Source organism: Tinamus guttatus, unplaced genomic scaffold (genome assembly GCF_059628265.1).
Source record: "Tinamus guttatus ecotype Peru unplaced genomic scaffold, ASM5962826v1 Tinamus_guttatus_pri_ptg000381l, whole genome shotgun sequence".
Taxonomy (NCBI): domain Eukaryota; kingdom Metazoa; phylum Chordata; class Aves; order Tinamiformes; family Tinamidae; genus Tinamus; species Tinamus guttatus.
The window spans coordinates 293,252-365,340 of NW_028288915.1; the positions used below are offsets into that span (position 1 = coordinate 293,252).

Here is a 72,089-nt window from a genome sequence, read left to right on the forward strand (position 1 = left end):
CACTTTCTGGTGGCTTTATTCTTCTCATTGTGTGTGGATGATGTCAGGAAGTTCGTGAAATGCTCAGCATTAATACAGCTCTAGTATATTCCTCTTTTTCTCCAGTGTTTATGTGAACCTACTAACAGCAATATTTGTAATTTCAAGCTATTCTGTCCATTACTTCAAATAATTAGTAGGCTATTTAATGGCTATTTTTTACTTTAGTGAATTTGAAGGCTACAGTTTCCCTTCTTAGTCTATCGTAAAGGTACTGGCAGGAGTTAAACTCAATTAAATAAAGCTCTGTTTTGAAACTTTATTATTTATTTAGTTTATTGAAAGAGATTGCAGATAGGTTACACTATATTTTACAGACTAAGGAAATTGCCCTTTTTCAGTTGAGGTACCCATATAGTCAATATCATTGACATGTCTGTGCTTAGCCAAATACAAAATCAGCTAGATAAGTACAGCTATGTGCAGACACAGGTATTTGTTTTTCTTCATGAATAATTGTGGTACTGAAACTGGTATACACCACTCAAGATAAAAAGCCTATTATTTTGAAGAGGCAGATCTTTATATAGATCTCTATAGTCAGAAATGCCAGAAGGGGAAATGAGGCAGAAGCATGTCACCTGATAATGAGTTATTCAGTTTCGTGTTTTAAAAGCACAAGGATGTGTGGGAGACAATCCTGTGTAAGTTACAGCAAGCTGTTAACTAAATACTTGACTGACACAAAAATTCCAGTATCTTAGTCATAATATCCTACTGTGGCCTCACTGAGAGACACTTTCTCTCTAACAAAACCCAAATTTCCATTGTTCTTGTAATATGTTCACTGATGAACCTTCCTTATTTACTTGAGGAAAATAAATAAACAAAGGTACCTGCTGAGACTTTGGAAAGTATCTCTGTTTTGATGTGTCTATAAACTTATTCATAAGTCTTTTCTAAATTTCACCCAGTATTTTAAAATAAATGGCATATGGTAATTATTCAGTTTCATCTGTCCATGTTCTCTCTTAACTTGTTTGTTAAACACTACTAGCATTTCCTCATATATTCGTGTAATCTGATGTAATTTCAAAGTAACTGTGAAAATACTGTACCCCCCACAATCTTGTATCTTATAATCGTGAATCAAAGGTAATCATTCTTCTTCATTGACATATATGCATTCTACAAAACACTCTTACAAGAACTTTAGTAATATTTAACTTTTAAATATGCCTTGCACTAATAAATTACTATGAATAATTTCCTTGAACAAGAAAAGGATAGAGTGAAGGAATGAAATTAGAATAGATAAAAGGGTGGGGAGGAGTTAATATATTGCTGTAGGAGTTAACCACAACGTGGTTTCCCTGCCCAAATCATCAGAAAGAATTTGTGAAAGACCCTGCTTAGAAAAGATTTATTTACTAAATCAATTACAGAGATCATTTCTAACAACAAAAAAAAAGGTCTTAGAACCATTCTCTGCATCATCAAAAATGCTTGCATTTTCTGCCAGTTTTACTGGATTTCTCTCTGCTGGTAGCTAATCAGATAGACCAAAACATTATTCACCTTTAGGTGTCCAAAAGATTGTGTTCCATCATTTCAGTTGATGATTCATGCTTTAATGACCTCCAGCCTAGATGAATGGAATTCACTTTTACCCAGGAATGAGCATTCCCATCTCAGCAAAACAAAGTGAAATAGCTTTTTTTTTTCATCGTCATAGCTGTCTGCTGTGAACAATTACAGGACTTTCCCACTCAGTTCTTGACATTTGCACAGAAGACTGAGTGAAATTCAAAGTGTCAATATTGTCCTGTAAGAAAGCTCAGTGAATAGGCCCCCATAATTTATAAAGTTGCTTCCATAAGAATAATCCTCTTAAATGTCTTTAAATTGTGCTTATTGAATTTAATTTTCTATATTGGCAACAGATATGATATAAGAACAAATAATGTTGAGGAGAAAAGAAGAAGATAGAAGAACAAGATCAAATAAACAGATGCCTACATTAAAGAAAAAAAAAAACTGATTATTTTTTACAAAAAGGGGGAGGGTCCTTAGAGGGGAGTGAGGACCCAGCTCCAAGCAAATCATGAGTCAGAAGAAGTCTGAAGATCTTGTCAGAGCAAGAAAAGCTGATTACTAAACACATTATCATAGAATCATAGAATCATAAAATGCTTAAGGTTGGAAGGAACCTCTAGAGGTCATCTAGTCCAACCCCTCTGCACACTCAGGGTCACCTAGAATATCATTCTCTAGAAAATCAGTGCAATGGTAGTGGCAATAAGCAATATAACATCCCTACTGCATGAAACTTGTTGAGCCTCAAAATGTTTCATTTGCAGCGGACTTGTGAATTGTGTGGACATTATTCTCTTTAGTTCATTAAACTTGGTCTGAAAGTGGTTTAAATTTAAAAGACTTTTTTTCATAAATTAAGGATATAGCTTAATAATTTCACTTGCTTGACAGGGCTCAGGGGCTTGAATGTGTAGGAGTCTTGAAATTCTGTGAATTCAAAAGTACCAACCAAAAGTACCAACCAAAAGTAGGAATTCAAGGGGGAAAAAGATAACCAAGCTAACAACCAAAGCAAGCCATTTCATATAATAGTGGAAATATTGGAAACTAGAAATAAGCAGATAACAGTGAAAGAAAAATAACTAATCTACAAATAAAACTAAGGTCAGGAAGTGCAGATGCAAGTAAAATACAAGTAATACTGGGCTGGGATAGACAAATAAAAAAATAAGGATGCTTATTTAAATGTATAAGTTAAAGCCTACCAACTGCATACATGACAGTTAAACATAGAGAAAAGTAAAATTGCTAATGGAATGAGATGCATGGTTGGAAATTTGCAAACACAATGAAAATATAGCTCTTAAAAATTAAATGCTTAATCAGAAAAGAATACCTAAGCCTGCTGCCCCATAACCCCTGGGACCCTCATGATACACCTGTGCAAACTGATTTCTTACTGAATGCTACACATTCTACTTAACTATTGCCAGACACTGAAAAGTATTTGTTTTTCTTGGATGGATAATTCTACCTAAACCAGAAAGCTGCACTTAAGTGCAGGTTTAAGTTTTAAAGGACAATGTTTGGTTTGGCTCGTGGGAAGTGAGAGCAACTAAAGGACAAACAGTTCTTTTCAAGAACAATGAAATGCACCTGGGTAACTAATTTAGGAAACTACAAGAGGCGGTGAAAGAGGTTGCTCTTTGCACAAAGTTTCTTTATGGATTCCATGCCTTCATGGTCACTTTATATATATTTACATATATATATATATATATATATATATATATATATATATATATATCAGTATTGGTGCTCAGAATTTTGAAATCTTTCTAAAGTTCTACAGGCTACTTCCTGATTTTGGCATTTGCAGCTAATTTCCAATCTTTGTGAAACAAATTATTACTAAGCTTCTGTCAACTCTAATCTTGCTTTAGAACAATAATAGCCACATATTTTGCCTTCTTCCTGTCACTAAACAACCAAACTGTTGTTTTGGGTTATTTTTGTTTGTTTGTTTTTGTTTTTTTTTTTTTCAGCTGATGTAGTAATGGAGAAAGAATGTTATTAGCCCAGTGTCATCTGCCCATTTTAAGATGAATTTTAAAGGAAACACTTGTGGCCCTCAGTGAAACCTCTTCCATAATGCTGTGTGTACTCAGGTTCAAAAAAAAAACTGGGGCATGCCCAAATAAAGACAGCTATGATCATGAAACTGGAATGAAATCAGAGAGAAAACAGGAACACTCTGGTTCTTGTTTAGCCTATCAAAAATGGATGCCAAGAGGAAATATGTCTGCTTGCTACAAACACCTCTTGAGAGATGCATAAGGGAGAAGAAAGAGCCATAAAATAAAAGCTAATCATGTTGCCAGATGAGTTACTTATGGGAGAGTTTATAGGATGAAGTTGCCAGTAGCAACTGGGGATTGGAATCGGTACAGTCTCCGCTCTTCTACGGTCTCCTCCTGTCCTGTGTTTTTAAGGATCTCTTTGCCAGTACACAAAGTCTATAAATATGTCAGGGTGCATTCGCTATCTGTGGCCTTGCCTGGGTTCCTTGAGGTCATCCTTGTTCTTTCCACCATTCTGTTGACAAAGAAAGGGATAAACTAGGAATCTACCAGCTATTTGGAGCAGAATTTTAATGAGTTCTATATTTTTTCCTCCTTGTTCTTTTTATTTTTAGGAACAATGATTCACATATGAGAAAATCACGGGAGCATCTTTATAAACAATATCACACTCAGATTGCACTGTGATATATATTCCCTCCTCTTATGAAAAAAAAATGGAGCTAATACAACAAATATTGTGCTCGAAAGGGAATTTGTTTTAATGTGAAATAAATCCAGAAACAAACATTCCTTTCTTCCCTACCAACTTTTTATCATAAGTAAACTCCAAAGTTGTTTTGCTGGATCAGTGAGAAACAGATGGGATGTTTATTGCCACCACTAAAAAATGGCTCTGACACTGGCTTTTATTTTGCTTGGTGTAAGCAAGATCATGGAGTCTGGTAGGCATTTGATTTAGGATTGTTTTAATCAAGTCTGTGGAACCAAAGAAAAAGATTTCCTTTAAGATCTCTTGTAAACTCGTTCACTATTTTTTCCTTCTGTACTCTCTGGGATTCAGCTGTTATTTTTTTTTCTTTATATTTTCTTCATATGTAGCTAAAATTATCTCTTTATTAACTGAATCATCATTGAATTTAGATTTTTTTTAAGACCTTGGAAAAATTGCATGATTTCTGCTGCCTGGATGAGATTTCAGATTATAAAGACTAATTAGCTCATTTTTTGCCACAGATATAGAAGATGCAGCAGTTTAAATTACTTTCTGCCTCCTGAAATATGTAGAGAAGTCACATATAGAACTTGCCACTAACACCTCCTGCAACTGCTGTGAATCACTTCAGCTCTGTCACATACAGTATATTAAAGCTTTGGATTAAAATCCACATATGTAACACAAGCCTTGCAGAATGCAAGAGTGCAGTTACAGAATTTGTAGAAATGTGCTAATATGACACAACTCTTCTTGTCTTGGTCACAGCCTTCATTTGATGATACTACATTCCACTTACTTTAGAATATGCAATAGCAGTTACATTTCTCAGAAAGCCGAGAGATGCTGTCTGTTATGCAGTAATAAAATAAGTAGATTACTCCTTAGGGTATAACCTGACTGCTTTCACTTAAGTAAGCAACAAGCTTGTTTATTTCAGGAGACTTAAAATTACAGTATTTTCCTAACCAGCATCAAATATTTTCATAGCAATTTACCTTCTATTAGCACTAGATTTGTTAATGAAGAGAAGCACTACACATAAAAGCCAGGAATAATGTCACCAAATGCCTGCTTACATGAATATAAACATACGTAAGCACATATATGTGCCTGCATATGTATATTTAGATGACTACATTTAGTCATTATAAGCCACATGAGTACTGTAAACCGGACTCAGTTCCCTACAGAAGACAGGGGAAATGTTGTCTGGTATTGTTTTTATCAGCTTTACAGGCTACAGAAATGGATTTTTATTTCATCAGCCATCACATAATATATTTCAGCCAAGTGTGTGTATGTGCATGTGTGAAAAACAGAAATATTCCTTTATGCCTGTTCCTGCTGTGTTATTTACCATACAAAACAATTTAAATAGAAGGGTAATATTTTTCCTTATTTAGAAACAAAGAACAATTCTCTTCCTTTCCACTGGTGCATGCAGTGATGATGTTGAAAGTCACACAGAGTTAACCATCTTTTCATAAAGCAATGATGTTGAAAGTCATGCAGAATTAACCATCTTCTCCAAACAACTTGCAAGACAAATCCCATATGCTCTCTGCTTTTTTCCCTGACATGTTTTCCTCTTCCAAACATATCTGCAACTGTATTAGGGTTTGAATGTTTCAAAACATCTGAAGCAAATATAAAATATGACTCCCTTCTTGTGTCTGATATTAAATTAAAAGTTGTTTCATGAAAGCTGACAGGGAAAGAAAGATTCCTACTAACTGACTCACAAGAAACCTCAGCTCTGTCTTGAAAACACAGATGGCTCCAGTTAACTCTTTTCATGTGTTTAAATATGCAAGTGTTCCTGACCTAACTTTTTTCTAAATCTGGACACGTAATATGGTTTCCCACATAACTCAGAGGCCTGAAGCAGGTCTGCCTTCAGATATTTTTAGAAATAAAAAAATGGTGGTAGTGTAGAATCTTCACTTCTTTTTTACTGGAAAATTGCTCAAGGATACATTTTAATGTAGGCTACATGCTCACATAATGCAGCAATAAAGAATAAGACAGAGACATTGTAAAACTGCCCAATCACCAACCTATAGACTAGTATGTCCAAAGTGACCTTGGCCAAAACTACCTAAAATAACAGCCTGAGAGATATCCATGCTCTCTACCTACTGTCATTTCAGATGAAGTTAATAGCTCATATAATTGTAAGCATTTGGGCTTAGATATTCAATTTTCAAAAGTAACTTAAGTAATTAGAAACCCAGGTTGAATTCCTTCGTAATTAAACTTAGGTTCCAAAGGGCCACATTTTCAAAGCTAAAGAAATATCGCAAATCACAGGTGACTGGTTAGTGAGGTTTCTAAAACAATAAGAGGTTCTAGCCCACTCTATGATCCAAATACTCACTTGCTTTAATTTTATTTTTGAAAATGAATCTATGCTCCTAAATTAATGAGGTATTTTGAAAAATTTTTTTAGTAATCTAGTCCTTAATTGTGGTATTTCAAAAGAAATACCTATTCTTTGCACTTCAAAATATTCAATCCAGATAGTGTTTTTTTTTTCTCAAAGCATCAAAATGTTTAAAACATTCTGAAATTACAAGAGTGATGTTTACAATCTTTAATGAAATGTTCATAGGATTAGTAATATGTATTCTACTGTCCAGGGAGCTGGTTAAGTATAAATGCATTTGCTTGTGAAATTCTCTGAGATCTCAGATAAAATAAACTATAGAATTGAAGATTATTATTATAATTGTCTCTGGGAGTTATTTGTGTTTTCATATAAATCATGCTGCTTTCAAGGTCTATTAAGTGTGTCTCAAATAAATTTTCTCCCTTGCGCTCAGACAAATTTGGGGATGGAAGCAAGATGTGACGTTCTGCTCCAAACTCTGCTTCAGGCACTCAATTACTGTCTGCAGTGAGGGGTCTGCATTTCTCAGTGAAGTCAAAGACAAAACTAAATGTGTCGGTCTATCAGAAACCAGGTGTTCTGATGCCTGAAGAAATAATGCCTTTTTCATGACAGGACAACATCTGCTTTTTAACTCCTACAAACAGCTGAATCATTTAAATGTTCATTACTCAGAAAACCGCTGAAGTTTGTATTGCAATGACTCCATCAAGGATATGTCAAAGAGAGAGCAGGGGAAGGAAAACTTTCTTTGTGACACTACTTTCAAAAGTCAGCTTGAATACAGACTAACAGTCCCATGATCATACATAGAAGACAGAGCCAACTAGGTCAGCATATAGCTAGCATGAGCTACAAGGGGAGAGAAGGCTGTGTCCTTGGAAGTAAAATTATAATGGTGCTGTGGATGCTCAGCTCAATTATATAATTTTCCTTTTTTTTACCAAACCTGTGATAAACATATCACAAACCCATGCCTTGGTGCAGTGATGGAGTGATGCGTGTGTTACTTGCATGTGTGTCCAGGAGTAACATCTTTTTTTTTCTGCAGATTTGGGAGCTGTTAATACCCTGATTCAAGGAAACTGTTCAGGAGAAGACAGGAGGGGTAGTGACAGATGTTAGCTAAACCTGGGTGTCTTGTGGGGGGCAGATTCACAGCAGCAGTGCTGGGAAGAGGATACACGTCTCCCAGATCCCAGTGCAGTGCTTGCATTATTCATATATTATTGAATAGAGGTAAGAGTCTTCCAGCACCAGGCAACGACAGACAGCTCCAGATTATTCTTTGCAAGGAACTTTTAAAATACAGTTCCCTGCTTCGTATCCACTCCACCGTAGCTTTGGGAGGGTGTTCCACATTATTTCCATACCAGAAAGACATGAATGCTACTGCACAGTGTTTTATTCTAATACAGTCAAGGAAGTTTATTTAGTCTTTTGCAGTCAATTTTGTTGATGGTACACAAGGAGCTCAAGTCTGCACTGCATTTTCTCTGCAAACTCAATGAATTCAGTACAGTGAATATTTTCTTTGAAACTCAAGGGGAACAAATGAGAAACTCTGTGGGAATTGGAAAGGGAAGGATGTGGAGGAAAAAGACGTGGGGTAAAAAAGATATCTGTTGAAGATTCGGGAGTGTGGAGCACTCAATGAAGGAAGTGCCTGACAGGGAATGGAGCAAGAAGGAATCAGTCACACCAAGAGCGATGTAAATCGATCTTGGATCAAAGCCCAGCAGATTAGCTTTTGCATATTTTACCCTCTTTCGCGCATGAATTATCTCCACTTTTAGTATAAGAGTTGGAAATTTTATATAGCAATAGCAAAAGTGTATGTGCATTAAAGAATTGCAACTTTGGGACAGCAGTTCTTTTTTTTTTTTTTTTTTTTTTTTTCTAATTAAATATACACTTTCAAGTATCATACAGCTTTCTTAAAATCCAAAGGGCAAACTTTAAAATTAAGAAAACATTGAAACACTTGCCTTTGAACCACCGTTAGGTGAAAATGTGCCCCGTTTACTTTGTGGTCCGCACTCTCAAGGAAAAAGCAAAGTGAAGTGTGGCTGCAGAAAGCAATGGGAGCTTCTGATAGAGAACTTAGAGAAAGGACTAAGACTGCAGAGATTCAGCTGCCGCTTTAGCTGTCTGTGTCCAGAAGGTGGCTGCTCAGTCTTCCCTTTATGCTGTCCTCCCCTGGGATTTTTATTTATCTCTGGAAGCAGCTCAAATCACGAATGTGACAATGTGATCTGCAAGCACCAGGGAGGCTATTCCAAAGTAGTCAATGAGCACCCCAGAGTGATAGGGGCAAATGGCTCAAAGGAACTCACATGTAAATCCTACTCACAAACTAGAAGTATCTCACTCTACATCACAGGTGCACCTGGGTTGATACTCTGCAAGATCAGTGCCCACAAGTGAAATACAGATAAAACCTTTAAGGATCAGCTAAGCCCTTACCTAGAATGAAGGATGTACATATTAAATTCATTCCCCAGTTCATGCTGGAGCTTCAACTTCATGCTGACAGTGATTTGGGCACTATTATAGTCCAAGGGAGTGAGGTATTCAGAGTAAGTATGAGCTCACTCCTTCTTAAGATGTTCTGCTTTATGATCTAATCAAATGGTCATGAAATCAGAGAGAAAATGATCTATAATCTACTGGTCAGAGCATTCAGCTGAGCAAACGGGGCATTTATTTCATTTCCTTTTTCATCTCACACTTCACAATTACAGAACAAATGGGGTTGCTTTTGGTTTTGTTGTTGTTGTTGTTGTTTTTGTTTGTTTGTTTTTCTGTTTCTCCTGCTATCCTTCATTATTCTATCTAGCGCATAGTCAGTTTACAGAGAAATGGAAAATTTCTTAAAACTGAATATTATTTTAAGACATTGTCTCCCCTTAAACAGGTGGGAGCCCAAAGAAAAGGTGTAATGGGACTCATCTTTTCCAAACCTTTCTTCTGTCTCATTTCAGGATTCCTAAATTACTCAGGAGAGAAGAAACTGACCTTGAAATAAAATTACTCCCTTCTCTCATTCTCAAAGAAAAAGGCTGAGAGGATGCCAAGGAAACATTTCAAATTTTGTTGTAAGTGAAAGTAGGTATCTTTTCAGGAGTCACATAAATGTGAGATTTAATTAAGAGCAAATTTAAATATTTTCCAACACATCTGAATGCATAATGTAAGTGATATCCCTAATAGTATCTTGTCCCATTGTACTGCATAGTCATTTGGTTCTAAACTACAGATGCAGAATCAGATCAGAGTCTAAATGCACGTGACTCATCTTTTTAAAGGATATCACTCAGGATTGTGCCTAAGCCCCATGCAGTCAGAGCTGTTTCTTTTCGTGTCAGACCAAACAGGAAACTTGGACAAGGAAATCACAGAAAAAAAAGGAATACATTATCTATTTAAAGCAAATGGAAAATCATGTTGATTGATTGAGATTCAGCATTTAACTGAGACAGAAATGTTCTTCAGCTTGAACATTATGGGATTTCCATAGTTAAAAAAAAAAAAAAAAAAAAGAGAGAGAGAGAGAGAAGCTGAATTTGATTGCCTGTGTCAAAGAGCTATTTAAATGCAAACTGTAAGAGAGATCCTACAATGCAATATTTTGAAATGGAAAAGACACATAAAGACAAGCCCTTTGTCACTGAAAGACAAAAGCCCAAAGGAAATTGTTATTAAATCATTATGATTGCAAGATAAAGGTTGAGGTCTGGAAGCAACAGAGAAGAGAAAAAGCTAAGTGTAGGCCAGTACAAAACTGTGAGCTTGTGCACTGAACCAAGCAAGAGAAAACATCTCCCAGAAGAAAGAAAAGTACGAATACAATAAAAGTGTATTTGGGTTAACACATATACCTGCTGTATTTTTTAGAATTGTTTCTGTCTTTGTCATGCTAACTCATTATAGCTCAGAATGTCACCAAAGCACTTCACATATTAAGTAAAAATCAAGAAGCCACAGAATGGAGATTCTCTATCAGAAAGTTTATGTACTGGCATTTGCTCTACAGTGATCCTGTTAAAAGTACCTTGAGTTCTGTGTGGCCCATTAAGTTATACATTACACTATTTAGTACTGTACATGGGCATGCTAGTAGCATCTGTTATGGAAGACATCTTTTTCAAAATAACCTGTCTGTAGACCTCTCTACTCTGGCATGTTAACAGAAATAGAGCCAAAAAAAATCCTCAAGGGAAAAAAGAGCATAATGAAGAGGATAAAAATATTTCTGAGGTCAAAAATACCTTTGTAGAATAATAAAATCAAAGGAGACAAAAGTGTTTCTGATATACTTATCCCTAAAACATGCATAAATTTTAACCTAATTTATCACTGCAATTCTGACATGAAAAGTATTAACTGTTAGGAAGCATTCCTTAATACAATTACTCAGGGCAGGGAAAAAGAAAAAAAACAGAGAACAGAATAACTGGATATGACTATTTCTGAAAACTGGAAAATTGAAATACAAGAAAGATGACAAATTTGCTGTAAATATTCTTAAAAAAAAAAAAAAAGACAAAGTTCAGTGAGACTACTTTAAGAGAAGTAAAAATAGATAAACATATGTATCCAGTTAAGCAGCAAAGTATATTAAGGAAAAAAAAAATATCTTAGAAGGTAGAAGAGTAAGAAATATCCAGAAAAGGGAAAAAAAGGTGGGGGAAGAAAAAGAAGGAAAAGGAGAGAGAGAGAGAGAAAAGAAATAAGAAGTTAAAAGAAACAGAATGAGAAGAAATGTCCTTCCTCACACTAAAAAAATATATATATATATATATATCCCTGATGGCTAAAAAAAATGTTAACAGAAATAATTGAGACTCAACTTCATCTTTATATGATCATTAGATCCCACCTGTGCTCCCAGTTCTGAAAAATAAACATTGGTTTCGCTCCCTGAAGGGGAGTATTTCCACCCTACCTGTACGTCTTTATGGAGAGTGTTCTCAAGAAAGAGCTTGTCCTTGCAGTTCAGTAGAGGTTAATACAGACATCCCACTGACACTATGACAGAAACACAGATCAATGAGAGTGTTTATCACCATATTCATCAATAAAGCCACCAATGTAGGAAGAAAAATCTCTCTAAAATTCCAAACTGCTTTACCATAGATAGGATCAGCTAGCAATATGTGTTCTGATGCACTGTACAGAAGGCTAATAAGGAAAACATTATACAACGTCTTTGTATACCTTTTAAAACATTATAAAATAAAAAGTAAAGTGTGTGTTATTGAAATAAGAATAAAGTGATTTTAGAAAATAAGAAGAAATAGAAGAATCCATTCCAAATGAAAACCATATTAATATAATCCATAATTGTAAGTGCAGTAGATGGGCTGTGGGCATTATATTTATCCTTGCTTTTTACTTGTCTGAGGGGATTGGTGGAAGGAATGATGGATGTACTGGAATTTTGATAGCATGAAAACTGCAAAATCCCACTTCTGCATATTTAAATATGTAGTCATGAATATCTTATTTCACGTTTGACAGGTTTATCTCTTAGCCTAGTTTTAGTTAAAAATATACTCTAAAGTAATTCTTTATGTTTTCTAAAAGTTTAGCTACACACAGAAAACCCGATTTTAGTAATTTAGACCATGTCAAAATGAGCTACGCCTGTGCATAGCTATTGGAGACAAAATTGTTTTCAACAAGGTAATTATGGTGTTTTCATAGTCCTCTTAGCATAAATGTATTCCCCAAAGTATATGTAGATCAGTCCTAATGAAAATAACAAGCAAATAATTTTAATGAACAGAGAAGAGGCATAATGGGAAGAAATATTTCACTCTTTAAACTCAATTTTAATGCTGGAAATAAACCCATGAGTTTGTGTATGTGTATATTCTGATTTACTAGTCAGTGAATTGCTAGCTAAGCTATTAAATCTTCAATATTCAAATGGATGATACAGGCCTTAATTCTTTTATCACTTACTCCCAAAATGGAATCAGAAGTTTGAGCTGATTCAGACAGTCATGGAAGAGTAAAGGGGGGTCCTAAGCTTAAAACTTCCAAGATTTTTCTTATAAAAATTCCTAAAGAGTTTGAAAATGATTGAAAGACAAACCACTGTAAATTCTGTCTGAGATTAAAATTGAAAAACAGGGTCTCAAAGGAAAGCAGTGTCTACAGGAATTCACTCTAATGTCAGCCCCAACCTAAAGTGAAAGAAGTGAGAAAAGCAGAACTTTGGTTGTATGGAATCTATCAAACTTCTCAGAAGTTTTAAGCTTTAGAGAATGTAACATGAAAGTATTGGGGAGGTTGTTACTTAATTTTTTGATTGTTGTTACAGTCTGATGAATAAATAATAATCCTTTCTTTTGAACAATCTCTTCTCTTCCACTGAACTTCAGAGCTGACTGAACTTGTCCAGATTTTCAACAGGTGCAAACCATCACACCTTAAAAGTACAAAAGACATCATAAGTATGGTAACTTCATAAGCCCATCAATAAAGTGGGAATTGCAGAATTGCCCTGGGGAGAAAAATATGGCCGTGGATCTGCCAGCTGGAAGAATTACCTATGGGGTTGGTGGGAACAGTGCAGCTTACACAAAGAAAGGCTGAAGAAAAATGTACTGTCTGAAAACCCAGTCCTGCTTTATAAATAAGTCATATTTCATAGATTTTTCCTACTGAAATCTCAGGTTCAGGAGTCATGCAATCAATTTCTCTAAACTCGCAGTGCTAGATAATGCAAACCCTAAAGATTCAAAATAAATAAATAGATTTCTTTTTTTCCCCCTCCTAATCTCTTAAATTTGCATGAAAGGAGTCTTAAGCCACCACTTTAGCAATCATGGGTCTTTGCAAGAACATTTATGTGAAAGAATTGATGTTTGAATTACTATGTATATCAGTCCAGGCAATCTTAATGAGTGAGATGATAAATATTCATTTTATTCATGGCCAAAATGGGGTACTATAAAAATTTTGGTAACTTTAGCTAAGAGATGGAAGATTCATCTCTCACTGCTCCAAGCTGACAGCACAAAGTGGGATCAGCCAAACCATATTTGCATGATAACTTCCAAAACAGTTTTAATCATATGGAGAAACATAGTCATATTGTGAGTAATCAGAATCTTCTTTCAAAAGTTGGCATATTTTCCTACATATAACTGAGTTATCAAAAAATTGTGGTTTATTAGTGTGTGCAGGTAGTACAAGAGTGCTTTAGAAGAAGAGAACAAGAGAAATAGGTTTCTTTCCTCCTCCTGCTGTGTGGCATTAGTGGATTAAATGAGTGTGTTGCTTATCTCTGTACTCATTTTCAGGAAACATAAATAATGGTTTGGGTTATCTAGAAAATGGATTATGCATGTGACAATATGGCACATCTCTCAATCAGCCTATTTCTAATGTCTGTTCTGCCGCTTCTGCCATCACATGCTGTGATCAAAAATAATCTTGCTTTTGTGAAGTTGCTTTGTCTTGCCGTTCTTTTTGTATTATGTCTAGAAAATAATCTACTTTCATTTTCTTCCTAACAAATGCTATTTGCAAACATGTTATATTTAAATCACCAAAAATTGACCAAAGCTATAGGAGACTAAGGAAAGGTGCTAGCTTTTCAGAAAGCAAGATAACAGCTTGGGAAAGCTGAGCGTATGAGATATTTTTTTATTTTTTTTCCTTTTTGTTTTTGAGGAATAGGCATGCCAAGGGTTAGAAATTTGTAATATAAAGAAGTTAAAGAAATGTCAAAGGCATGCTGTCAAAACAAGCTATTTTGTTGAAATACTCTGATTTAGATTTCTGCGATAAATTATTTTCACTCTGCCTTCTTTACCACATCAGGGTTTCACCCCAATGTTGACTAAGAACTGTAAGCCTACTTTGATAATAATGCCAGAAAAGAAGCATATTTATTTAGTGCCTTTCTCTCTCAGCTTGATCTTGTGCCAGTTATGAAGTAAGTTTCTGATACTGCTGATTTTATGAATGATACACTATTGAAGTCAGGGATCCATAGTAGTTCATTTTTCTTTAGCATTTTAAGGCTGTTAGATAAGGTCAGATGTAAGTGAAAGCCTAACCAATCCTCAGCAAGGTATATTAAGATCTTTTTTTTTTTTCCAGGTCAGGAACTCTAAAATTGTAGCAATTTTTCCCTGGCTTACCTGACTGTAAAAATTATTCATTCTCAGGAATGTTTCTGAAGATGTTCTCAAGACAGACCTATCAGCTTTGTAAAATAGCATAGCAAAAAAACAAAGATGGTAGTCTTTTTAGTTACATGTAGCATGTGAAGTTTTTTGCTCTCTTGTTCTTGCTCTGGCATGCAATTTCTCTGCCTCTTTCCTGAAATGTGAAATTTCCATTTACATAATTGGAAATCTATGGGATAGCACCTATGTAGTCTTGAGTCAACTTAGAACCCTTCTACCTTCCATAATCCCCCAATCTTCCCAAACCTTCTAAAGAGAAAATGAACCAAATGCCCACATTTATACTAGTAAATGCAAAATGACCAAGGATCAGTCCATGATCTGCCCCTATCACATGGCATCAATGAGCATGCTTTTATACTCTTTATTAACTAGCCCCATCAACATCATATTTATCTGTCTAGCTTCAATAGTCTACAGAGTCAAGAAGTGAGCAAACAATTAAGCTGTCTGCATGATTTGAGGATCCAATGCTTAATGTCACTCCCCTGCACTCAGGGAACCGTATTTGAGTGAGACAAAATACACGGTCGTATGAGGTGCTTATCTTGATCAAGCTAAGGTTTCAGCTTAGACCACTTGAGGAATATGCAGGCTGTCTTTAAAAAGTTTGACAAGTATGGAACCCAAACTTGTCAAAGGAAAGTCCAAGGGAAAAACAACCTAAATTCTGCATACAACATGGAACCTGCAAAAGCTAACTAACAAATAATGTTAAAAAAACAGTTAATTTCTAAGCACTCCTCTTGAGACATACTGGTTACCCTCCTAAAATGCAACACTTCCTCTCAGTTTGAATAAATGTCTTAGAAATATCTCCTGAAAGTACTTCCTTGACAATGCTGCTATCATACCATTTAACAAAAGTGGAGGAGCAGCCCATCTGCCATTACTTGCGTCTCCCCAAAAAAGATGTTTCCTCTTCTTTGATCCCTGGCAGAAAGTCAAGACCCTTTTGTTCAGTTAAAGCTCTACTGAGCCTTCAATGCTCTCCAGTGGATGACCATGCCACTCCATAACTTTAGGCAAACAAGGCTAGATTTAAGATATATGGGATGTGTAATTTTTTTTTTTTTTTTTTCTCTTGAGTGGACTTTTCTCATCTTCACAGAGACTATGATAAATTTTGATGGCACCCTGTACGGGAGCCAGTGGGATGGCTTTCGCTGAGTGGCATATAACTCGTCTAAAGGATTGTAAAGGGAGAGCAATTAACTATTCTAGGTCATTGACAGTTTTTCCCTCCCTTGAATAATGCTATACACTCCCTCCTATCTGAAAAAAAAAAAAAAAGCACTTCAGTTTTGTTTTCAAAATGACCTCAACCTTGAAAATAGCTATGCGTACAAATCACTAACGAGAAAAGCCCAAGAACTTAAACTACTTCTATAAACTCTAAAAATAGCCTGAGAGGCATACAAAGGCACTATGTTACAGAGTTCAGTGACCTGTAATAACTATTACTGTTTCCATTGACCCATAGTTACAATTGACCTGGATTGGAACTAGCAGGACTCAATAGCGCACTCCCAATTTTCTAAATGTTTCTTTTTCCAAGATAGAGGCACACACACAAATATCAGTTTACATGTGGGAGTCTGGCTTCCACTCTGCTTGTGCTCTTAGTGACGATAAAACCATAACCATAAAACTAGAAAGTAATGCAATGTCAACTAATTAAATGCAAATCAATAGAGAAATGGTTGTGTAGAATATCAAAGATATAATTTTATTTCTTTGGAAAAAAAATCAATAAAAATATCAATATTCATCATGTTATGGTATGCATAAACAACTGTGTTTATGCTTATAAAAAGTAATATTGGTTGAAAGAAGCTGAAAAGTGAATGAGTGGTGCAGTTATTTATGATGTCAGACATGTCATTCCAAGTCTAAGGAGAAAGTCCTGCACTAACAATTAGTAACATAAGTTGCACATATATGTGACATGTTAGTCTATATGTATAGTCTGTATATATATATATAAATATATAATATAAAAACTATATATGTTAGTATTCTAGGATCTTTATATGAACACAGACTCCAATGTGTTTTTGGTACCAAAAAGATTTCTGGTCAACAATACCAACAATTTCTTTCAGCTGTTCATCCTCCCATATTTACTCAGTAAGAGAATAGAGCTAATCATATAAGTTCCTCAGAGAATCTAAGGGGCATTTTTTCTAAACCTTCACTGAAGTCAGCAGCAAAATAAATAAATAAATAAATAAAATCCAATTGAAAGTGAAGGACCCCTATGAATAACATGATAGCGCAGCTGTGGGATAAGTCCAAAGCTCAAGATTATTTCCATTGCACTTGCACACTGTGTGACTTTATGTTATGAAATCATTCAGAGAGTTGCTGCTGCTACACTAACTTCTGTGCAGCCTGAGCTCTTCTGTGTGGGAGGCTTACTTTCTCAGTTAATTTTATACTTGTGTCCAATTATGGCAATCAGTTCATGACTTTTCACATGCAGTGCCTGCTTCTTGCTACTATCACCACTACTTGTCTGGTGAACATCTACAGATGTTTTCTGATATAAAGATTTCCCTAGTAAAATTATATCCATCATTTTGTAGCATTTCTGGAATCATCTCTCTGCGTATCTTGGGTTATCAACTTGCCCAAGCATATCCTCAGTTTTCCATTTTTTTTCCTATCAATTACAGGGAGCAATTTCATTTCCTCCTGCAAAGGAATTTTAGGGAAAGGCTTTGGAAGACCTGATTCCTCCATCACCATCTCACCCATTTCTTCTGTAGCCTATGTTGGTAGATAAACAGACTAGCTTAATTCTGTGCATGCATTGCAACCATGCCCAGCTATTTTTAGTTATTCTTTTTTGTTTGTTTTCAATTTTTTGCCTATAGGTGACCTGAGATGCTGTGAAACAATCTGCAAGAATTCAGAAGAAAATAAGCAATTTGCATATTCTAATAGGAAAATCTCAATGAAGACAATTCTGTTTTCTGACTGTTTGGACAGCAAGTTTAACACCTATTACCTTAGGAGACACAGTAAATGTATTTAGTCAAGCATTTAATTTTGGTGGGTTTTTGGAAAGCTTTTTTGCCTTTCAACATAAGCTCAGTTATGCATCAAACACAGGCTTACTAATGCTTTGTTTTGATAGCTGTGCATTAATATTTTCTTTTAATAGTCAACTAGTACTAGCATATTGTTACAATATATTTCCCTGTTGGTTTGTTTTTTGAAAAATATGTGAACATCTGTTGTTTAAAATGTTATCATAAAATCTAAATGTAATTAATGAATAATTTGAAGACAAAAACAAAACAGAAAACAAATTAATGGCATGTAATTGATTAAATTAATTGATCCTCTAATTATCTCAGAAGTTACATATTTCCCCTCACAGATCTTCAACATCACTCTACCTTCCCAGACCCCACCACTATCCCTCTCAGTCATGAGGAGGCTGAGGAAATGCCTTTTTCTTCCTACTTCATTTTGCCAAGACCAAATTTCTTTGATGAAGTAACAGACTATGTGTTCTGTGTTCTTGGTTCTTAAGGAAATTTCAAAAATTCCTATGCAAAGGTGTCAAAAAAAGCTATAGGAGAAACAATTCTCATATAGATTCCTCATACAGGTTTTCATACAGATTCATTAAACAGTTAAAAGTGCATAAAGCTGAATTTGTGCACTCTTGAATGCCCACATGTGTCTCAAATCACTCTGAGATCTGAGTTAATTTTTGTTGGGACATACAATATTTCTTCTAGAGATTTCTTTCTCTAGATAAGTATCTATCTCATCTCCTTCCATCTTCTCCTTTCTGAAAAAATTTGAACACAAAGAGACATGTTATGAATGAAATATTCTTTCAAGAAAACTCTTTTAATGTTAACAGCATCATGCGGAAAACTAAATATAATAATATGCAGTAGATAGAACATGGCCTTTTTTTTGCCTTTGTAGTATAATATACACAATTCAATTTGGAATATTCAGCTTTTCTTATTTTATGGTTCCTTGGATTGCTTCCTGCCTTTTCTTTCCTTTTTTTTTTTTTTTTTTTCCTTTTCTCCCTGATGCAATATCTTTTCAGTCAATTTACTTACAATGCATATTCTGTACGTAGAGACACTATTTAGGTATATGTCAGTTTTGAAGAGACGTAACAGAAGGACAATCATCTACCTTATAAAAGTTATTCTACCTAGAAGTTCTTTGCTGTTGTTCAATGGCTATGCAATTGGAATTGAGGTTTTTATAACCTCATAATAAGGAAGTACTAACTCAAATAAGGAAGTACTAACAAACACATTTATGCTACCTACATTGCCAAGTGAGAAGGTACATCACTAAAATGTTTGAAATAGAAATTTTTATTAATTGCTATTTCATTCACAATCCCACATTGTCCTGAATAAGAAGGGGAAAGGTTTTACTTTTCTATAGGTGCTGCTCATTCTTCCATAAATTATGCATTTCCATTTTTTAACAACAACAACAACAAAAATGTTTTTTTTTTCCCTGAAGAAATTGACTATATGAAGAAGTAACACACTAGATAATTTTATCCTATACTGTAGGAAATGCCTTTTGACTTTTAATAAACTACTTTCTGAGTTTCTGATTTCCTGAATTAAATGGTTATTATGCAGAGCCCTAGAGGTGTGCAGTACTGAAGAGAGGGAAGAAATCAAACTCTAATCCTGAATTTTCAATGCTGCTTGAGAAATATTTCAGATTTGTAAAATGAAAGTTCTATCTTATTGTGAGTAAAAAAAAAATCAAACATCATCTTACTATAAACAATGTTATTTTCTTCACTTATCTGAGTTCGATTGTATACATAGAAACTGTAGTTTCTGATGAATAAAGCTATTAGTAATTTGGTAACAAATAGTATGTGTACTGAATTTTGACTTTCTGAAACTATGTTAGAGACAGATCACTTTTCCTATCAGATATGATTATGGTATAAAATGATTGTAAAATAGTGTCTGTAAATAGTTCTTGATGCATAATCTGTGAGAAGCATGCTGCAGGCCTTCAATATTTCGACTCTGTGGATTCAACAGCCTGGTCTCAAGGTGTACTGCTAATTATTCTAAGAATATTGTCTAAAGTCTTTAAATCTCTTTCTCTATATTCAATGCTTATACTGGAACTGCTTAAGCTACTTACTATTGCCAGTAGCACTAGGCTTCATAAAACTTACATTTAAAAAGCTGCAACTTAAAGACTGTATTCAAGCTACTCACTCTAGCCTGCCTTTTTATTCAGTAGAGAGAAATAGATCCTTACACAGGGCAACTTCTCTGACCTCTTTTGGACACCTATCTTAGAATGAGAAAAATCAGCTTTGGAAATGCTCATTTCTCTGGAGGGAAAAAAAAAAAAAAAAAAAAAAAAAAAAAAAAGTCTGGAATAACCAGCTCAGAATTAGACACTTCATGTTTAGACACTTCATGTTTAACTTAGTTCAAGCAAATCTCATCCATTCTCATGAGTTATCTCTTTCTACTATGTACAGAAGTTGGAGTAAAAAAGAAGTATGATTTCAGTACGACCAATGCTTTCAAAAACTCTATAAAAATCTTTGTGTGCATGAATCCCCTAATAGATTTGGCTCTTGTACTGGGCTTAGCCCTTTCAAATGAACCCTAGACTTGTGCAGAAAAAAACACTATCAACTCTTATCTCAGTAGGCACTTGGGCAAATGACAGTGACAATGTGAAAAATAAAATAACCATCAGCTGCACATATATAGTCAATATATTTTTCCATTATGTAAAAAAGTTGACTATATATTGTTTGGTTTAACCATCTTCCTTTCGTTATAAGCATAAAAAATGTAGTAAGTAAGTCTCATGGAAATTTGATCAGTTCACTTGTCCAAACAAGTGAAGGAATTTGATCTAAATTCTAAATTACTTTTTTTTAAAAAAAATGCCTTATTCGGGTAAAAAGAAAAAGATCTTTAGAATTGTTAAGAATTTTTTTGAGCAAGGAATAAGTTAGAATTTGAGGATTTTGGATGAAGAATTCATTAAGAATTTTTACTTTCATATAGATTTAGGAAATATAACAACATGTGGTCCTTAGAAAATCCGAAATATTTTATCGTTAAGGAAACTAAAGTATTTCCTGTGTAGTTGACGACTTCAGGGGAAGCTGCAATATGCAGCATCCATTTCAGAGCAAAGGTAGAAAGTTTATCTCATAAGGTAATATATGCACAACCACCCATTCCAGAAAAAAAAAATAAAAACAAGAGAAGCAGAAATACTGTTGGAGCTGTAACAGGAAAATGGACTATATTCTAGCATTATATCCACTCTCTCACTATTTCCATCTCAGAAAATGAAGTGGAATTGCAGCTGATGGCTAAGAGAGGAGCTGCGTGGCACGTGGCAGCCTACATGGAGCCTGGTAGGCACACACCTCTCTATCTGATAACTACTTGACTTACCACAGAACTTCTTTAATGCACTTTGTGCCACTGCTGGGAGCAGTGTGCTCCTTGCAGATCTGATTTCTGAGGTCGGGAGGTTGCAGCTTCAGCTCAGAATCCGTGGCTTAACGTGAATGAGAAGTTGACTCAAAACCAACTGCATATTCATGAGTCCATCACAACTTGCAGGCAAGATGTATAAAGTAACCTGGCAGAGGCTGGAATGTTCTCCCTGAACTAATGCGATAAGGACCATAATGAAAGACATAGGCATTAATAATTTTTTAGCTGTGTTATATTACCTGTACCTCATGTACCCCCTCAGCCTGTGTTTTGGCTTGTATGAAGCAAAAGATGGATCATTATTATTTTAAGCCTTCCACAAGTTCCACAAGAAGTCGGAGAAAGTGAATGCTAATACAGTGTGTAATGCAGCTTAAAAACACTATTAAAAAAAATTAGTTTCAAGATAATCTGGGTTAATTTTTTCCTTTCTTATTGTTCTCAAAAACTTTTGTTTAGTTAATAAACTTCAAATTAGTTTTCCTTTAAAGAATTTAGTTGTGATCAGACTAGAAAAACATTGAAGATAACCTTTCTCACTACTGGAATCTTTTGGCTTCATCTCCAGGTGGAAAGAGAAGTACAAAGGCATACACAAAACATCATAACTAAAAAACTTGTATTTTTATGATAACACAAAAGAATTTAAGAATTTAAGGCCAAATCTACCAAAGCTTGTTGGTTCAATGACTTTTGGGAAGTTTTTGGTCAAATTTTTTTTGACTGTTTAAACAACTTTAATTTGTAATCATTCATATTATAGTCCTAATCCCCAGCAGATGTTGATCTGGCTAGAAGGAAAACTATATCCATCTCTGTCACCTTTTCTATCAAACATTGCTTTGTCTCTGTACCTTTTCTTAAATTTAGAAACCATTCTACATGTTGGCTACATAGAGGTCTACAGTAGGATTTTTTCTCTATAAATAAACCCTACAGCTTCCTTATGCTGGGAACCAGCCCTTGAAAGTACACACGGAGCTTTGACCATCACAAACTCCAAAGCCTCATCCATTTTCCATTTCATCTGCTCCTTTGCCCAAACCTGGGCTCTTGGCTATATTTTTAGCATCGCCAAGGTAAAGCAGCAGCAAGGCCGCTCTCGTGCTCTGTGCCAAGAGCTGGATGGTCAGGCAGGTCTGATCTACAGTGACGTGGAATGATCACAGCTTTCAGCATAAATGGGAACACCAGATGCTCAGCACTTCTGCACACCGGGTCATTATCTAATATTCATAGAGTCTTTCACACTGCAATCCGCTATACTGCAAAGGAAGCTCAGGACATGGGCCATTTTCCTTGCTAAGCAGTGAGGCAATAAAAGGTTTATATTTGTAATATAAAGTATCTATCTCCTTTACCTACCCTGTCTGTTGTACAGTTTAGACCCTTCAGAGCAGTCTGTTAGTACTGACTTGTGCCTTTTTCAGCTTTACTGTAACAATTGCCACTGCTTTTCACTCCATTCCACTGACTTTCTCCACTGAAAAAAGCACTGCTCCAAGGGCCACAGCGAGTAAACTATCAAGAAGTTTGCCAGCTGAGCTGGTAGCAGTAACAGGGGATCTCAACAGAGCTACAGACTAGGACAAATGGTCATCTTTTTGCTGGGTTCAGGGGATGATACATATCTGCATTCCCACCTCTTGCAAAGAGTCATTCAGGTTGCCAGTCATACTAAAAATCACATTTGAGATTTCCTTTCAGAAGTGATAGTCCCGATTGATTCCCCTAGAAACATGTCCATCCAGACACTACAGATGTGATAGACATGATAAGGAAGCACCTAGATGTCTAATGTTCCACTGGAAACATCACCCTTTCCACCCCTCCCCACACACACACACACAAAACACATTTCAATTGCAGATCAATATCAGTTATAGCCACCTTAATAAAATTCAATAAATGTTCTACTTTATCATAACAATAATATACTTTTTAAAGAAACATGGCGCTGGGATGGCTTGTCATTTGGTCCCAGTCTTTTAATTCACCTAAGGCAATTAGTAATCCCATAGCAATGTTCCTACTATTTTCCTTCTTATTGGCTAATTATAACCTGAATTTTGAGTGTGCTACAAATGTGGGCAGAGCAATGTAATAGTAAAATATGGATATATTCAGTGGTAATAAGATGTGACGCAGTAAAATGCAAGTTAAAATGACATGCTTGGCTAAATGTGTTCAAATGGGTTTGGGCCAGAAAGCTGCTGATGTCTTATACATCTTCAGAAAATGCACTTGAATATAGAAATCTAATAAAATCAGTGACTGTTTTCTTGCAACTAACAGAAAAAGAAAAAAAAAGAAAAAAAGAAAAAGGAAAAAAAAAAGAAAGGAAGGAAGGAAAGAAAGAAAACAGCAAAATGAATGTGCTAATTTAGTCACTGTTCTGCAGTGCCTCAGCTTTCCCTCCCTTCATTCCACACTCCATACATGGCTGGAGTATTTATTTTTAAATAGGATATTTGTTAGACACATTAGTCTTTAAGGAGCCTTGAAAACTTATGAGATGTTGCTGATGTCTGCTAAACTAATATACTCTACAGGTACCAGCTGCCCCAGAAAATTTTTACTTCTGCTGTTATGCCTGTGGTTTTAATAAGACAAAATGAATGCATCAGGCATAATGAAAGTCTGAATGCTGTAAGGGTAGAGGCATAGCCTGCTCGGTCAGAGGTCTCAGGAAAACACTGTGGTTGGGATGATTAAGAAGGAGGGTATGGTAATAGGTCAGCGATTTCAAGAGGGTAAGGAAGGAAGGAAGGTAAGGAAGACAGAGTGAGATATCAGAAAAACAAGGTGAAGATGGAGTTTAATAGAGACTTCAGACTCAATCTTCACAAGAATGCTACTAATTTATTAAAACTGGGATTATAAACAACCTATCAAATACAAACTCCACAGAAATTAGGAGCAAACTTCCACTGAATCCAATTGAGCAAAATGAGCAAAACCAGAGCATATGTGATCCAGCTAAAGGTATCTGTAATGTCCAGACAAACTAACTTAAATAGGCTTGAGTTTAGAGGTACCTCTCGTATTGAACAGAGCTCGTATTGAGCAGAGCAAGTACGTGCACATGGGTGAGAATTTAGTCAGGGAGTTGGTAGTTTGATTTCTCTCCTAAATTAAAAAGGCTTGCTCTCAAGTGTATATACTGTGTTGTCTGTTCTGTTTGTGCTAGAATTGAACGGTAAAGATATAAACAATTTATAAGGGCAGTACACACTGAGTGGTTTCAAAACCCTGGAGGTTAGTGAATAATAAATATAGCTTTTGTTAGTACCCTAATACAACACTGTTTAAGTCATATATGATTACTGTGCTAATGTCATTTTTAGAATGAAATGGATATTAAAATGGAAAGTATGCGTTGAAGGGATCTGTGGAAGAAAATAAAGCTTGATTCTTCTGCCATTAACCTGAGTAGGAATGTGGCAAAGCTCTAATTGACATAAACTACTCTGTACTCTTTGTATGTCGTGGATGCAGCATATGAGACATTGTAATTTGTTCTGGGCCATGGAGGAAGTCAGGGTTGGATTTTTTTTCCTCTTCTGTTCACTTCTGCACTATTCCGCTTATGCTCATCCTCACAATGTCCAGTGGCATCCCAAGAGAAGAATCCGTATTTTTTCCAATATGATTTGCTTTTGAAAGACATTCAGAGGGTTTGGATTTAGGGCTGTTTTTAGACTGAGTTTCTGAATACTTTTTTTTTTTTTTTCAGATATAATTTTTGCTGTTCTGTATGTTTTAGCAACCAAGCTGAGATCAAACTGAGATCAAATGCCTCTACACTGTACTTGCAAAGGAGAGTGGAAAAGTTAAGGACGGTCCTCAAATCCTCTGTGATTAAGACAGCCCAATCTCTTGCATAAACGTCAACCTTGTGAAGGGCAGTTTCACTATGTTTGACAAATGCAGTGATCTGTCAGAGTCCAATCCTAGAACGCTCAGCAGTAGTCCCAATTTTGGACCGTTGAACATTTTAAGACTAAAGGCAGGCATCTTAAGCTCGTTTAGAAATCTTGTCGAGAGCTAGTATAAGGAACACTGGACGGGCTAGATATCCTTTTGGCAGCTAGTGATGGGGTTAAGGAGCTTGGTCCATGATGCTAATGAAATATACAGCTGGACTTGCCCTATGTGAAGTTATTCAGGTGCTGATAATTCCATGTGTTCAACGGCACTCTTATGGTCTAGGCCACAGAGACTGGAGAATCCAAAATGCAAGCACAAAACCCTCTCCCACAACAGACCTTCATCTTCTCATGCATCAGGAAACCCCCATTTGCCACTCGAATTTGTCAGGATGCGCACCTTCCTCCAGCCAAGTAGTCACGCGCTGCTCTAAACATTCCCTGCAGATCGTTTAACCACCAGCTGCCCACCAGGGCCAAACAACTGAGACAGAGATTGGTCTTTTGCAGGTTCCGGGCCACGGGCAGTGGAAGAAGGGCAACAATACGTACTCACATTCATATGTATATGTATATTTTTACAATATGTGTATATTTATGTATTTATTTATAATTTGTTTTTATCCATACGCCCCCGCAATTCCCACATGGGGGGTCCCTCCTCCCCGCGCGCCCCGCTGCCCGGCCGCGCGGCCGTGCGCGCCCCGCGCCCGCGGCGCCGCCGCTCGCAGCCGAGCCCGGCAGCAGCAGCCGCGGCCCCCCCGCGCCGCGCCGAGCCCGTCCGCACCGCCCAGGACACTCCCCCTCGGCGCGGCTCGGCTCGGCGCGGCTCGGCGCGGCGCTGCGCGGCGGCGGCGCGGGGCCATGGGCTGGCGCGGCTCGGAGCGGCGCGGCGCGGGCGGGCGGCTCGCGCGCAGCCCGCGGCCCGACATGGGGCCCCCGCCGGGCAGCAGTGGCGCCCGCCGCGGCCGCCAGGTAAGGGCTGCGCACGGCGCGGGCGCGGGGGGCACTTCGGGGGGAGCAGCAAAATTAGCACCCCCCTATAGAGAGATATACGCATACACATCTATCCATACGTGGTTTTTTCCTCTCTCTCGCTTTCTCTCTCAGCTCCGATCCCCGCAGATCGGAGCGGCCGTGAAAAGTTTTAGTTGTTGCTTTGCCGGCGCTGCTTGTGGCGAGACCCGCGAGAAAAAGAGGGAAGAAGTGGGGGGGTCAAAAGGAAAAAAAAAAAAAAAAAGGAGGGGGGCAGCGAGGGAGGAAGGAACTTGGGGGTGCCCGTTTCCGCGGGCGCGCAGTGCGGACGGGTCCCGCGGCCCCTCCACTGAACCCGTGTTTTCGGCAGGCGCGGAGCCGTGGGGCAGGAGATGGTGTTCGGGTCCCGCGGGGCCGCAGCGAGGGCCACCACCGTGGCCACCGCGCTGCAGTTACCGCTTGCTGGCGGGGGGGCAGAGGCGTGTGGCCGCGGGGACAGCGGAGGGACGGGGGAGACGTAGGGGACGCGTTTCACAGATGCATCTGTGGAAAGGGAAGGGAGCAGCCCATGTTTTGGGGGGAAGCTGGTGGGGGCGGGATGCCTAAGGGGAGGAGTGGGGCGGGCTGGGGGAGTTCGAGATGGGAGGAGAGGGCGGGTGACATGTCACTGCTGGGGAGAGCAGGCGAGGTGTCCCTGGGCAGTCCCTGGCAGTGCTCTGGGGCCATGCGCTGTGGGGAGGCTGCTGGTGCTTCCTGGAGGGTGCAGATGACAACGGTCTGGGAGAACCCACTCCACTAGGGAAGGGGGAACGAAAAGGGACATCCATGGGGTGATAGAAAGAGCAGCTCCGGGTGGCGGGTGCTGTGGGGGAGGCAGTGGGTAGGGGTGGCTGCCACCTTGCTCTGCTCTCCTACCCTAACGCTGCCTCCGCCCGCTCTCCCCTCAGCACTTGATCCTCTTCCTGCTCTTCGTGGGACCTTTCAACTGCTTCGCCAGCTACAGCCGTGCCACCGAGCTCTTCTACAGCCTCAACGAGGGGCTGCCAGCCGGGGTGCTCATCGGCAGCCTGGCCCGTGATCTGCGGCTGCCCACGGCTGACGGGCAGCACCCCTTGGCCCTGCAGCCTCCGCTGTCCTTCACGCTGGCCTCCCGGGGCCTGGGGGACCAGTACGTGCGGCTGGACAACCGCTCTGGCGAGCTGCACACCTCAGCCTTGGAGATTGACCGGGAAGCTCTGTGTGTGGAGAGCAGTGAGGCCACCATCATCGGGGGAGCAGCCGCTGCCTCTTCCTCCTCGTCACCCTCGCCTGAGTCATGCCTGCTGCTGCTGGACGTGCTGGTACTGCCACAGGAGTACTTCCGCCTGGTGAAGGTGAAGATCGCGATCCGGGATGTCAATGACAACGCGCCACGCTTCCCTGTGCCCCACATCCACCTCTCCGTGCCCGAGAATGCACCAGTGAACACCCGCCTGGCCATTGAGCATCCTGCCTTCGACCCCGACATGGGCACCAATGGGGTCCAGACCTACCGCCTGCGGGATAACTATGGTGTCTTCACCCTAGATGTGGAGGAGAATGAGAGTGGGGAGAGGACCCCCTACTTGATTGTCATGGGGGCTCTGGACAGGGAGGTCAGGGAGGAGTACGTCACGGTTATTGTTGCTGAGGATGGGGGGACTCCTCCACTTGTGGGCAGTGCCACGCTCACCATTGGCATCAGCGACATCAATGACAACTGCCCCCAGTTCAACGACTCTCAGCTCAATGTTACTGTTTATGGGAATTCCACCCTCGGGACACATGTGGCCACTGTGCACGCAACAGACATGGACCTTGGATCCAATGCCCAGATCACCTATTCCTACAGCCAGAAGGTCTCCCAGGCATCCAGAGACTTGTTCCGTCTGGATGAAAGCACAGGAGTTATCACACTCTCCAGTAAGGTTGATGGGGACTCACCAAGGCTCCACAGGCTGATCATCCTGGGCAACGGCCCTGGTTGCATCCCTGCGGTGATCACAGTGCTAGTGACCATCATCAAAGTCATGATGCGGCCACCTGAAGTTGTCCCCCGTTTCATAGCTAATGAAGTGGAGGGAGTGGTGTACTTAAAGGAACTGGAGCCTATCAACACACCAATAGCATTTTTTACCATCAAAGACCCTGATGAAAAATATAAAGTGAATTGCTATTTGGATGGTGATGGGCCTTTCAGACTGTCACCGTACAAGCCATACAACAATGAGTACTTACTGGAGACCACAAAGCCTTTGGACTATGAGACTCAGCAACTCTATGAAATCTCAGTAGTTGCGTGGAACTCGGAAGGGTTTCATGTCAACAAAATAATCAAAGTACAGGTTCTGGACGACAATGACAACTCACCAGTTTTCTCTCAACAGCTGATAGAATTATCCATTGAGGAGAACAATGTTCCCAATGCTTTCTTGACCAAATTGCATGCTACAGATGCTGACAGTGGAGAAAGAGGAGAAGTGTCCTATTTTTTAGGGCCTGATGCCCCTTCCTATTTTTCTTTAGATAAAACCACAGGAGTTCTTACAGTTTCTACACAATTGGACAGAGAAGAAAAAGAGAAATACAGATATACTGTCAAAGCAATTGATTCTGGATATCCTCCAAGAGAATCAATAGCAACTGTTGCCATTACTGTATTGGATAAAAATGACAATAGTCCAAGATTTATCAACAAGGATTTCAGCTTTTTTGTACCTGAAAACTTCCCGGGATTTGGTGAAATTGGAGTTATCAGTGTCACAGATGCTGACGCAGGGCAGAATGGATGGGTTGCCCTTTCAGTTGTGAATGGAAGTGATATTTTTGTCATAGATACTGGCAAAGGGGTTTTGAGAGCAAAAGTTTCCCTCGACAGGGAGCAGCAAAGCTCCTATGTTCTGTGGATTGAGGCAGTTGATGGTGGTGATCCTGCCCTGTCCTCTACTGCAAAAATAACAATCCTTCTTCTGGACATAAATGACAACCCCCCTCTGGTCTTGTTTCCTCAATCTAATATGTCGTATTTGTTGGTACTTCCTTCTACTCTTCCTGGTTCTCCCATCACTGAGGTCTATGCTGTTGACAAGGACACTGGCATGAATGCAGTGATAGCCTACAGCATCATAGGGAGAAGAGGCCCTCGCCCAGAGTCATTTCGAATTGACCCCAAAACTGGCAATATCACCTTGGAAGAGTCACTGATGCGAAACGACTATGGCCTCTATCGGTTGCTTGTCAAAGTTAGTGATCACGGTTACCCAGAACCCCTCCATTCCACCGTCATGGTGAACCTCTTTGTCAACGACACTGTTAGCAATGAGAGCTACATCGAAAGTTTGTTAAGAAAGGAGCCAGATATCAATATAGAAGAAAAACAACCGCAAATATCCATAGAGCCCGCGCATAAAAAAGTGGAGTCAGCATCCTGCATGCCTACCTTAGTAGCTCTGTCAATCATAAGCTTGGGTTCAATCACCTTAGTAACTGGGATGGGCATTTACATCTGCCTCAGGAAGGGGAAAAAGCGTCACAGAACAGACGAAAACTTGGAAGTACAAATCCCATTAAATGGAAGAATTAGCTTGCACATGCTGGAAAAGAAACCAATGGAGATTTCTAATATTTGATGTTTCCTTGTGGATAACCCAAGCTGATGTCTAACAGATCTGAAATGCCTTGCCGTGGGTTATGTTGGCAGAGGTTGCAGTGAAGGACCACTAATTTATAACTTATAATATTATAATTGTAAATAGCTGTTTACAGTTTTTTAAATTCAAATTCAGTGTACAGCTTTTTTATGAAACCTTAGTACTAACAGCTAGCACCTTGTCTTTAAAACGTGGACATCATTCGCAGCCTCCATAAATCGATCAGGACAGTGATCATTATAAAAAAAGGGAAGGTAAGACAATTCTTTACACTCAAGTTTGAAAAGTCTTAACCACAAGAGGGCATCAGCTGCTCCTGAGCTTGGAACTGGTTGAGGTACAGTCCATGAGATAAACACAGAGTATATTTTAAATATATTTGTTTTAATTAAAAATATACATTGGTATACAGACATTTACACACACACACACAGAAAAAGAAGCGTCTGTCCCGGTGTTATGTACAAGTAAATGAATAAGGACATTAAAATGCACTAGTAAGAAAAACAGAATGTTTATTACCTCACAAGTAAAGCTTATACAGTAGGATAGAAAAGGCATTAACAAGAAGTGCAATTCCTAGTGAGCAAGAATGCGAGATAATGTAATAAGAATTTGAACTGCTTTGACATACCATTTTTCATTTGCTCCAGATTTCACCCGCATTATCATTTGCTCCAGCAGTCCACTGGTCATTTTTATGGAAAATTACATTTAATATTTCATTCAGAAAATATAGAAAAAACCCCATGCTCATCCTCATAAACATGGCCAGATGCAAGGAAGCAAGGGAATGGCTAAATCTTTAGTTGTCACAGAAGTGGTTATATTTTTTGTACTTTGAGCAATCTGTCAGTAGTAGTCCATCAGTTTGATTGTGTAATAGATTTTTCATGTGATACTTCTGAATCTGATCTGCCAGATGAAAACAAAAATCATATTATAAGGAATTATAGGACTTAGTTTGTACTGACTATTGCTCCTTTCTGGATTGGTATTTCATGTGAAAGATCTTATTTCTGTCTTTTGGCTACGATTCCTAGCTCTTTTCATTGGCTTTGATTTTGGATTAGATCCAGAATCTAACTTGTAAAACTGGTGGCATATTTTCCTGATAATTTATTCTTTGCTGTATCCTCTGCAACAAAGCAGCAGGTTTATCAGTGATGTATCACTTTCACTTCATTGTAAGAGCTGAGAACTATCTTTTGTATGATGATTACATCAAATTTCTCTGTATAAACAAGATGAAATAGTGTTATGCTTAAAAATGACTATTTTGATTTCTGGCATCATATGTCTGTAATGTACCAAAAGTGTTTATATGTCTGCAAATTAAAGCTATATATTTTCGTAATAACTCACTTTCTGCTAGTATTTGAATTATTAAGATAAATAATTTTTAGTTGTAAGAAATACATATTTTGCTACTGCATGGGTGCTGGCTATTTTATCTGGTAGCTCATAATACTTCCCAAATTAATACGCTATTAACATACACTGTTGTTATTTTTTCCAGCTTAAAATATTTTTTGCTTGTGCACAGTTTGATAGCTGTTTCATGAAAAAAATGAATTCAGCCTGTCAAAGGCTTGTGGTTAATCACCTTTTCTCATTTACTTTTGTATTATTAAACTATGAATTCATTTGTGACAAAGAGACATTGTGTATTATCTCTGAAGGAAAATGACAAATTCTTTGGACCTGGCTTCTCTATTACAGATACACTGTGTTGACACGGTGGAGAAGCCAGCTCCTCGGCATGTTTTTCTTCAGTGAAGAGACAAGTAGCTAAAGGACAGATAGGATTCTTTTCTTTGTTTTTTATTTGAATTAGCAGCCCAATATCTTTTCAAGATGATGTAAGCAGGAGAAAACCAAAGGCACTTTAAGAAATACAGTAAAAACATAAACCTGCTCCCCCTGATCCTGCAGTGACTTTTCGTAGGAAACCAAACAGGTATTTTTGTTCAGGCTTGGCTTGCACCTGTTTGATTAAACAAACTGAGTTTAAAAGTGCAGTTCTAGGATTTATTTATCTATCTATTTATTTATTTATTTGTTTTTCTGTTTGGCTTTCTACAAACACATTCCATAATAAGATACACTGGTACTAGCCTGTTAAAATCAAAGTACAGCTCAGGCTGCATTTCACTTGCAATTTTCCACGCATTCTGAGGTAATCAGTTTGAAATCATCCATTCAGCCTTCCAAGCACCACTACCTGTGAAAAGGACTTTGCCCTGAATAATAGCTCATAGCAGCAGAGCACATTTTTATCTTCCTGTGAGCAGACTTTAGGTAGATAATGTCACTGAAGATGGCAAAACATGCTTAGTGGCTTGCTATAAAACAACAACCACAAAAAAAAAAAACACATTTTGTGTTTTACCTATAAAACATGTAGTTGTCAAAAGTAATGAGCATGTTATTTAAGACTGCAGTATTAATCCTAAAAGTGATAAAATAATCAGATACCTGAAATTCATAGCACATGGAAATTTCTGCTCCAGAAGAACATTCGTACTCTTTCGGATGTAAAATGCTTTATACCAGCTACATAGCAAACATTTCTATGACCTTGCTGTTCCCCAAATATCCTTTACAGAAATCTTTTTCATGTGAAAAAACATTTTTAAAGAATATAAGTAAAGTAAATTAGACTCAAATATAAAAGGCCTATTTCATTACCACCTTGTGGCAGTGCACTTGCCAAAATGCATGCAAATCTTGTCAACATTGGTGGTTGGGCTGGCACAAAAATAAGTGTCCCATTCATTTACAATATCCATTGAACAATCTTAGCGTGAGTGGGTGTTCTTTGTTCAGTCTCATAAAAAAATGAGATTGCCCTAAACTTTGTGTTGCCAAAAACCTCACAAACTTGCAATGCAAACACATTTTCATGAGAATTAACAAATCAAAAAATAAAGGATAAAAAATGGGCTGTGATCCCAGTGGCAGTGGACAGAGAAAATCATCTCACTCTCTTTTTCCGTGTTTTTTTTTTTTTTTTTTTCACTTTTTAAGGTGCAGGACCCTCTTTGAACTTGTTATTTTGATACAAAATTAAGCAAACACCTGGCAGCATATCAATAAAGGATGAGAACAGAAAGAACTGAACTCTCAAAAGCTCAAAAAGTAATTAATCTTAAGATCTCTCGGGTCTTTTTTTCACTACTAAGGTTCAAATGTGGACTTACACACTGAGTCCACTGAAGGCATTGTAAAAAACCTCCCACTATCTTAGTAGGATGTTGGAAGACAGGCTGAAGTGTTGCAGCAAAACACGGCCTCACTGAAAACAATGACAAAACCCTGGTTCTCCACTGGGGATATCTGTGTTTTGTGTCCCAACTGCTATTTTGAGAAAATCTTATTAAAATAAACAAAAGAATAGCATAAACCAAAACTTGAATTTTACCTCCCAGTTCAGATTAATGAATCCTCACTGAGCAGTGGCCTTCATCACAAAAATGTCTTGTAGTTCGACATAGGTGGAGATAAATAGTGCCTCTACCTTAAAGAAATCAGAAGCTGAATGTGTAGGATGTTTCTTTTCATGATGCTGATGTATTATCAGAGCTATGCAACATAACTTGTGCTCTGGCTCTCTGGCTGCTACCTTTTCTGCTTTGTGCTTGGCATCAGCTTCTTGTCTTGTAGCCATTAGTTTCCACGAGCATTCCTACATCCTCAAGTACTTACAAGGAAAAGCAAAGCAAAATAGTTAATTGCGACTTAGCTGAAGTAGAAAACTTGGCTTTAAACAGAGCTGAGAAGCTGGAGCTTGAGTAGCTGAACACGTTGACCTCCCTTACCAAAATAATTTAATTTTAAAGAAGCTATTTAGTGCAATTTTAAATGGAAATAATAATGCCCAGCTTTTTCACATCTCATAAAGAATGGTCTTGTACTTTTTTTTTGTGAGTAATACTTTCCCTGAGAAGTAAAAATTGCAGATATGAGCTTTATACTGTAATTTAATAGAGTGGGAAATGTTCCGAGGGAGTCATTTGAAGACTCCTAGCTTATTAGCTCCTAACAGGTCATTCAGAGTTACGAAGTTTCAACTGATTTGTAACATACCATAATTTACAATTCTATGCATTACAGCATGTGTAAAAATACTATGCAGGCAGAGTTGCTATTTCTTTTTCATTCTCTGTACCAGTGTGGCCCAGCAGATATGAAGATAAACTGCCACCTGCGTGGTGGTATGGAAGGAATCAGAGATTCTGGCTCTCAGGCAAACAAAATGTTAAATAGCCTGTTTTCTCACATTGCAGATGAGAAAAAGATTGGATTTTTTGTCAGCACATATCAATAGACTGCATATCCTATGCTGGATATTTCAGTGTTTTCTGCTAGATTTTCTTTCCAGCTTCATGAAAAAAATGAATTTTGAAGACAAAATCACCTCTCCTAAATATTTCCAGAGACAAACTGGTCTACTACAAACAGGTGTTAAGAAAACATCATTCTGAATGTAGAAATGTGGCATCATTTATGATGCATTCAGTCATATTCCATTGCCTGAAGAAACATATAAAAGCTTAGTATTTGACTTGCAGGTTTTCATGTTGCTACCTAGGGCTGCTGCTAAGTAAAAAGTACTTAGCTGGATTGCATCATACAGTATCATTTAAGCTGTGTTCAAATATAGATGACTGCATTCTAGGGTTCAAGTTGGATATTATGCTACTCTCTTCTCTGGAACCTAGCAAGGTGAATTCACTCTTCTATCCTTCTATTGTATTTTCCATTTTCAAACTTCTGACTAAATATGAATCTTCATAGCAACTGAGTATTCTCACCTCTTTAGACAAAATAGGAGCAAGCACAGTGACAGCTTGATTCTTCTAGCCATGTGTAGACATCTAGTACTATGTGAGATATGTTAAGATATCCCATCCTGTCTCCAGCTGATAGCTGGAAAGAGTACTGCTTTTCCATAAAACAGATATCTTCCAGCCCAGTGCGGATGCTTTGGAAATCTTAAGGTGTTTCACTAGACATCTATGTTCAGCCAACTTCTATGAGTCTTTGTTGGGGTTCAGCTTCAGATTAACACATCAATACTGAGGCATCTACAGAGCACAGATAGGAGTCAGATCTGACCTAAGAGCCTAAGCTTCCTTTATAGTCTATGGAAGTCTTGTCAAGATCGTCAACAGAAATAGAAAATGATTCCTCTTGATTTAAAGCAAGTGCTCAGGGCAGGATTCAGCTGCCCTGAACATAAATATCAGATGTATCTGCAATGCCTTTGGGCATCCCAGGAATCTGCTCAGGGCTGCCAGGAAGACTTGTGTCCTACAAGGGTGCTGGACACAAGTGTAGAGCAAACCATAACACCTAAAATGACATGGAAAACCTATGGAAAGATGTGAGAATATACCACTCGTAGTTGTATATCAACTGTATCACCATCTCAGTTCCTCTGAGTAAAGCTTGACTGACTACAATGCGAACTTGAAACCAAGATCATACGAAGACATTTAAATTTAAATGCCTTAATTTTGAACTGAATCTGAACTTATCATCAGAATCAAAAAAAAAAGGGAGGGGGGGCATAGAAGTTTGAATTATCATACCTAACTAATAAGCTCTGAAGCCTAAATTCTGTTAACTCCCAGAGCAAGTTCTCAACCATGTTATTTAAGTACAATGCTAAAGGCATCTCCTTGTAAGGACACTCTCTTACTTTGGAATCTGAGTTACTATATTTAAAACTCAGGTTGTGTTTAAGACTCAGATTTTAAAATCTTTGTGAAGAGAGGTTATACATGTATGTGCAACTACTAGACAGTCGTGCCTTCAGCATGGGGGGACCTCTGGCCTTGAACCTCTGCTCCTACACTCTTTATATGCTTTTCTTTACACAATCATTCAGGGCAGGTGAAAAAATCAGAATTACTTCTAAAGCAAAGGATTAGCTAAGCAGAGAACTATTTGGGAGCTAATTAGCTACCAGCTCTACCTTAGCCATTGGTAAGGCAGCATCTGTGTCACAGCTTACCACGAAGCAGATGCCAAACCCAGGATGATCAGACAGAGATATGCTGAAAGTAAGTGACTTGGCCAGCATCAGCCAAGCTTTTTGGTTATCGAACCTCGTCTCGTGCTGGGTTCTTCTCACCAACAGCAGCTTCTGGCATAAAAAGGGCACTTGAAACTGAAAAACTACTATTTCACAGGCCCTTTTCACTTGTATTTGTCTCCTCATACTTCAAGATTTATAAACACACAAATTATTTTCTTTTTTTTATTATTGTTAAAACTGTAGTTCCATTAAAATTGCAGTCTCATGACAGAGTTGTGCTGTAGAAGTTGGTCTTCCTCTGCCTAAGTCTTCCTTTTCTGAAGAAAATACGTATAAAGGGTCTGATTAACAGTCAGATTAAAAAGTAGAACTGCTTTTGAGGATGATTTTTCACTTCAGGAAACACTGAAGTAGAGAGGAGCAGAACATAGCAAATATAATCAAATGCATTCAAAATGAAAGAGACTTTAAAAACAATGTATGTGAGAAACAAAAATATATGGTCAAAATGAAAATAAAGAATTGTTCTGGATCTACTGGAGTTTCTGAGTGTTATCAGGAGTGTTAATAGTCCCCTTTCTGTAGTATCTGATCCCTTTTCTTAACCTATAAGTAGAAGAGCCTTTCACAGAGCGTCAGGACTTCCTGACACAAAGTACTGATACAAGATACATCAAATGCTGACTCTCATTGTCAGCAGGTTAAAGTTGTACAGAGAAATAAAGCCCTCAGTAGAGTATCTCTAAAAGGTCTGTTGTGTTATGATAACAGTACTCTCTTTTCATGGTGATTTTCCACAGTATTATTAAGTTGGGTACAATCGTGTTTGCTAACTCTTGACAAAAAATCTTACTAGAAATATTTGTATTTTGTCAGCCAAAATAAAAGCTGATATTGCGACATAATGTTTCCCCCGGAAAAATGAACGCTGTTAATTTTTTTTTTTTTTTTTTTTTTTCCAGCAATACACAAATACCAGACATGCTTCTGTGTTCATTTTGCTAAAATACATAATTTTAAGATAACCTTCCTCTCCATATTTATAAATAGAATAAACATTTCATCACAGTAGCAAAAAGAGGGTTCTGATAAACCACTATGTTAACATACTGTAGATATTGTAGATGCTTTCTATTCAAATACATGGCTTTGTGGATCTACCTTGAGGTCATCTATATGCTTTGTTTTCTTTTGCTTTTGTTTTTCTCTTCATAATTCATAAGATAAAAACCAAAGGCTATACAATTGTCTCATGTTTTTGTTTATCTCTGTTCAGCAGCATAACTTCTATTCAGTGGCATAACTTCATCTTAAAAACATTGTAAAAAGCTCGTCTTAACTGGATTTTCTTTGAATTTGGGTTGAATTTTCAGGAAAATATATGTGTAGTATTATGCAAATAAATGCTACGTATATGGATATCTGAAAAGCAAAATAATAAGTAAACACACGTGAAAAAGAAAGGTTTTGAAATATAATTCATTCTTTAAAGTTCATCAAAATATAAGCAATGTGTTAGAATTCTCAATGATTTTTTTTTCACCACATTCAGATACAAGTGAAAAAAATCAGTGCCTTCAGTTGGATGTACTCAGGACATCCTTAGAGACTTTGCTGCCCTCCTTTCTAGGAGGTGAGTAGCCTCATCTTGCACCAAGACCTTACATCTAGTATCTTTAAAAGATTTTTTCAAGTCACCCTATAGTTTCATGCACAGAAACCAATATGGCCAGTCTCCAATTACTGCTGCTCTGAAGAGATAAAAACTGAAGTGGCTGAAGGGTCAAACTATTTTTATTGATCCTAAATATCATTTCCCATTAGCATTGATAGTGAAAGGAAATCTTTCACTCTCTATTCAATGGATCCTGATCAAAGGTCAAACAGATTAAAGAAAAACACTTACTTACTAACTTACAAAATATTGAAACAAAATCCCCAGTCCATATTTTTGTCTTTTTTAGAGAAAATAAAAATAAAAGATTATATTATTAAGAAGTAATACTTCTTGTCTATTATTATCATCCATGACATAGCATAAGAGAATTATAAAGCTTTCAAGGATTTTCTCTCAGTGTGATTTCCATAATAGCATATTTCATTTTTTCACATATACATTTAAAATTTATCTTGAAATTTAATGAAATGAAAAACAGCTAAAGGACGAGTAATAACTTTTGATAACAGCTAGAAATGTCTTTGACAAGTTATTCCCATCTTAGATGCTTCTAGCTTGAACTTTGGATATCTATTTAAATAAGATATCCCTAAGTCCTTCTCCAATCAAGATATCTCCACTGCATTATTCAGAATACAGATAGCTATATTGCTCTTATTTTACCTAAAAATGAATTGAAGAAGGCCCTTCATACAGATACCTCAGGTGAAATGGATCAAGTTAAACAGAGCAAATCTGGGCTACATACTCTAAGAGACAGGTATCTTATTCCCATTTCCAAATAATGATGAATGAAAAAAAAAAAAAAAACTCTATGGAACATCTTGGAGCACAAAAGCTCTATATGCTTTGAGACAAGGCGTTCTCTGCATGCAAGCTTTTGGGGTTTTTGTTTGTTTGTTTGCTTATTTTACTTTAATTTTCATAACTTGGCAAATAAATGAAGTTGCAAGTTTCTATGAAGTGATTGGGAGACCTGCATTTGACAGAAATATTTGTAAATATGAAAATGAGACAATGAGAGGAATCTCCTTCCTACTCTATCCTCACCAGTCTGCTGGTGACAGATTGCAGTATGCTGGTTATGTAGCCCTTCAATAGAAAAAAAAAACAGTTGTATACATGGTAAAAAATGTGAGAAAAAAAAAATATGAGATAACATCCAGAGAAGTAGAAGAAGTGAAAATAAATAATAATAGCATAATAACAGCACACATGCTCCCAGTAAGATTTTGAATTGTTTCAAGGGTCAAATAGCTGGAACACAACTTACAGCATCATTATCTTTTCAACAAATACCAGAAAGTCATAGGCAAAATCATGAGATTCCTTTTACCTTGAAGGTAAAGATTATTTAGAAACAATTGTCTTGAATGGAGGGTACTTCTGAAAAGTTTTCACTGGGGTGAAAAAGAATCAAACAATCTGATATGTGAAATCTATCATTGCAAGACATGAAATTCTCATTAAATATTTTCAGATAATGGTCTAGAATAAACTAATTAAAAATGAGTATTTTAGACAGTGCTAAGGGGTTTGGTCACTTCATATGAGCTCTAGCAGATTCAAAGAATTTTAATGGAAGCAGATAACGGAAAATTAATCATCACTCTTCCTTCCCTTCCCTTTAAAAATGAATGTATTGCTAAAAAGTAAGATTTTTTTTTTAAAGAGGATCAATAGAGACAAGGTGCCAAATAAGTGCCAAAAGACAAGGTGCCAAAACTCATGAGGCGGATGAGTGTTGGAACTGTAGGAAGTCAGTTCAAACTACAAAACTACAAACTATGATACACAAAAATCTTTTTTTTATGATAAACTTTTTTGGATCTAACTCATAGGAACAGTACTTATTCCTCTGAGTGAAGGTCACACGAATTCCAGATGTTCTGCCTTGTTCTACCTTGATGGGCTTGCCCACTTTTGACTTCTCAAAAAGTTATTCTTTGATGCATGCTGTCATCCTTTGCCAGCCAGGGTTTCTGACCACTTCCAAGTAATAAATATAGCTGAAGATCAAAAGACAAAAATGAACTGTAGTGAAACATCTGACATATGCTTAAGAACTGAAACTCTCAGGAGGAATGAAATTAACAGATGGGAGAGTTAACACAGGCAGAGTTGAGACATGTAGCTAGGTGAGAATAGAGACTTCTGTAAGAATTAAAGTCATGACTATTAGTATTTGATGGTGAATAAAACTGCAGTAGGACATGAATTAAACCAACAAAGTTATTGCAGAAAATCTCTAGGTTCAGTAAGACACAATTTGCTTAAAAAAATAGGTGCTAAAAGAAGTTAGCCACTAAAATGAGTTTAGACACCTAATTTTCCAATGACTTAGCTCAAATTTGTTAAACACGATAATCTGAAAATTGTATTTTTCAGGCATAGATGCACAAAACTAGCAGAGAAGAAGCTGTTTCTCCATTCCTCTAGATTTTGGATTGTGTCTTTCTCCTCTGTATCAGCATCTGTTACATACAAACTCTGCATTTTGGGATTTTGAACCAGTGCTGCTCTCTAAAAGAATGACATATCTGGACTGCAGCAGAGAAAGGACTTCTCAGAATCTGGCAATGAGTGGGCAGGAAAGACAAAAATTGCATGAAGATTAAAATATATTTTCCCATACCTGAACAGCCAAACAGAAAGATGAACAATATATATCAGAGAGGAACATTTTTCTAGTCTAGTAGTGTTGATTACCTTAAATCCCAGGGTGATTATAAAACTACTGATGTAATGTCATTATTTAATAAGGTTAAATGGGATGACCCAAATACTTATAAGTCTGATAAACTATAAAACCTAGACAAAATAAGGGGACCCTGATTTGGGACTGAGACAATAATGTATTCAAGAATAATTATATATATAACAATGAATGCCAGTAAAAATGATTCTGTGGAAAACTGATCTTGTGAAAAAAATCTGAGTTAATTATTTGATTAAGTTACAAGTTTTTTTAGGTTCAAGAAGTAACAGTCAGACTGTTGCAAGATAAATGATGCTGAACTAGATTATATACTTTTTCAGAAGTAATAAGCACTATGAGATTTCAATAAAAGTAATTTCAATAATTTCTGAAATTAAAGGAATTAATACTGCTTATGACAGATATCAGAGGAAAAAATGTACTCAGTGGGAAAATGACTTTTAATAAAAGTTTTTAAAGAGGTTTTGCAGATAATTTTTTAAGTTTATTCAGCATTCGAGAAATTGGAATGAAAATAATTATTGCATCACGTAATATAAGAACTGGAGGAAAGGTAAGTAATAAGCAAAATACAGTAATATTACAGCCTAGTGTGCACCTTATGTTGCTTTTCACATTGAGTATAACAGTGAGTATAACGAAATAGATATTTGACAGGTCCAAATCAATATATCTGACCTATTTTATGATTCTGTATTAGAAGATGAACTATACTCAGAGCAATCTTTTTTTTTTCTTCTTCCTTTTGTTCTTCCTTTTCTTTTTCATTTTAAATTAAGAATTAGTTCAAACCAACCTGTCTTTTGTCTATATCTGGTCAGATGAATCCAAGTTACCATATGACTTGGTTTGCTAACTCCACTCACAGCTAATAAAATGAAAACGAAAGTTGTGCGTCCCATACTGCAATATTCAAATTGCATGGCTCCTGACTAGCAGCAGTTCTCAAGATTTAAAAACAATAATCCATAAGCAATTCAACTCAAAAAAAAAGCAAAATAACCAAAATTCCTTTTTCTTTAATCTATAAAGAGAAGAATAAAATAGGAATAGAAAAATAGAAAATAGAAAACATTTGTACATGGCATTAGTCATAACAGTACTGGAACACTGTGCTCAGCTTTTTTGCTACCTTTTGGAGGTCATTGAAAAAACTGAGAGGCTGCAAAAAGAGCTACGATCCTTTGAAAATGAAATTATATAAGAAAATGGATTAATGAGAGAAATGGAGATCCAGTTAATTTAAAAGAAAGAAAAGAATAAACCAATTATATTGCAAACAAGTGCTGAATTCAACACTGATTTTATTCTAGCAAGAGTGCCAGAAAGAAAGACCTACTTCATTAGATGGAGACATTCTGGTATCTGCAGATCAAATCTGTATTACCAAAAGGTAGTCTTCAGTCAGTCCTAATACACTGAGGTCTACAAAAGACTTCCTGGAATAAATATGTTAGATTACAATATAGAGTGAACACAAGACAAAGCAAATGTAGCGATCCGCTGTTAAACCTTCTAGAACTCTCTCTGCTAGAGATTCATTTTATAATTAGCTTGTGTTCACCACTTCTCGCTTCCTTTTCCTATGTGTTTAAATGTGTTTAAGTGAAGAAACCAAAAGAATCCAGCACTGAAATAAAGAACAGTGTGAAAATAATAAGGAATTCTAAAGTTTGATTGCTATTTTCTAGTAATTTATTTATTATAAGCCTTAAACTATAGCAATCCCAAGAAACCCTATGTTCATCTCTGCCACAAGGCCAGATTTTTTTTTCTATAGAACACTATTTACCAAACTTTCAATTATTGACATATTGATTAGCTAAACATTTTCCTATCGCTGTAGTCACTGGATACTTAAATAAAAGCAAATAAAAAGATTCTCAATCCAGTGAAAATAAATTGTTCTCCACTGACATATTAGTCCACTCATTGACATGAGGCAAACTTGGGAAACAGATTATTATAACCAAATAGCATAGGACCAAGATAAAAGATCAATACTGAAGCAGATGCAGCTTCACTGAGTGCTCCCTTGGGAAGACTTAGAAAATAAATCAACAATGTGGTTTGTTTTAAACATGTAAATAAGCTTTGTCTTTAATCAATCTCCAAACATAGAACTGCTTCTAAAGAATTAAACCTAATGTATGTGTATCAATATCATCTTGTGCTTTATCAAAATCCCCTTTTTTAAGTAAAGCAATTTCTCTCGTGTCTTCCTACAGCAATTATCCAGTAAAAATACAAGCACAGGGGGGGTAGTGAATATTAATGTTTTTGCATGTGAAGGTGTGCATGCATGAATATATGTGTGATGCATTTGAAAATAGGATTGCACAATTCCTCTGTTAGAAACATGCTTTTTGGCTCTCATTTGAGCATTAGGTTCTGTCTCTGTGAAAGTCCTGCCTCTTGTACCTCTGAGCCTCCACTACTGAGCAATGTTTTCATTACTTTTTTCCATAGAGCTTCACCACTTGATTTCATCCCTTCGTTAGGTCGAGACAAATCACTCTCTGAAATTTAAAACAGTGACCATTGAGGACCTTGTACAGAGAAGGAGAAGCAGGGATCCTCGCCTGTCTTGCAGAGGACTCTCTTCTGTACAGGGGTCATCTTTCTCAGGCTTGGTGTATTTGAGAGGTGGTGACAGAGGCTGGATGGGGACAAAATAAATTTCTACCTAGCTGCATGTAATTGGACATCTGATAGCACTGAGCAGTTCAGTGGGATCTTAATACTCAGCAATTAGTGGGCAGATGACTGCAGTAAAGGAGAATGTTACATATAGAAACTTAAAATGCACTACATAGCTGTGACCTGGTCTGCTTTGAAGTAACTGCTCAGAAGTGACAGGTCTAACATCCAGCTACTCCTCCTGAGAGACTTCCTAAAACACTGTTGGCAGTGGTTTTGTACTGGCCTCATCACTGTCCCTTTAGCTGCCCTGGAATATTTTTATAATTCCTTAGAGTTTCAAATGAAATAAATGACTGTAGTTATATAATAAAATCCTACTCCTATTCACCTCGTATCACCCATCGGAGATAAATCACTGCTTTGAATTGACATTAAACATAATGAAGTCTTTTTTATTCTTATTATTAGGTTATTATAACAGTGACTTTTAATATTTAATAAGATCATTGTAGCAATTCAGCTTTTAATTATTTTCATGTCAGTTAGTGCCACTCTCTCTATTTCTCTCTGTAACAGGCAATTTGTTTTGCTATGTATTGTAGGTTATCAGGGGGGCTTCAATTTTCCTGGTAGACAAGGCGATAACCCAAGGAAAAAAGGCATTAAGCATTCTCAGATGGAAAATTCATGTTCTGTTTTTGAAGTACAGTTCTGCGAAGGACATCAGATTTCTAGATATTCTAGAAATTAGCCAGAATTTAGGCTTGTTCAGTGTATTATTATCTCAGCTTAGCTAGAAATGACCTGTTGGAAAACAAAAGAAAACAAAGGAAATCAAATCCAACCCCTCCCAAAAACAGGCCATCACACCATAAATCAGTTAAGTATGATTGCATATATACAATTGATATTTATATATTAAATTAATATTTATTTGATAGAATAGATACACTTTTATTCTGAAAGAATGCAGTTATCAGAGAGTTGCTTGGGTGTGCTTGGTGGATGGGACTGGAGGATGCAGGATATGTAAAAACAAGAACTTTCCTAGATTTCTAACAGGTTTCTAATAGCCTGTTTCTATATAAATTTAAGCTATGTTATCTCTGAAAATTAAATGATATATTGGTTTGAGAAGGGTTTCTACTCACTCTACTTATCATTTGTGTTATGTTCTCCAAGAAGAGAGTTAAGTTGCTGAACACAGTCAGACTGTTTCAGTAAACATGCTTGATTCAAAAGACACTGTATACAAAGACTTGGTTTTCCAGAAGAAAATTCATGTGATTAAGGATCATATAAGGACAAAATCAGAGAGAAATAGAAAGGATACACTTAGGAGCCAAAAGTGACTCAGTTCTATAAGCTGTGGTGATAACTGCATGTGCTTGATTTGAAGGTTTGAAACCCAAGCCAAGAGAAATGTTAAAATAAAATTATTTGGGTTGACTTAAAATTAAAAAGCAACCTTTCACACAGTCTAACCCAGTAGTTGTTATTTCAGAGCACGTGTAAGATTTAAGTTTTCAGTTCTTAACAAAAAAAAGTAGACCACAAGGAAGTATTAGAGAAAGTTGTTACCACTTTCTGCTTTTCTGCTTTTCCTATTTACTTCTCCTTCTTTGTCTCTGTGGGAGACAATACATTCACATCCCTTCTCTACAAAAAGATATTTAAACCCGTTTCTAAAGGAAATACTGTAATACTCTTATTACATTTACTGCAGCAGAATGTTTTTAATCTCTTCTATTGTTGTTGTGCTTCGAATAAACTATTAAATATTAAAAAGAGTTCAGGTGTCTCATCTCCTAGGGAAGAATAGTAACCATCAGGCTCTTTTTCTGCTTGTCTTTCTCTGTTCCTTTGTTTGATGACAGCAGAAGTGTCTAATTTGCTGATGCCTTTTGGATCAAAATAGATGCTTTCTTTGTGGATGGGCAGACAAAGCAATACATTTGTAGTTACTCTGTTACTGGTTTAAGGTTTTTTTTTTTTTTTTTTTTTTTTTAGGAAGAAAAAATGGAAGCATTAGTGGAAAGGATAAGATTAAGAGAAGAATAAAAGGAAATGAGCAATTAAAAGGTAAATAACCTCCACGGTAATTACCAGCCTTTACCTCAGGTAAAAAAATCCTGCCTAATGAGAAAATCCAACACACTGAAAATGCAAGAGGAAGCAATCCCACAGTCTGTCTGCAGATATCATGGAGAGGTTCAGTTATTGTTCTGTATGCAAGAGCTCTTCAGAAAGGATTGTAAACCATATGTGTCTAGAGAAAAACAAGCATAGAAGCACGGAGGGTCTGCCCATAGGTTCTGCACCATGTCATTCACTTCAAAATGGGGCAGACTGTGACTCAGTTCTGCACCAATTTCCCTTTGAAGTGGTTAACCAGATGAAGTGTACTTCACACTTATCCTTCAGCTGATAAACAGATGTACTAAAGGCTTTCACTCTCTTATATACTCTTCAGCTACCAAAACCGAAAATTTATTTTCCAGAAAGCTTCATAAACCACGTTACTGCTTAAATACTGAGTATTTAGGTATTGCATATGGAGTTATCAGCTTCATACAGAGGTAACAGATTCATGGGAGTTTATAAGATAGCTCTTTCCCCACAGAGTTTGTAGAATGATATCTAAAACACTTTGTTCACGAGTTTGCGAGTTTTACCAGAAACAAGTCTCTCACATTTCAAGTAACTAATAAAATAACTAAACTAATTAATAAGAGGGATCAAACACAACCTGGCTCTTTTGGATAAATAAATAAATAAGTTAATTAAGTTGGTCAAAGAGTACATATGACTCAGGATCCAAATCTGAGTGAGAAGATCCTTCTTGTAGACCAAAGATAAATACCATACATTGTTAAAGCAAACAAACAAAAAAATCTGCTTAGCAAATACCTTGAAACATTTTTTTTTTCTGTTTTTGGTGAATCCTGGCTTTCCAGTGCGTTGTAAAATTCTAGATCAGGGAGTGAGCAGAGGAGTTCGGATAAAAGACATTCCACATAGCAATGTTTTAAGTCTACTGCAGTTTTAGTCCACATTTCCTCACATAGCAGGTCTGCAGGCTAGAAGATAGGTCAAGCATGTATGAAACAGAGTCTTAAAATCAGAGGTAATCTATTTTGTAATTCATCTTTCATTTTCTGCAGTTAATTTGGATCTAAAGCAGTATGATATGCTGTTTTACCAGATGCAACTCAGAATATCTAAGCTCTTAAAAATATTTAAGGACAGAGTTTACAGACACACATATAGTTTTCAGTTAATAGGATGACAAAGCATTCTTTCTTTTTTCTCTCCTGAAATTGTAGCTCATAGACCTGACCTCCTGAAGCTCTGGATATTAGTACATTCTTCACCCAGAGGCTGTGTATATCATCTGGGTTATGCCATCATTTCTTTATGCATCCTTTCAGTAGATTAAAAATAGAACCTTATACTTAAGAAACTACAAGTTTTGACCTGATTAACAATAATTAAAGGCAGCATCAGCAGCAAAACTCTAACTGTCTAAGTATCAGATAATTTTCTACTTACCATTTTATATATGTTGAATGTCATTATCTAATTTTATCTGGTCTCCATGAACCAGAACAATGCCTAAAACATTAACGGATGACTTAATTCAACAGGCATTTTCTTGTTTCTATATATTATCTATTAATATCTAAAATCCAAACCCATTATCTAACTGTTTAAAAGTGCATCAGAGGACTACATAGTTTTTTAGGACAGGAGTCCTAGAGTAATATGGATAGTCAAAATCTCTAGATAGAGATTTTTAGTTAGCATAATATTCAATTTTGAAAGAGATGAAGTATGAAAGGAAAATTTCCCCAAATATAACAATTTTCAGCTTTGAAAAGAATGCAATTTCTTATAATCAAATTTAGTCCGTAAATTTTTCTGCTGTAGTAATAGTTGAGGGGATTCTTAATCTATTGTTAACACAATTACAACTTTGAATTACTTCAGCAGCAGTAGCTAATGTGGAAATCTAATGGGGAGCAAACTGGGGGAGTACAATGGAAAGGTAAAAACTGAAAAAATCAATTTTAGAGGAAATTTAGTTTTGATTTTTTTTTCACTTAAACTGTACTTTTCTTCTGTAATTCAACAGTAGTTAAATGGATTATAATAACTGCCTTCTCCCTGACCACTATTTAAAAATACTTAGAAATAAAAGAATCTGAAAAGTTGGGCAGGATTCAGGGTGCTACGAAAAATACAGTCTTGAATAGCTACACTCTATATTTCACAGAAAAATTCATCTATTCAAAATTTTTGCATTAGATCTTAATATGAATCTCATTCATTTGAAGTACATAACAGTAATTTGATTTTTACACCTCTAAATCCCAAACTGCAAGTTAAAGCATTAGTACTTGTCTCCATGGAGATTCCAAAAGCAAAAGGGCTTTCTGGCCTAAAAGCTCCTTAAAAGCAAAATTTATTTTATCATGACAACATCTGCAGCAGCTTGGAATCCTAGTATAGGATTTTCTCAACAAAGAGAAATAGGCACATGTAGACTCCGGGTCATCTCCTGAAACAGATGCCTAACATTGTTTGGGCAAGTCCTTCCCAAAAATTGTCTAGAGGGATTCTCCATAGAGCGAACCCAATACCTCAAATTCAGATTTGGACCTCTGCAGTTAGGTAGACTGAACTCTACTCTCAATCCTTTGTTTTTACGCCTGTTTAGGAATTCTAGAGTCCCAAAAGAGACAAACACCTGCTTTTCCACAAGCGCCACTAGGCTCCATGAACTAGACACTGTGCTTAAATCCCCGGGGGAGGCACCATTGAGCAGGCATTTTCTTCTTTCTATATACCTTTTATAACCCGACAGGAATGAGGTCCTCATAAAAAACAAATTTTCTTTTTTCCACTTTGCAGTTACCACAAGCCTTCTATGTAATAATGAAATAGCTCGATCACTTGTCCTAGAAATCAGGGACAAAGATGCAATGCAGCTTTTCTTCAGCATGAGTATGCTTGATATATACGGAGGAGGAAGAGAGCAAGGGTTGGCAGTGTGATATTCAGAACAATTGCCCAGAAGTGGGAAAGATGCCCTCAGTTTCTTTTTCTAAAGGTCCTGGAATTCATATCTCCAGATGTGCAAAGTCTTTAATTTGCATCCTACCCAGTCCCTGTGTTTGAAGCTGAGTGCCTCTGAAGCCAGGATTCACAGACTCATGGAATTAACTAAAAGTCCTTCTTAAATTTGAGTATTAAACAATATATATATATTTGGGTGGTCAAAACAAAAATTATTTCTTTCCATAACACTGGTGGATGAAATTTGAAAGCGGATCATCAGGTCTCTTTGACATGTGAAAGTCGGTACTTGAAAATATAGGTTCAAAATTAATAATTTCAATATCATTTTTTTTTTTCATATTAATGTTTTGCAAATGCAAAGTTCCAAACAAGTCAAACAAGTTCCAAAATGTGTTATCCTTTTAACGGATAAGAAAACCAATCTTAGGTCCTAATTCTGAGCTAGGACTTCTTAATAGTGTCCATCTTCAACACACTCATCTCAAATAGGATGAATTACATCTTTTGTGGACTCAGCAGTCCACAAAATTTTCTAAAAAAATCAGGAAAATTATTCATCTTTACAGATTTTCCCTGGGGTTATTTTATTATTATTTTTTAATTGGTAAAACTTATAACTGGTCTAAGAATTTTAGATGAAATTGCTCTTTAACGGATCAATTTACAGCTGAACTTTACTGCTTGGAGCATTTGGAAAATCTGTATCTAACATTCATCAATGTTATTTGCACTCACTGGTATAACTAGAACTTAGAAAGGAAAGAGTGTGTCCATGTAAAATTAATTAAGTTCAGCCTTGACCTCATTACTTTGATGGAGTGTAGTGCAGCTACCAGGAACAAAAACAAATTTGTTTTTATTAAATATAATTCAATTTATGAAAACAACATATCTCACCCAGGTCATAGCATTTTATGAACATATAGCTTTCATTCTAAAGTTCATCTTGCATTTACAACATTACAAAATTGAGTTTATTCTTTCTTTTGGCTTTTTTAAGTCCATGACACAAATAACTGATTTGCAAAAAAATACTGCATAATCTTTTTTTTTTTTTTCTGGTAGAAGTTCTGCTTAGACTGATTTAATTTTTTGAATTTATATGTGTTTCAAAGTAAGTATTAAAACTAACAGAATGCTCTCTAGTGTCACCTTTAATCCTGCAGGAAAACTTCATGCCTCACAGGAAGAACTGGGCAGAAAATATAATTTTTCCAGTTCAGTAGAGTATCTGGATTTTCAGGAAGATTCCTAGCGCCTAATGGTACTGGGCACAGTGACTCAAACTTCTGAATAACTGAAGTCTCCCAGATCTCAGATGAATAACCCGGTCATTTATTATTCTGGCAGCTCACTGGTTGTCTTTTCCTTGCCAGAAATTCTATCCAAGGTTCAGGAAACCTTTCCAAAAATATTTCATTAAATCCAATGCATAGCAGCAAAGAGGTTTTCTTTGAACAAAGTGGCATTTTTTGAGAATAAAGTCATTTAATTGAAATATTCCTAATTGCCTGTTGCTCAACAGGTCTAAGACTTATTTTGATTATTATGTGGGTAGCTTCTTATGTGTACAGCTTCTTATTAGCTTAACACACACACACACACACAAGTCAAAAGACAGAGTGAAATAAAAATCTATGGAGAAGTCAGTGGTGAGAGTAGGACATTTCGCTCATGAGCACACACTGCTGAAATGAATGTTGCTTCTGGTTTACAGTGCATCCCTTAGTGCTTTTATCATTTTAAAAACATTAAACTTTGATATTCTGAGTTGTACACTAGTCATGATATGCACATAAATTCACATTAATGTTAGGTTTCTAGCTAGGTCTTCTGAAGAGTGAGAATAAAAAGAATAACCTACTTCTTAAAAGAGGGGATGAGGAAAGATTTAATTGTGATCCTCAGTTTGCTAAGAATTTATTGTGATGCCCTGGATAAATTACTTGTATTTCACAGTCGCCATCTCAGGGAATAAGATGATAATATTAAACGCAGAAAGGCAGTGAGAGTTCATTTCCTGATAAGTCTCAAAGCACTAAAATATTCACCTGGGCAGCCTGCAGAAGTATAATGTGTATTCTAAAGTAATGATTACCATTATCGAATAATGTTAATAGGATGTTTCTTCTGTCTCTTAAAGTATCTTGAAGGAGCAAAGCGTGAATGCAGGCACTGCTGACCTCCAAAATCTCATGGACGCAGAACTAAGACCTAGTCTTTAGATTTAGATGGAAGCCAAATCAATTATGGAAGTTACCATATATTATATAAAAGTTTCATCTTGCTCCTTATTACATAGAGACACTAAAATCATAATTATATAACTAGCTATGTAGTGTTGAAGAGCATGGCAAGAAAGATGCTCAAATGATCATTATCATTTACATCAGTGTACTTCCAATAATCACGGTATACGTTTGTAGATAGTGATGAAAAAGAAAGCAGTTACTGCTATTCTCCCCCGGTGGTTTTCATGAAAACCAGTCAAAAGATTTCACAATTGTAATGACAAGAATATTGCATTTATATCACTAAGAAAAAATAAGATATAAAGCTTGAAACTGATAAATGCAACCTACTATATTTTACACTGTAATTCTAGCATTCAGCAACCCTCCAGTTTCTCTGCTAACGCTTGCAGATTGTACCAGGACAGAACCATGTGCATGTCTAATTTGTTGCACATTTGTGGGATGTGTAAAAGCCAGGGAGCTTTTTCTAAGAAACTCCACTATTACTTTTAGAGCAAACATAACATGTTTGACAGTTTACAATGTTTTATTGTAAAGATGCAGCAAGTGGAAAGAAGAATTAAATACTATGGAAATTTCCTTTCCTTCTCCTGATTTTGCACTGTAGTTAGCATTGTTTTACCTCTCATCAAAGCATCCTGGAAAGTAGAGTATCTAAAATTACATTGAATTATTTAATTGCGTGGACAGCAAGTAGTTAGTGTCACTTCTAGACTGATCACATTTCTAGACTGACATTATTGCTCTATCTGTGGCATCAACAGGAACAATTACCAGGTCAACAAAGCAAGAGGTAATGTTACATGGGATCATAGCCATGAATAGTATGATGACCTGGTTATGATAAAAACTAACTTTCTCTTTTGTTTCTCTTCCCTTTAATAATGCAGGCCCAGCTTTCTCTGCATTTACTTGTATATGATTTTGTGGCCTTTATATTCTTAATATAGTAGAATTGTTAATAAGCTCTCTGACACTTTTAACCAGCTGTGTTAGAAGCTGCCTGCAAACATTAACTCAAATATACCTTTTTTTTGGAAAGGTTTTTTGTTTTTTTCTTTCTCAGGAGAAAGTACAGGGATACAAAAGAATTTACAAAATTATATTCCGCACTGACAGCCAAGGCTGTTAAGATAAATGAAACTACAGAAAACACTCCTAATGACAAAAAGAGAAGAATAGGAAAGGAAGGGAAGAAGGGAAGGAGGTGAAGGAAGCATTTCTTTGAGAGGAAACTTATTCCCTCATATTATAACTGCCATCTTAAAAGTGCGATGGGATCCTGCCTTTAGGCTTGTGTGTTGCAAATAATATTATGTAAGAGTTATTACGTTTCTTAACATACAGTGTGTTTTATCCAAATGTCTTTATTTGCACTTCTCTCTGACATTACACTGTTTTTTTTTTCTTTTAATCTCTCTTGTATGTAAGTATATATGTATATAAGAATATGTTTATATTCTTGGGGGAATTTGCTCCCATCTTTGCTTTGATTCTCTACTGAGTTATGACCACACATTGCCATTCTTTACAAATCTCTGATTTCCCTTTTTTCTAATCTTTGGAGAGTTGAGTCGTGTTAGTTAACTCTAAGCCATATTGACCTATTATATGTAATCCTTATTTTTCTCAGTTAATTTGCAGTATCTAAACCACCTTTTCACACTGAAAGCTTCAGTGCCTTAGTGCTGTAATTCAAGAGAGAACAATCCTAAAGGTCGTACCAAGACCAGACTTCATTCTTCTCCACACTCATTCACAGACCTGAATGCTCATAAGCTAGATAGACAAGGCAGACAAGGAACTTGCTGCAATCTTCATTTCACATAGAGGAAGCTTATGAAAGCAATTATTAGATATATGTAGTCTAGAGAAATGTAACTGCTAAAAGAAAATGAGGATCATGGGTCAAGTGTAATCACAGGAGTGAAAATGCACACTGTTTAATGGTAGCTGCCTGCTCTTTTTTTGAACTATTCCAACCAACTCACTCCAAAACACCTGCACTTTACCTCTAGGCAATTTAATTGGACACAATCTGCTGGTGTTACCTATGCTTGGGGCTGCAATGTAACATGGGATCCTGGCCTATGTTAGGAGGAGCGCTGCTGGCAGGTCAAGGGAGGGGATCCTCCCTCTTTCCTCAGCTCTGGTGAGGCTGCACCTGGAGTACTGTGTGCAGTTCTGGGCTCCCCAGCCCAAGAGCGCAGAGCTTTTCAAGAGCATCTAGCGTAGAGTAACGAAGATGATTAAGGGACTGCAGTATCTATCTTATGAAGAAAGACTAAGCGAGTTGGGCCTGTTTAGCCTGGAGAAGAGAAGATTGAGAGGAGGTCTTATCAATATGTATAAATACCTGAGGAGAGAATGGAGGTAGGATGGGACCAACCTCTTCTCGGTGGTGGCCGGTGACATGACAAAGTGAGAGGGTGAGAGTGCCCTGGAACAGGCTGCCCAGAGAGGTTGTGGAGTTCCCTTCTATGGAGATCTTCCAACCCTGCCTGGATGCCACCCTGTGCCACATGCTCTAGGTGTCCTTGCTTGAGCAGGAGGGTTGGACTAGATGATCTGTAGAAGTCCCTTCCAACCTCAGCCATTCTATGGTTCTGTGATTCTGTGAATATAACATCTTTTTACTCTCAGTGTTCCACTAAGTACCTTAAATCCCAAATTTGAATTTATACTTTTTTTTTTTTCATAAACAATCATAAAGAAATCTACCAAAGATAGGAACTTATGCAGATCTGAATCACCAGGTAACCACAGCTCATGCTTACTTTCTGAGGTGGTATTTATCATAATTCATAGCCCACACTTCTAAGTTCTCCAGTTTCTTTTTTTTTTCTTTTTTTTTTCTTCCTTTTTTTTTTTTTTTTTTGGTCTTTATAACTTTTATCATTTTTACATGGCATATCCTAGCACTGTACTTTTTCATCCACTTTTCTAATAGGCATTTTTATGTCCTCCATTGACACTGTGTTAGATACTTCACAATATAAATGCTTTTCTCCATGCAAAAGGAAAGTGCTACTTATCCTTGGCTTAGAAGTGGGCACCTGAGGATGGGAGAAGTTGAGACACAGATGCTATATTCACAGAAGTGCAAAGTCACCTATTAAAATTCTCTCCTCTGTGTTGGATGCGTAAGTAGTTCATTCAGTGCAAAGAATTTCTGAGGAACCTATGTGATAACCTACTCTAAAAAGAAGAAAAGAAACAAGAGCCAGGAACAAGATGGTTTCTGCAGCCTCTAATCAACTTCCTCTCAGTTTTTAATCATTAATAGTTTGGATCCATGGAAGAAACAAGTCCCTAGCAATTTAATCCCAGAGGTGCTCTGTCCCATTTGTCAGTGTAGTGGGGAATCATCACTTTGTCAGGAAACCATTTGGACAAAATCACTCTCAGCCCATTCCCTTCAGATACAGGTAAGAAACTGAAACATCGTCAACACATATTAATGAAAAAACAAGGAAAATGTCCAATATCCCCACCAAAGAGAATATATTTCATGATCACAGACAGTAATCTGCTGGTTCAGGGAGAGGGTGTCAGTTTGCTCCCAGATAGCTTCTCATATTGTTCTGGGAGCAGGAGTTAGAGAGAATGATCAAAGAATATTTAAATGTAGTTAATAAAAAATGCCTAGTTTAGATTGCTTGCATTATTTATCTCATCCTCTATTCAATCTGATGAAACTCCTGGGTCACAGCAAAATGTTTTTACTTTTCATCTTAGCAGAAAAGTGAGACTGAACTCTTTCTTACCCATTGGCAACAAAACGCTGCCATTTATCCTAGCAAATGAGAGGAGGGGAAGGCAAAGTGATAATCAGGCACTTGAAGATAAGAAATAATAAAGGATTCTTCCTCAGTGTTGCTTCTTAGTGTCCGTTGTTTCGGTTTTTATTTATTTTTTTTATATTTCTTTCCTTCTTTATTCAGAATGTGAACAATGTAGACATATGACAATGGATATGGCAAGAGGCAAAAATAAATACCAGGCAGTTACATTAATAGTACCAGAAAGAATTTACAAGAAGACAAGATACATGAAAAATACTGTCAACCTGGATAAAAATGTCTATAAATACAGCTCTGTACAACTCTGACATTTTATTCTAGTGTATGACTCAATATAACCCTGCAACAATGAATGCCCTTCCATTTCAAAAATGATCAAAACAGTTAGAGCTGAATTCTGATATACTTATTCTGACTTAAGTAAAAGTCTACTTTGAAAAGAAATCCATTGATTCAGAATAACTTGTGGAGTTTCTAACTTCGAAATAAATGAAAACATCAACATCTGCCTGTTAATTACAAAGAAACCTCAGTCTTATTCCTCTGTTATCTCTTTGTTTTAACAACTGATTTCTGTCCACTCCAGAATAGAGAAGTTAGTATGTTGATATGTCACTGCTTATCAACTAGAATAGTCACAACCTTCTTTTGAAAAATATACGACTTCTATGGGGTAACTCAGAAAGTGAAAATGTACCACTTGCGACTGTAACAAAAAAAACTTCGAGACTTTGCCCTGCAACGTTTTTTAAACTCTGTTTTTGTAGAAAGAAAAGACCTTCCTCATGCATATTTTCCTTAAAATTTGGACTTTTTAAGATAATATTTCCAAAAGATTCTAAACATGATTGAGTATGACAGAGCAGGTGGAGCATAGGATGAGTACAACAGATGACTGGTCTATCTAAACCAGGACACTTTCTCTAACAGCTTCTTACATCAGATGTTTCAGAGGATTAAAAAATAAATAACTCAATAATATAAGATGTGAAATTACAGCTAAACACATGAAGAAGCGAGTAGTCTTTCTGCAGCTATGTTGAATTCTGTTAAATTTGGAACATGTTGCGCTTACATTTGCACGCGCTTCCCAAATTATTCATAGATTCTATTCTTCAGAATGGAACATTATTCTATGTTCTTAGTCCTTTCCTAATTTATCTGCTTTGAAAGACTTAGGAAGCCATTAATTCGAATAAATAAATTGTGGTAAATATACTAAATGTTCTCTTAGCCATCCATTCTTTCATATAGGGTAATTTCTTCCACCATCATTTTTCTATTTTGAGCTCCTGGCACAAAGTCAACAACAGTGAATTCCACAGTCCAGTTAGCAAATTCATTGAGAATATAGATAATATATAAAAATAAAATAAAGAAAAAAATAATTACACAGTTATATATAAAAAAGAAAATAACAGCAGGAAATTAATACTTAGAGATGTATTCATATGCAGGTAACAGAATTAGAAATATATTTACATATATCTCTCTACCTATTTATTTGTTAACTACAGGGAAACAATAGTAAGAGATTACTCAAATTTTATAGTAAAGTAACATATATTTCAGTTTATTGTTTCTGTGCTGAATGTCCTCAAATAGAGGGATGCAGTATTTGGAATAACAGATGACCATCACATAAATTGAAGGCCATAAGAAACTGAAAAGTTCTGCCTACTCATCAGAATTCAACACCTTAAATGGTTTCTGAACTGCTGCAGAACTCAGAGACTGAAATACAGCTGAGCATCTAATGAAAGATCTTTTATTGGTATTTATAATACACTGCATTTATTGCTGTTTTAACATATTGAAAATGATGAGATGATATTATATGGATTTTCAAAAGGAAACATTCTCATAGCCCATCTTTGCCAAGCAGAAGTGTATACCGTAGATTAGAAATTTCACTGACAGCCTGTATAATTCCATTAATGTGCAGAAATCCTGACAGAGTGAGTGAGTAAGTCCATATGATGATGGTTTCTGTGCTTAGTCAGTACTTGGTCTTTTTGCAGATATCAACAGACTGTAAAGGAGGGAATAGCTGTAGCGAAAATTAACGTGAAGCTATCACATTTGGGAAAAGCACTGAGTGCTAATCACCTTGCAACATTATTCTATATGAGTTCCAGTCAAAATTCAAAGTTAAATCATTTTCACACTGTGGTGCTTAAAATCTGAAGACTCATCATCTCTTCTGAGCTACTGCCTTTAGCTGAGAAACAGTCAAAGGCATTGGCATCCATAAAATATATCTGTCACTGAAAGCAATTTTTATTTATTTTAGTTAGGGAATATACTTTTTCATCAAGATATTATTTCAAACTTTTTTTCTTATTGCCTTTCTATATTCATGGAACAGATTTTGGATTCAACAGCTAAGCTAGGCTTTTGCTTATAGAGCAGACATATCTCATATCATATCAAGGTCCAAGACTGCTGTGACAACTTTACTACATCAGAAGAGGAATTTGCTAAAGCTAAGCTAAAAAGGTTTGAAGTACAAATATTTCAGGCATATAGTATACCTACTTCACCAGCTAGGAAGAAGAGATGCAATTTGACAAAGAGCCTTGAAGAATCTGCCATTTTCAAAATGTGCAGAAGTAATCTCTTGCAGCTGCCCTTGAAGTTAGAGAAACGAGCCATGCACATCAAGTACTAGCCGTATGATATTTTGTGCAAATAATTGTCGTTCTTACTATCTTATCTCCTTCCTCCTCCAAATTAAGAAATGTTGCTGTGTGGAGGAGGTGTCAAAAGAAATAAACAGGGTGAAAGGAAAGGCTATTCCTAACCCACAGCCCCTCAAGTGTGTCAGAAGTTGACTTTATATGTAATGTTTTGATATTATTAATAATATGAATAAAAAATAGGTCATGCAGTCTTTTGAGACAAGATCCTCAGAATGTTCAGACATCCAAACTTTTGAAAGCTATTCATCATAACTCTCAAGCAGTGAAATGCTTCATTTTGCTTCTTAAAATCAAAGAGAATCATAGTTTTGCCTCTTCATCAGTCTTCCTGTTAGTACTTCTTTCTACTAGCATTTTCCACTTACTTCACAATGGTGTTTGTTGACCGTTTCTGAAAAAAAAAAGTTCTTATTATGAAGAGATATAGGAAAATTATTAATATTTCTTTTTCTAGAAGATTAAGATTACATAATAATCTACGGCTACAAGTTAAAAAAAAAAAAAGACTTGTCTTATTAGGCTTATTTTATAGGCCTATTATACATGTATGGTCTTGAATGAGTCTTGAATGATATATTCTTTAAGACAGTAGAAGGACTAAATGTGGAGATGAGAAGCTTAGTGAAATGCTATCTGCTGGCAAAAGTATTAAACAAATATCCTGCTTTTTAAAAATTCTGATGCATAGCAAATTAATGTTTACTCTTCACATTTCAAATGAAATGGGTATTAATTACCCATGCATAGTTTAGTGATTTACAGTTCACAAGGCGATATGTATAAATAATCATCAGAAAATGCTTGGGGAAATTCATTCATTTGAAAAAAGCAGCAAAATATGTGATCTCAGCTGATACGGAAGGCAAGAGATACATTTGGTAAAAAAAGATGTCAAAGGCTCAAAAGAAGGAAGAAATGAACAGTAAAAATGTTTCATGAGTTGGAGAACTATCTTATACAGTGACAGCCTTAAAGAACTCTGTTTAGCATATCAAGAAAAAAAAAGAATGAGATAGAACTTGATTATATCAAGTTGAATATCTCTAGAGAGATAAAATAGTTTTCTAAAGGGGTCTTTAAACTGGTAGAAAAAAAATCATAAAATGGTCCAAAAGGTAGATGTTGAAACTGTGCATACAGAAAAGAGAAGGGGGGGGAGGGGGGAGGTCAGAATGGGTAATCTTGTGATCATCTGTGATGTTAACGTCTATGTTAACATTTACTCATCTTCTAAATATATTGCTCAGTCAGTTCTGTGAGCATCTTGATTGTGATAGCCACTTCATCAGAATTAACTTCCTTACTCCGCCAAAAGCTATGCTTATTTAAAAATCTTTCTGTTTTACTGTTGGCTTTCATAATCATAAATATTATATCTCAGAGCCTTCTCAACATTTTCAACCATGTCAAAAAAAAAATCCATCTGTTTACCAAAATTACCAAAAGCAGTAATATCTACATTTTCAACTGAATGTTGCCAGCTAGGAATTCTACAAATTAAAAGTCAGGCTATTTAGTTTGCCAAATTTCACCTATATCAAGATTATAACATGCACAGAGTTTTGAAATGCAAATTAAGGTATTTTCTTTCAGGCCACCCATCTACTTGTCCTTTGCTGAGCTGCTGTGGACTAGTGCCATCTTCAGTGACACTACTGACACTTGTGATCTTGACACAACTATTTGAAACTCATTTGAGTTCACAGTTGCAGGAGAGTGAGTGTTATGAAACACCTTCTTCGGTGAAATTTGGCTAAACATCCATTTTTTCCTACCTGATTCCTGTATTATACTCTGTTTACAGATTTGTGGTTGAATTGTTTCCTGACACCGCTGATGTAGAACAACGGTCCTCTCTGTGGTCAAACATATCTCAATAACGTATCTGTTGCAAGCAGTGAGGGTGGTTGTGCTAGTGAAGTGATGGAGAGCAGACTTGCAGCTGGCAATTGGACCGTGTGTGTCTGACACATATTTCTGAAGTGCTGTAGCACCCAGTATAACTGTTTATTGACTAGGCTCCTACTCCATTGGGGATAGGTGGATCTGAATCAAGAGGACCATAACAGATTATTTCAAAAGATTACTTAAAACACTTTTCCTAAGATAATGTTACCTCATAGCCTCATATGAAAATAATAGTCAAATATTTTGTATGCTTAAAAAAGATGTTTTTTAGTAGAGGTATGATTCACCTACACTACTAAAGTTACCTGTATGGTTGGTATTAAAATCTCACCTGAAAAAATCCAGATTTCCCATATAATCAGTGGAGAACTATATTCAGACAGTGATTGTTTCATCAGATTTATATTTTATAAATCTGTCAGTCATATTTATTGACTGTAATATCTCAATAATGAGATAACCGTGACAAATCTTTCCCCTCCTCCTTTCTTTCCCATTGAGGGATATAGAGTTATGGATTTCCCAACATGTGAAAAATCTCCTTTCTCATGATCTTCAGCTAACTTCAGGTTCACTTTTGATGTAGCCTGCCTCCCATTTAGATCCCAGATGTGTCTGTCTTTCTTTAAATAACTGTATTTTCTAAAAGGTATTGTCTGTTTGCTTATGCAATTCTGCATGTTGTTAAACAGGCACACTTCTGGTTCATCTTTTGATGGATAACTGCCTAAAGTGATAAGCTCCTGGTGCTTAATGCAAAATCTTTTTTTAAAAAAAAATTTTCTTTTATTCGTGTGATGAGGAAAGATTAGCTTTTCAGGTGACCCACAGGACACCCCACTGACTGACAATGTCCATTGTGAATAATTGCGAAGAAGCTTGTTGCATTGCAGTTCAATAGGCAAGTCCATGCCTTACACAGGACTGACCCACAAGGATTTGAAGAATCATTTGGATAGGCAGCATTCGTGCCAAGTATTAAAAGTAAGTTTTTACTCACATAAAACAGCATCTGAAGCTACGATAGGTAAAGTACCTATCACCCTGGCCTGTCCATGCTGAACCTGTCTAGACAGGTTACAGGTCTTCTGTGGAGAAACCAGATGTGTAAGAGCTCCTGAAATGCAATTCAGAGCTTAGTCTATTAAAACAAACAAGAGACAATTTCAGCTTCTTATAATATGCCTGGCAAGGAAGCAGTGGTCATTCAGGAGCTACCTTTAATCCATCCTTGTTTCCAGGAAGGCAACAAAGGGAAGAGGACAGGCAAGACATGGTGGCAGCTTCTCATCTGACCTGCAGTGTGATATGATTCAATATAATCAGGGATTCATCTTCCCCATTTAGACACCAAAAAAATTAACTTTTTAGGTCAAAGCAGTTCCTCTTAGGAAAGAGAAATAGGTGTTTTCAAAGAGTGATTGAAATCATCCTGTTGTTAATGGCTAGAGCTATAGAGCAATTCAGAGCACCCAGAGTTAAATGAAACCCCCCCTCTCAGCTCAACAGAGGTTCCTTTTTATATAAGGTTATCTTAACTACAGGAGGAGAAAGAAAATGGAGAGATCTGTATTGTCTCCACAGCATCCTTTCCTAGGAACATTTAACAAGAAAGTCCAGAAACTACCAGGATTTTCTTCACAGCAGTGCAGGTAAAAGTAGTAGTATGAGGATACCAAAGGAATATTGTTACATAACTTTTATTTTATTTTATTTTATTTTATTTTATTTTATTTTATTTTATTTTATTTTATTTTATTTTATTTTGTTCAAACTTACATTTTAAAGTTTTTTTTAGAAAAAAAGTGATCAGATTTTTTTTCAAGTATTTCCCAGGTGTGTATATTTAATAGTAGTATATTTAACATACTTAAAAAGAAACTTGCCTAACATAGAGTAACATTGGATTTTTCAAATCACTGAAGTACAAAAAGTAAAATAAATAGCTTTATTCATAAGACATATATTTTTGAGTGTTTTTTTTCTTTAAAATAATTTTAATTGTTTGACCTGATATGGCTTTGTAACATTGCAATATTATTTTAGTTTGACTTGGTGTTATGAGGAGAATTCTTGATATTAAAAAAGTTAATCTTTTCTGATTTTGTTTGAGTGCCCAGAAGAGACGCCTAAAAAGTCTAGACCTTAGGCATTAAGAATGAGAGTAGTATAGACTTGATTTATCCTTCTGTGAGTTATTCAGACTCATAATAGCAACATTCAGCTCTACTTAAATAGGTTTGTCAATTATTCCTTTTATCAATAATTCATAGGGTGATAGAAAATAACCTCAGTTTATTGCCTTTTTCTTTATTTGAGGTTAAATTTGAGGCAACTAAGGTTACCCAAAAAAAAAAAATGTTGAAGATCAGCACACTACAAAATGTTTAAAAGAAAATTCCACTATTTCAAGCTAACCTTGATGGAAGATGAGCACATGAACATTTCTTCATGGAAAAGTCACTGTTGAAACGAAAATGAGCTGTTTTTGAATATTGAATATTTCAGTGTTGCTTACTTTACTGATTTTGGCACTGGTCATTGATGACCAAGTCTCCATCCCATATACAAAACAAGTAATAATAGCTAGATTTTGCCATATGTCATGAAGAATATCCATGCATAACTATATAGTACCTATACTGAAATACTCCCTTAATTTCCAAAAAGAAATGTTTACCCAAGACAAAACTTTGCAACTGCTTTATGGATCACAACAATAATATAGGATAAAAAGCCATAGTTTTCTTATATAAATGGAAAGGGCTTTGAGCAGAGGGTTAATAATTATCCTAATTAGGTCAGTAAATGCTGCGGAATAATCTTCAATGACTGCAAATGCTCATGACCTCATTTTTATTTACATCTCTTGCTATCAAGATTAAGAGAGATGTCTGCAGAGATTTAGAGGAAATTTATTTTTTTCCTTGTCTATATTGTCACAGCCATTACTTTTATTAAAAAACGATCTTAAAGGAGAAGTGTTTAAACTTCTTTCCCTTCCTGAAGGTGAAAAGCCAGTTTCACTTTAGTATTTTGGTGCTGTTTCAGTGCCAGCAGAGGTAAATATAATTTAATAGGACAGTAACATCAGCTCAGTAGAGTATCACCATAATTTCAAATACACAAGAGGAAACTGTTTAACAGCCATTGTGTTGGCATGGGAAACAGCAGATATGTTCTGTACCTCATAGATTTCTCATGCGACCTCTAGATGATTCATTTTTTCAACTGCTTATATCTACTTACAGAGACATACTTAAGTAGCTGGACCTCCTATAACCTAGCTGTGTCAAATTAGTCCAAAGTCACACACCATCAACCAATTTCTGTTTTTCTGGTGCAGTTGATCTGCCAGACATCTAGAAGGAAAAGGAAAATGTCATGACATTTAAGTGTCAACTTAAGTTACACAAACTTAAATTTAAAATTAAACTTAAAGTTAAATTTAAGTACAGGTATAGCAACAGCAAGCGAGTTGATAAAAGCTTAACATATGCATAGCTACCTCTGATCTTCCTTCTTCAATTTCAGAAATAATGGTTCAATAATCACTCTGAGGCAGAAATGTTGTCTGCATAATCTGTAACTGGATCCACTCATCTCCTGGGGTTGTCAGACTCTCTTCCTCTAGAAGTCACAGTCAATGTCATCAAAAGACATTATGAAGACTTACCTAGTAGTAGCCTTATCTAATTGCTTATAACAGTCCTCAGCTTAAGACTACCACCTTCTGGGGCAGATCCAAATAGGGACATTTGTTCTCTCTGCCTCTCGTTCCCCTTGCTTGAAATGTACTGCAGCCATATAAGGAAGGATTTCCAGAATTGCTCTCACGACACTAGCATCTAAGGGAAAAGATTCCAGTCTTCAGGGTTGTTTTCCTGAACACAAAAGCCTCAGCTAATAAAAATCTCTTAAATCAATCCTTTGTTATGGGCTGATTTCACACAAGCTTTCTAAAGGAAAGTTCCAGGAGTTTGTTTTAATAAATTCAACACTAGACAACATTAGCATTTTTTTTAGCAATTTCACAAAAGCAATTTCCTTATGTATTATTTCAGAATCATAAAAAGGCAGTGGGGAGCACAGGATTATGAAAATCTAGGACCATGTATGTCATCGGTGCCTCAGGCTTATTAGGATTGTAATCCCATGAAAGAAAAATACCATGCAATAAAAGTGAAAGATAAGTCAAAGGAGATTTGAAATAAAGAAAACAAAAACAGTCATAATGGACAAATAGGTTTGGCACAAGAGTGCACTAGAATACCTCAGAGTGAAGAAGACAATCCTTAAAAGCAGCAGGGAGCAAATTGCACCGTCTGCTCCAAAAAAAAAAAAAAAAAAAAAAAAAGAGGCTTATCAAAGTATTTAAGGCTGCATACAAACTGTGTCTCAAAGACCTTTTCCAGGGTCTCTATTACTGGCCAAAAATACTTGAGAAGAACAATGCACGGAGACCTAACCTATAATCTTTAGTCAACAGCAATTGTTATAAATGCATCTGACAAAATAGCTGAGCTGTCAAAATTTCACCACATATGCTCTGCACTGCTTCTGAGTTGTAACTCTGATATCCTGATCTAGTAAACTTCAGACAGAGAAATCCAATCAAATTTAAGGTATCTGAGTATTAAGCAAATTACAAATGAACACAGTAATGTGAAGACAGATTCAGCAATATCTTTGCGAGGGTTTTTGTAGGAGATATAGCTACTAACAGTAAGAGAGATTTTATACCAAATAAAAGTACTACAGCAGCAAATATCAACTAAACTGTTAATACTCAATATGGCAGCTTTAATATGCTTTCAGTATATCATCTATCTGATCACCAGTTTCAACAACTGGGCAGTGAGCTAATGATTTGAAACATTAGACCAAACAGTTATCTTGATAAAATGCAGCCTAAAGAGTTTTGTGGGGTATGAGTGATTTTATGAAGGATTTATTTCGAGACTGAAAGCAGCAGTTGAATTATCTATATATCAATATCTAGTCTGTGTACAGAATATAGAAGAAAGGCTAAAATTTGGGTACGCTATCTAGATAAAGATATACTGAAGAGAAACAAATATGGAAGAGCATCGTTTCACTAATTCCCATGAGAAAATATATGATGAAAAAGTGAGCAGAAATGTTCTGAATATTTTCTTATAAAGGCCTAAAAGAAGGAGTGTGACTAAGAAGTTTTCCGCTCAGGCAGAAATACAACCACGTTATCCTTGGCCTGAATCACAACAAGGACAAATTCTGCAAACTGTGCTTGGCAGACAGTGCATAGGAGAAAGAAAAAAACAAACACACTAAGACAATCAATACAACTATATTAAGGTATTGGAATCACAGCATCCTCCCTCTGCATGGATACTTGGTCTTCATCCTTTAAATTGCTAAAATCCTAAACTTCCAAGAGCAAATACATAACATTGTAAGCCTATAGTAAACTACGGGCTTTGTACTGAGTTTGCAAGACCTCAGGACTGAGGCTTGTTAGGCTCACTCCATCTGAACTTGCCTTGACCTACTGACAGCTTTGTTTTTTTCTTGTTTTAGTTGTTACAGCAATTTCTCTGTTTGACCTGATGTCTATGCCTGACTTTACTTGTTTTTATTTTTGCATAGTTCAGCCATAGTTTTATGTAGAGCAGTAACAGGCAGTTGTTCTGTGTAGAATGAGATGTTTATGACTATTTCACAATGATGTGGTGTAGAGAAACACATTCCTGATGTGACAGCTGGGGTGCTGAGGAGCGGAAACACGGTATGTGGCACAGAGGAGGGCGGATTGATGTAAGAGATGGGGCCAGGCTGGCACTGGGGTTATAAACACCTCTCCCATAGTCAGTTAAAAAAATACAGACCTGGAGCAGAACAAAACTGGTTTTAGGGATAATGAAGAGAACAGAGAAGTAGGATATAATATACCTAAAACGTATATGGTAACATATATAGAAAATTAATGTGTAAAGGGAGCTGCAGACTAATGAAAAAGAACAAGCATACAAAAGCACATCAAACAAAAACATGTGAAAAGGACCTTCCAGTGGTCTTAAGAGTGAGGAAGGAGAAACCTATAACACAGATACTGTATTCCTGCTGGCTAAGGACTCAGGAGCTGACCTGTAGGCACCAAGGAAAAGTGGAAGGGTAAGCATAAAGTCAGGAAGCCAATATTAACTATTTCTACTATTTAAACTTCTCCTGCATAATATTCTTTCTTTTATTGTATCAATTTTCTGTAATAATTATATTATACATAATATAAACTTATATGTATTATTGGATTAGACTGTTAAAATTTCAACTATACAAACAAATTCTTGGCTTTATATATAAGATATTTCATCTTTGCCAATAAACAAGATTTTGAGCATAACACATAGCAGGTTGCAGAATGCAGACCTTGTTAAGAAATGAATACTTGAATGCTGAGTGCCAGTTCATTGACTTTGTTAAGGAACCTGTGAATCATATATCCAAAAAATCCGGGTGAGGCGGAAGAACAGTAATCACTGCATTACCACTGCATTAACATCAGTTTTGAATTTCTGAAAGGGGACCAGATATTTCTTTTTTCTCTTTTATCTTGGAAAATTCCATAGGAAATTCTCATCATTTAAAATTATGGTATTACTTCTTTCCCTATCCCAGACTCAGACTAGCCTTTCTAGCCATGCAACCTTCTCTTGTAAAGAAGTAGTTCGGCAGGAATGTATCAGCTCATCATGGGGTTTTATGAGCTTGCAAGGATATGAGTGTAAGTGACTGGAATTTAGAGAAAAACTTCCTTTGGCGGTACACAAATTGCAATGTGCCCCCGCATTCATGACATTAAAGTCAAAGAGATTTTCCTCCTTCATTTTGACAAGGCTTTAATACTAATAAACCATGAATACTGCACACCCACAATAACAAAAAAATCTAATCACTTCTTCTTCGTCTAAATTGGATAGCTGTAGCTCTGAAATCCTACAGTACTTTGCAGAAAAAAAATACTTTTGAGAGAGATGATGACACATAGCAATTTTTCTAAATATATGAACTTTAAACTCAAATGACCTATATTTTCTAGATTATACTCACAGTGATTTAATGCAATGTTAAAGAAGTTTCAGATAGGTGTTAATTTTATGAATATCAAAATATTACTGGATAAACAAACTAATAGTTTGTTTGAATTGAGGTCATGCATCTCTTCAGAAAGGCATTATTACTGCAATTATACCATTGCCCAATAATAAGATATTAGTAGGAAATTTTGGGTTTTTCTACTACCTTAATGTTACTCCTGTATTTCTTCCTATATTAGATAAAAAAATATGAAAATGGAAAACCAAAATCATCATTTACTGTTTACATGTGGAAATAGTAAATGATGATCTCACAACCCCAAGAGATAAATATTTATTACAGAAATAAATGTGAAGTCTACAGTAAGATTCAAAAATAAGAAGACAAATAAATACGAGAATGAATTATTTTAAGGATTTTTTTCAATTATTTGTAATTCAATAAAAATTCTGATATCTTTGATATTTTACTGTCATTTTGATTAAGTTCTGCCACATGTATCAGAGAATTTTATATTATATTTAGACTTCTAGATTTCAAGATACATTTTTTGCCTCAAGGACTTTGCAATTTTGTTCCACGTCTCACGATGGAGAGGTATTGGAAACACAGCAGCATACTTGTTTGAACATTTGCTCGGGTTCTAATAAAAAAAATTCTACTAAATTACAATGACTGCATGCAATCTCACATTATTTTTGGCTGCGATTTGTTTATGGAGACTCTTTCAGCTCAGCTACAACATCTGGTTTTCAGTCAAATCCTTTATCCAGTTTTCCAGTTGAGGTGATTAAATCACTACAGAGGTCAAATTCTTTTACTAGTCATCTGCATTAACACAGTCTCCATGGCAAGCCTTTTCTCTTGTCTATCAGCCACCAAAAGAGAGGCCAGTTTGCTATTTCATAATAAAATGACAGACTGGTATCCATGCATCAATAAAAAGAAGAATACATTGCTAGTTTAACAAAAACATATTTTTATTCCTCCTTAAAATGTGCTTTTCTGATCAAAACATATAACCCTAGTAAAAATTTATAGACTTACATGGTAGACTAAGTCCAAGATGTTGCTATTATATTGCACATGAACAGACTGCTGGCAGCTAATCTCTCTTATTATGCAAAGATGGAATTACAGTATAAATTACTGATGGCTTGGATTTTGAACTTCAGAAATACCAAATTACTCCTTTTATGTTCTGTGACAAAGGACCTACCTGGCTGTTTGGCCGTGCAGTGAGCAAACACAGAAGCTGATGGGACTGTTGATGCTGGTGAAGCTTGCTGTACAAAAAAAAAAAAAAAAAAAAAAACACTATCCTGAATGCTAGCAGACCATCTCAGTATGTAATTAATGTTATTTCTTCCATTTCAGAATGCTTTATGCTTTGTCTAAGCTTTATAATTTGCTTTCCTTCATCACAGCCATAGAATATGCCCTCTAGTAGGGCCCTACTTACTTATAAAAAAATATTGGCTGAAGGTCATGATTACAGCCATCTTCAGTGACATATAGCGAAATTGAAGATGTCTTTTCTCAGCCTCATAAACTCAGGTACTTGTAAAGTATGTAAGTTTATATAAGATCTACGTTAAAATATTGCTTAGAATTGAAGAAACGTGTAGACAGATTTTCAAGGTCTCATATGTCTTAAAGATGACTGCTCATTATTAAATAAGGATTCAGATCTCTTTCGAGAAAAGTGCAATAAAAACTGGGTAGGTTCTCATAAACACCCAAGCACCACTTCTGCCAGTAGTGTTGGTGGTTTGCTTTTAGAGTAGCTTATCATTTCTTTTTTCAGGGTGATAATCATTTTCCTCTTCCTGTCCCATAACAACCTACTTCCGCAAATAAATCTAAAAATAAACCTCTAAGGTTTCGCAGCAATCTCAGCTTGCTGTACATTGACCAAGTTCTTGCTGCTACTGCACTGCAGTTGATCAAAAAAGGATTCTCATATGGCCTCAAATAATATGAAAAAGAAAAAAGAGAAAATTATCCCAAAATTATTCCAAAAGCAAATTGTAAATTTGAGACTTGATAGGTAGGTTGTGGCAGATTAAAATTTACTCTTTTGATTTGATTTTTTCTTAGTTATCATCCATTTCAGGAGCTAGGATCTGGAGACTGAATGGAGATCCCCAGGGAGAATGTAATTTTATTGAGATTGAGGATGTATAAAAATAAGAATTGTCAAAGATGCACTTACACCTTTGCAGTTTACCTTTCCCCTTTGAGAGCTTTTTTTTGCAAAGCAGTATAGCTTTTTTGGTATAATGTTTTTGTAAAAAAATTTTCAAAGTGAGAATAATTATTCCTACATCCGTGTTGTCCTCTACTAATCTGTTATCCTCCCCATTATTGTTTGCAGAATACGGGAAATCTTAGCCTTCAGTGATAACTACTTCCTCCAGAGCAAGAAGACTATCTCTATTAACTTTGAAGAGGAGAAGACTGTTGTAACAGAGAGGACTTCTTGGGATAAATATATGTCTTACAATGATGATCACTGATATATCTCTGTGGGTCTGCAAATAGGCAATGCCTTTACTATAACAGGTCACAAATTGTACTAATTCCAAAGATGAAAGGTTACCATTACAGATTTGCTTAGTCAGCTCTTATCTGTGGCTTATCTGGCACTCTGTTTTAGCTTGCTTAGTTCTGATAGATGGCCATTACCTATTTTGGTTTAGTTTTCTTTAGCTTATGCTATTGATGCATCTAGTGTAACAAGATTTTTGATATATTTTTGTAAGTTGTAAGTAATGATAAAAGATGTTTCTCTGTAGGATGAACTATATGTTGTCCTTGAATAACAATGGAATGAAAAAGAGTAGAAGCACTGGGAAACAGCAGAGACCTGGGAGGTATGAGCACAGAATGATACCAAAGGCCTCAGGTCAAAATAATTAATTAATTAAATAAATAAATTCATAAGACATTGCTAATACAGAGTTGTTTTTTCAGCTGTTCCAGATTTTTTGAGGGGATGACAAGATTTGTATCCAGTGTTTTGTCAAATGTTGTCTGAAGTAAGAATGCTTGAAAAAGTATATGAAAATGATGATTGCACATTATATTTGGCAGACTAAACTCCCCCGGAAATGTTTTTATTTCTCCTTGAATAAATATCAACCAAAATTCATAATTAAATTTAGAAACATTCTATAAGGTTGTAGTTTGCAATGTGAAAATTTCACATTACCATAAATATTAACCACAAATTACTGGCATTAAGCAGAAACATATAAAGCTCATGCAGCAAATCTGTCAACAGAGCCTAGGAATTTACTCTTTGCTCAGGAATAAGAAAATATAAACTGTATATCTCATATTAGCTTATATTTTTCTTTGGGGGGAATATTATTAATGATTCATTGTATCACATGCTTTTATAGTCTTCAGTATATAGATTTTCTGCTCATTAATTCAGAAAAATATGACAGGTCTAAACGTAGATTATAATAAGGTGAGATCTTACAACCCCTAGAATTCATTTGGGGATCATGTGCAAGATCCAGAAATGAATGGCAAGCTGAGTATTAAGAGTAGGTTTAAATAGGGAAAGCATATTAGAATAATTTGAATTGATTATATAGTACTACACAAATGGCATTACTTATCAATCTCATGTAATTGAATTGTGTGGATGTGCTGCAGTTAAACCTAGTGTTCAGATAACTGTGTGCTTGACATCTTGCCTCTCTCAGGAAAGCTATATTCTCAGGAGCTATATTCTAAACATACACAAAAAGAATTTATGTTGAAGAAGAGGCTGCAAATGCAAATACTACCTCCGACATCAGTAATACTCTTCCAGCGACATATTTTCCTCCCTCAGGAATTCTTTCCTGAGGGAAGGTCACCAAGCTCACTCAGACATTGCTTTAGTTAGACAAGAAATTATGTTAAGCGAATAAAAGTGTTCGGGGAACCTATCAGCAACTATAATCACTGGCAAGAATAAGGATGAAGGTATCTATTTGGGGTTTCCAATAGTTTTCCACAGGCTCACTCTTTCATTTTGACAGGGTTCATCTTAACTCCTTGATTCAGAGAACAAGATTCAGAAAAATCTGATATTTCCAGCTGACAAACATCTTTTCCAGGGAGACGCAAGAGTGGCTGCTTTGTTTTGTAGTTTCATGTGTGTGTTGGGTTACTGCAAACTGTTTTATCCAGCACTGGAAGCTATATCTGGAAAGACTTATTTTGGAACAAGTCTGCTTACCACCAGTCCTATTGTCTTAACATTTGCAGCAAGATTGTTTGACAATATATTCAGTCTCTTGTTTCACTGTAGAATTTTCTTCAGAAGAACACTAAAATCCTTCTGCATGGAATATGAGCAGAGCATAGTCTGTAAGATTCTGAATGAGAAAAGATTGCATTATATAGGTATCTTTCGTTAGCAAGGAAGCCTAATCTTTCTGCATGGAAAACTAACCAACCAAACAAGAGTACATACTGGCTCATCATGAACATTTGACAGAATTTCAAGTTCTTTGTACTTCTTTTTTTTTTTTTTTTTATCCTGTCTTTATTCTTTTAAAATATTTGTCCATGGTTACTAATTTTGCTTGTGGGACTCAAGATATATGCAGATATATGCAGCAATGCAGAAAGTAGAAGATCTGCTCACAGCAGATGGCATCACTTGTGTCCTCTAATTCCATGGAAGCCCATGTATATATAAATTGTATAAGACTTGCTTGTAGCTGGAAAACTACATCATTTCTTTATATAAAAGCTTATATAATAGTTTTTTATTATTATTTTTGCATAACTTTACCTAGAGATCCTAATCCTACATGCTCACCAAAGTGATGCCAAGATCAATAATTATTTTTTCCTGAATAGAGAATACAGCATTTGGAGAAGAGATAGCATTTAAAAGCAATAGAAGAGCTTCGTTGTAAGGAACTGTGAACCATATAACAGATTTACTGAATAACACACATATTGCCTACAACTGGAGAGCTGATTATTTCTGATTATAAAACACATAATATTCAGCTGAGGATAATTTCAGATTTTAGAGATCAAGAAGTCATTAGTCTTAAATAGAGGGGTTAGAATGTGATAAGTATCCAGGCCAAGCAGTGACTGGATTAATGCTCCACTCATGATCTGAGTGACTGGCAGCATTCTGTTTTTCTAAGTACTCAGTGTGGCCTAGAAATGTGTTATGTTCTTCTTTCTGTCCTCCTGCTGTGAATAGAAAGAGAGGAAAAATGTCACTTTTTATGCTTCAAATCATACGCATGTTTTTATATATAAAAAAGTAAAACACCTGTATTTCAGGCTGTGTTTGCTGAATGACAATAGATTTACAAGCAACCTGGAGAGAAAAGATACACTTAGTGCAAGAGAACTTTTTTCTAATATATTTATTTTATCTGCATTTAAATCTACTCAGCATTCCTTACAGCAGAACAGACTACCAATATACAGCAACCACACAGTGATTTAAATGTTTTAAAACCTACATCCCTATGTACAAATGAGTTAGTGGCCATTACCTAGGCTTTCTCATTAATGTTTATTTTTCTGCTTTTCTTTTGCTGAACGTTGCCCTCCCAAAGCTCTCTGTGATTCACTATCACTATCACCACCCACATGGGGAAAAAAGGCTTTAAAAGAGAGAGAGAAATGAGAAAGAAAGAAAGAAAATTTGCTATTCTAATTGAATACTTCTACTCGCTCCATCATAGGCTACCCTTTATTACATTTAATCATTTCTAAAGCCATATCAGAGTATGCTGGCATAGAAACATAGCTATTACAACATGATTATAGAAATGTAAGTAGAAATGTTTTAAGCCACTGAAGATATTTTCCTAACTGCTTTCTTACTATGATGTCTATACTATAGTACAGACTGACAGAAAGCTTTGAACGTGCATTTAGTTGTTTACATTGTTCTCTTTGCATCATCCTGTTTTAGGTACTATCTAGCACCCGGAATCATCTGTTTGCTTTCTAACTAATGATCATGTCACAGAAAGTTCAAGGCTCCACCTTTTTGTTCAATCCAGCCCGCTGTTTCCTACTACATCTACCACTTTCTAAGACTTTTGCTTTTATTATCTAAAGTTCACTCATACTACTTTCTTAAAGAAAGATGTGTAAGCATCATCTATTTTTCTCTCTCCATACTGATACCTATTTTCATGGTTGTG

At 36.2% G+C, this 72,089-nt stretch overlaps 1 protein-coding gene across 1 annotated transcript; it reads left to right on the plus strand.

Moving 5' to 3' along the window:
- Positions 1–26,206: 26,206 nt before the first annotated feature.
- Positions 26,207–30,000, plus strand: PCDH20 (protocadherin 20). Its single transcript, XM_010215291.2, has 2 exons — positions 26,207–26,317; positions 27,265–30,000. Exons 1-2 carry the CDS (start codon positions 26,207–26,209, stop codon positions 29,962–29,964), a joined length of 2,811 nt encoding a protein of 936 aa, XP_010213593.2. The 3' UTR covers positions 29,965–30,000.
- The last annotated feature ends 42,089 nt before the right edge of the window (positions 30,001–72,089 follow it).

Excerpts from the sequence above, each read along its gene's own strand:
- PCDH20 (XM_010215291.2), top strand. The coding sequence starts at position 26,207 with ATGGGCTGGCGCGGCTCGGAGCGGCGCGGCGCGGGCGGGCGGCTCGCG. Across the intron at positions 26,318-27,264 it reads GCGCCCGCCGCGGCCGCCAG|CACTTGATCCTCTTCCTGCT; the intron begins GTAAGGGCTGCG and ends CTCTCCCCTCAG.